At 31.2% G+C, this 72089-nt stretch overlaps 2 protein-coding genes across 3 annotated transcripts; both read right to left on the reverse strand.

Annotated features, from left to right (window-relative positions):
• Window positions 1-7991: 7991 nt before the first annotated feature.
• LOC143067967 (uncharacterized) lies at window positions 7992-27033 on the reverse strand. Of its 2 annotated transcripts, XM_076241639.1 has the most exons (5): window positions 26422-27023; window positions 15630-15829; window positions 12578-12744; window positions 10269-10444; window positions 7992-8884 (listed from the first exon to the last, which is right to left on the reverse strand). In XM_076241639.1, the coding sequence occupies exons 1-5, from the start codon at window positions 26720-26722 to the stop codon at window positions 8841-8843; spliced, it is 888 nt and encodes a 295-aa protein (XP_076097754.1). In that variant the 5' UTR covers window positions 26723-27023; the 3' UTR covers window positions 7992-8840. The 2 variants fall into 2 exon arrangements, with proteins under 2 accessions (XP_076097754.1, XP_076097755.1); XM_076241640.1 differs by lacking the exon at window positions 10269-10444 and having other exon boundaries at window positions 26422-27033.
• A 1821-nt stretch (window positions 27034-28854) lies between these two features.
• Window positions 28855-43522, reverse strand: LOC143066256 (uncharacterized). Its single transcript, XM_076239248.1, has 5 exons — window positions 43321-43522; window positions 36384-36583; window positions 34032-34198; window positions 30393-30568; window positions 28855-29378 (listed from the first exon to the last, which is right to left on the reverse strand). Exons 1-5 carry the CDS (start codon window positions 43520-43522, stop codon window positions 29335-29337), a joined length of 789 nt encoding a protein of 262 aa, XP_076095363.1. The 3' UTR covers window positions 28855-29334.
• Window positions 43523-72089: the final 28567 nt, after the last annotated feature.

A 72089-nucleotide genomic window follows, 5' to 3' on the forward strand; every position in this document is an offset into this window, starting at 1 on the left:
TTTAGGTCTTGATTTACCGTGCAGACGTAACATCATTGGAGATTTTTCTTTGTGAACCACATGCATTATATTATTCCAAATATCGGTATGGCATGCATATTATGCTAGTGATTATATACATATAAACTCCTCATATATACTAGAATTATTTGTGAGCAAGGCTGATGCGTGATTCGTCTACAAAAGACTAATCAGTGAAGCTCGAATAAAACAATGAAATAGCCTAGCCTGAATGAATTCACAAACTTGGAGAGCGTTAAAATCCCCAAAAGTATTGCCAATTATAGCTAAGATAATATATTCCTAGCAGAAAATCCGCAGTATTTCGAAAGGCACTACCTTTATGATTTACAAATATTAGCGTATAATTGCATGCATTTTCGGGATATCGTATGGTTTCTTCAGGACGTTCAACTAAAAATACCGAAAAGGAACGAAACACATCTGGAAAATACCAGTATGTTGAGTTGTAACACAAATCACTAAACATTCAACTAATTTGTAACAATAAAAGTATAAACTTTAATAATATGAATTAAACAGTCTTTCTCTTTTAAATCATTGTTAACAGTTGTATAACACAAGAAATTGAAACCTATGATAAGATAATATGGACAGGTGTCACGTGTAGAGCGGAATTTGCTATTCTTTTCTGGACATCAAGTGCACGTGAACCATCGTTTTTTGTTGCTCGTTTATTTCGGTGTATTTGTTGGGGACTCCATGTTGCTCAGTCTATTTTCCTGCGTAATATTTTGTAGACTAATTTTCCTTTTCATTATTTTTCGTTTTTGCTATGACTTGTCATTTTCTCTTTGGCATGTTGAATTTTGACAGTACCCTTTATATTTCGCAACTCTTTAGATAAATCATAGAATATGTTAGTCTAGTTTTAAATGTATCACTGTCAAATAAAAAAGGATCTGGTATTGAGAATATATATCACTGTTAATTTCAAGTTTAATGGAATATATTTATTTTCTTTTGTTACATCTTCTGATATCGGACTCGGACTTCTCTTGAACTGACTTTTAATGTGCGTTTTGCTATGCGTTTACTTTCTACTTTGGCTAGAGTTATAGGGGGAGGGTTGAGATCTCATGAACATGTTTAACTCCGCTGCATTTTTGCGCCTGTCCCAAAAAAGGAGCCTCTGGACTTTGTTAGTATTGTATCATATTTACTTTTAGTTTCTTGTGTATAATTTGGAGTTTAGTATAACGTCCATTATCACTGAACTAGTATATATATTTGTTTACGGGCCAGCTGAAGGACGACTCCGGGTGCGGGGATTTCTCGCCGCATTGAAGACCTATTGGTGACCTTCTGTTGTTGTCTGTTCTGTGGTCGGGTATTTTCTCTTTGACACATTCCCCATTTCCATTCTCAATTTTGAATTTACACAAAAAAGAATTCATAAACAGTAACAGGGGTGTTCTCCTTACATAAACTGTCCAAGACGAGGTGTGAGGACAGAAATTGACTCTACATAAGTTTAAAAGGTAAAATATCTCATATACCGAACTCTGATGAAAATTCAAAACGAAAGTCCGTAATAAAATGACATAATAAAAGCTCAAACACATCAAACGGATGGATAACAAATGTCATATTCCTGACTTTGTACAGACAGTAGAAAACATCCACTATCACGAATTGGTAGACCGATACAATGTGTTGATGTCTTTACTCACTAGAGACATGTTTTCGCGGTCTTAGATCCTTATATCCAGGAATAATCGCCTGATCGATTGTGTCCAATTTTTGACTAAGTGTTGATTTGACTGGTAGGTGCATGCATAACTTGTGTAATGCACCAATCTCTACTTATTATGGTTCATGCATGCATTTCCTTAAGATTTGTGTGTTACCTTGAATTCTTAATCTGTTTCCGAGATTTGAACAACGATTGTCCACTTAATCCACCATTTAAATTTTGATTTTGATTGAAACACTCGAATATTATACTTTTTAAACGGGGATATAATTTTGATAAGAATAAGAATATTAAGAATATTAAGAATATAAGAATAAGAATAAGAATATTTTTATTATTCCAATCAAGGGCCCTTGATGGGCAGCATAACATGTACACATAGAACAATACATCATGATTTGTAACAGAAAAACATTTTTATATAATAAAAGGAAACATTAAAAAAGTTCAGATAGGTGTTATTATCTTCATTCTATAAAAATCAAATACATTTAGTTCCAGGCAGGATGAGAACCATAAAATCATTACCGTTATCATTGTTATTACATACATTAATTAACATTTCGTCTAACTTCTAGACATGTAATAATATAGCTCCCTAAATATTTAAGTATAGGCAAATTTTCATTAGTAAATAACCAAACAAATTTTGCCTCATTTGAAAGATGTATAAAATTAGGACAAATACAGTTTATCTCCTGGAAAAATATCTCCCTATCATTTTTGTATGCTGGACAACTAGTTATAAAATGTCGTTCATCTTCAACCAGATTTAGAGTACATTTCTTACAAAGCCTTTGATTTCTTTCTATATATAATGTTTTATACCTGTCTCTTTCTATTTTGAGATCATGTGCACTGATTCTAATTTTACATATGGCACTTCTCAATTGAAAATTGTTTAAAGATAGATACATTTCTTTCGAAAAACAAGTTTTAAGTTTGAAATAAGTATCTAATTTACTACTCTGTGTATCTGTTCTTTTTGTGTTCCAAAATTTTATAAAACTATTACAAAGTTTTTGCTTAACTGACTTGATAAAAAAGTTGAGCTTCACTTCCAAATTATGAATATTCATCTTTTTAAAAAAGAAATGTATGGATGAATACCAGCATTCAATATTATTATTAAACATGTTTTTGTTACACATATAGGTATCATACAGTAAACCATCTTTCATATTCTTTATTCTAAACCAATATTTTAGCATTGATAATACAATTGAAAAATATAAAGGGAATCTACCAAGCTCTCCTAACACAGATAGGTTAGAAGACTTTTTGTCAAATTTAACGATTGCCGAATATATGTTATCAATCTAACTATATCCTATTTCTAATTACGATTCAATGCATGTCAGGAAAATCATGCATCATCTATGAATCTTTGATTGTTATATCAACAATTTTAATATATTTCATGTTTGCTAACTCAATATATTGACCTGCATTAGGAAACTTGATAGATATGTTTACTTTACTTTGTGCTTGCAATAAATTGCTTTTCAATAATTAACTCTATGTTTTCGTTTATATTATTATAATGTCATTTATATGCACACAAATGTACGCAATTGTAAAAAATCTATTTTCATCAAAAGAGAAAACGATTACAGTTGCTGATAGACTGATACATTCACAGGTTAATGCGTGTCTGACGTATTAAATTATGACCCTGGTACCTTTGATAAATATTCATGCTTTTAAGTGGCACTGCATTTTTTCCGCTAAAAATTGATAATTTTACTATTCAACAGTTACAATTTACCGAATTTGCCATTAATATATTACAAACCTATCAAAGCCTACGTTTCTGTGTTGATGCAGATTGGCTAAAAAGTCAACTGATCAAATCGGAAACATTTATATCCCCGAATTGGGACCATAAAAGAATCTTTTAAAGGGTTCCAAAATCATGTTTATTTTAAAGATTAAAAAATGTCCACGTCTTTTAAAAAATTACAGTCACCTTTATCGTTTAATAAATTCATTTTCAACATTTATATTGCTATTTAAATGACTGTATCTGTATTGTTTGTGTGAATTTTTACTTCATTAATACTTGCCAACTTAGATCATATATATATATATCTTAATTAGTTTGATTTAGTGCTATGAATATTATTTAAGGCGACAAATAGTTGAAACATAAGAAGTGACAAATCAGGGTAACAAACCAAAAAACAGAGGGAATTGCATGAATCCAAAAAGGAGCAAAATCGTCAGCATTGACATTTCCTCCTATGAATCAATCACACGCTTTGCAAATTTCCATAGTGTCAATTTCAGCCGCTCTTCCAACAAACTTGTTGGAGCAATTTTTTGAAGAAAAAAAACACACTCGTGAAAATTAAGACATTTTAAATGTTATTTGTAAACGACATACGATGATACAGATGGTATGGTACTGCTGAAATATTTACGATTGAAAAGTGCCAAATGTGGAGAAGGATCTGCCAATCAATCTAGAGCACTGAATTATAGGCACCTGACTTGGGACAGGCACATACATACAGAATGTGACGGGGTTAAACATGCTAGTGGGATTTCAACCCTCCCCTAAACTGGCACAGTGTTGTAACAGTACAACATAAGAACGAACTTTAAAAATCAGTTGAAAAATAATCAACCAAGGTTATGGTCGGAAGAGTGCAGGTTTTCATATGACGCACTATTAAATGTTAATAATAGAAAAAAATAGACAGTCCTGATTACGAATATATACCTCTCATGATTAAAGGAGCAAATCTGAATTAAAATACACTCAGTTGGTTTCCATTGACATGCCTTATGATTTAAAAAAAAAAGGGTTAATCAAATTAATACTGAAATCCGAGGAAAATTCAAAACGGAAAGTCTCTAATCAAATGGCAAATTTAAAAGCTCAAACACATAAAACGAATGAATAACAACTGTCATATTCCTGACTTGGTACAGGCATTTTCTTATGTACAAAATGGTGGTTAAAACCTGGTTTAATAGCTACCTAAACTCTTACTAGTATGACATTCCATTATATTGACAACGATGTGTGAACAAAACAAATAGACACAATAGGTAAACATGTCAATAATAGGGGTACAGTAGTCAACATTGTGTGAGCATCTTAATCACCATAGACACAAACAAATATATCAACAAACATTAACCATGGCAAAATAACACATTGGTGGGATGTATAAGTACAGAGTTAAGCCATATGTAAGAAAGAAACACAAAAAGGCATCTAGACAAAGTATATAAGCAAAAATGAAAGACAAGAATACAGAAATTATAATATGGTATATTGGTACTTAGGTGGGGGAAATTGATAATTTCAAATTTATAATCGTCTCGTTTGTCACAGATTCTCGTACTGAGATGTCAGTAAGTCTTGGAGTATGGTTTTAAATTAAAGATATACACTCAGAGTGAAGCTTATGTTAGAATGTTGCCTTATAAAACGGAAATGTTTACATTTTATAGATAAAATTTAAATCTGATGAGTTTGTTTTTAAACAAACAATTACCACTTTTAATTTACCAATTTATCAGTCAGGCAAGACCAATCATATCAATCGTGTTGCTCAATCTTTTATTTCATATGTGGCGGCTTTTATACTGTTGTTTATCGTTCAGCATTTTTCTGTTTTGCAATAGTGTTATCGAGTTTTCTTTTGCTTCAATCATTTGTGTGGCATAGTCGACCGTATTTCTTTATTTTTTTTAACCAAATGAAAACTGACATTATTTGATTGACTGAAGACATGCAAATATATTTGCTGTAAGACAAATTCTTTAGCATGTTCGCTGATCTTGTTTTTTAGTGTTTTTTATTTTATTTTTGTCAGATATTCAGAATTATCAGGTGTAACCTGGATTTGTTTTCTCTCAATCAATTTGTGACCTTCGAACAGCTGCATACTACTATTGCCTTTATTTACCCAGAAAATGCGATATAAATTTCGCCTTCCATCGTCTACATTTTACTACATAATTGTATAGCATGTAGTTCGAAATAAAATGGAGGATGGAAATAAGGGGGAGTGTGTAAAAGAGAAAAAAAATAGCAGAAGGCCACCAATTGCAGCGAGAAAGTCTCTCTTCCAAAGGCGGGTTTCAGCTGACCCCTCAACAAAAATGTGTACTAAATCAGCGAAGATGGATGTTTAAGATAAAATTATGAACCAAAATTTGAAAAAAATATATATACAAAGCTAACAAAGGTCTAAGGGTCCTGACTTGGGACAGATGCTTAAATGCGACGGGGTTAAACATTTTTGTGATATCTCAACCTTCCTATATACCTCTAGTTAATGTTGAATAAGCAACCACACAACAAATATCACATTCAAACTCAGTTTTGAAAGAAATTACAATGTCACATGAATTGAAAGCGTATTACTAGCAGTTACTGACATGTCAGCTCCAAAATTGATTTTAACAGTGTGAAAGATTATGTCTTCATCATATGATAATAGCACACTCCCTCCCGTTAGGGGTTTATTATTATACCACCATGTGAGAAGAACATAACCCGTAAGTATCATGTCAATAACTGTTTTAGAATAAATGTGTTTATTTTCGATGCAAAGAACTTATGAGTAAATAGATATCATGTTTTGAATGCCATCTTCATTGACCTGATTACGGTATCATTTAAATCCTTCACTTAAAATAATATAGAATCGTTGTTACTTTTTCATTGTTTCTGAAAGAAAACACCTCCAATATTACATGAACGAATTATATAGAGAGACTCATTTCCCGCCAAAGTTTTTAATGACTTGTATTTCAAAAGAAAGTTCACGAACCATTGTTTCGTTTTGTCTTTTTATAAGAACACTTTGAATTAAACTTACACCACAACTACGGAGAGACATTGCAAATATGAAAGTTACGATAAAGCAACGTTTGAATACGTTTATACACCAGTTTACATTAAGCTCGTCTTTCATTGTAAATACCAAAACATTTGATAAAAGTAACATCGGATTGACATTTTATATTTCTCAGAAAAGTAAAAGTGAGAACAATATTCCAAACATCTCTATGCATATAATACACAGTCATATATGTTAGTACAGATACACATATAAGCTGATTATCAATTGGAACAATAATCATGGACATATTTATAACTTGTAGATATAATACATAATTAATATATGTCGGTTTTGATATCACTCCTGTCAATCAGACAGTTATTATTAGAAACATTACATATATTTATTTCATTATAAATCTTGGGGCAACAATTTTCATGAATTTTAAGCGTATATAAGAGAGGCGAGAGATACCAGAGGGACAGTCAAACTCAAAGATAAAAAAACTGTATAGGTAAACTATGAAATCAATGTTCTAAATTTTGTAAATCTGAATCGTCAAAATCATCAAAATCATAAATACACAAAAAAAAATTTTTTTTATTCAATCTATGATCATTCTTATCCACAAAAATTTTAATATACAAAAGATTTCATTTACACCACGAAATAACAGTTTTCCCAATAAATAAATCGTACACGAGCTCCAGACAACATGCATGCATCAGACACCACTTGATTGCATGATTACAACGACAAGGACGTATCAGTATCAGTAACTTGACAAGACAGTTCCTAAAATTCATTCTTTAATTTCGGGAGAAAGAAGATTTGTCCACAGAATCTCTTATAGATTCTCGCTGATAAAATAGGAGAGAAAGATACCAACTGGACAATCACACTCATAGATCAAAAATAAACTGACAACGACATAGCTAAAAAAAAAAGACAGACAAATAATATTACACAAGACCAGACATTGAAAACTAAAGAATAAGAAACACTAACCCAACCAAATACTGGGGTGATCTCAGCTGTACCGGAAGGATAAGTTGTCATTATTGTATTAATCGTGTAACTAAATTTACAATCAAATGTAAAATCTAAAATGAAGCAAGTATGTTACTATGAGAATAAAATGTTAATCGTATAAAAGCTTTCAATCGTAATGGTAACAGTATCACTTAATTCTGCATAATATTACTAATTTATTTAAGATACAAATGCCATTTATATGTATTAATTCGAGATAGATCGACGATTATCAATTGATAAATTATTATAAAGGTGAGGTTCAAACTCCCATAGGACAACTTGACATAAAATATTCAAATATTTAGGATTTAAGCTACTGATGAAAGAAAATCCATAAAAAAGCGATTTGGGTGGGTAAAATTTATAAAGTGTTATTTCCATTTATATGTAACAACATTAATTAACTTGTAACTGAAAGAAGAAAAAACATCATGTAACTGAAAGTAAACACAAATATATTACTGTATTTATTTATAAAACGTAATCAGAACAAAAATGCTTTTCACTCGATAAGCTGACAACAAAACAATCAAACGAATAAATGATTTCATTCGTATTTGAAAATATGTTTTACAAGTGTTAGCAGTCCTGCTTCACGTGTGGAAACCAATCTTGCTGTTCGAGTACATATCATTGACAAGTTTCATTCGATTATGTCACAATCGAAGAAAGAAGGATGGAGTTTTCGTATCGACAATCGGAACATATCAATGGTGATCGATGATACTGTTATACAGAAATGGTTTGGCTGGATGATTGTAGGTAACGTATACATTCATACAATCTCATGCTAGTCAGATCAATGTTTACAGTAGAAAAGCCATTTTAGCCAGTGACATTAATTGGACAATTCTAAATGTTATAGTATAATGTTGTGTAGACTGTTAGTTTTTCGTCATTAGTATTATAACTGGGACTTATAATCATTATTTGTCTCGTGTCATCTGTAAAACTTAACACGAAAAATGTGAGGATAGAAAATTGAAAACCAAACCTCGTGGAATGACGGATCTAAACTTATGGTGGTTTCGATCTTAAGGATCAAACATACGATGTCAATCAACAAAGCAGAAGTATTTTTAAGAAGATATTTTATAAAGTCTAATAAGATCCGAGATAATAGTTATTGAATATATGGTTTGTCAATTTTTGTACAACGTAGTAGCAAAACTCTCAATTGATTTTTTGTTGTTGTAGATTCTGGCCAGCTAAACAATATCGGTTGTATATTAGTATTCGATTTCAAAATATACTTATGTTCCTCTATGACTCTACATGGTTAGTTATTTTTGTATGTAAATTGCCAATGCGTCTGCAAGCTGGAAAGCTGAAATTAAGTAAATGACAATCATTAATTAACAAATAAAGTAACAAATAGTCATATAAATCACGATCGTGTTTAACAAATAATTATAAGTATAGAATATTTCTATCAAAGATCAATCATTCGAGTAGGCAAATGAGCTAAAACATGATGTCATAAGGCAAGATCGGAATTAGAATTATGTTCAGCGTTAACGCATGACAAAAGACCATATATAAAAACTGTCGTGTATTTATCAAAAACGTATACCGCGAGCATAAAAGAGACAATTCAAAATAATTAACATTCTGACTTTTCAGAACGTATACTTAAACTCTTTCTTGTACGACATACTCGTTCAGTTACTTTCTTACAATGATTTATGGATACTGTGATTATATCCAGTAACCTTTGTGGTATCATAACAGCAATGACTTAAGCAGTTTACCAAAAAGAAGTGTACAGTATTCTCTCTCAAACTGATCAACTGGTAAAATAGTTTTACAAATTGCTCAAGTAAAAAGTCAGATTGTGGTATTTGATAATTTTTAATTCACAGCACTCTCTTTTCACATGAGGAAGTTCAAAAAATATTTAACTAGTTGATTAGTTTGTGGAAGAAAAATTCAAACCGCAAATTGTTAAACTGTTTAAGCCATTGCTATTGTAATACCCCAAAGCCTACTGAATAAGCACAGCAAGATAATTATGTCTTTCAGGTGCAACACCACTAATGTGGACCGGCCAGAAAGTAGTACATATTTAACACAAAAAAAGTTCCTTTTAAAAGATGTAGAATATTTAGGTATTGTTGGTATCAATTGAAAGTTGAATGACTGGTGAACATTGAATAACACGTTTTTTTAAATATTAAAACAGATTGCACCATATTTTAAAAAGAGGGAACATGTTTGTCAGATCTAAAAAACCTGTTTTGGTACATCCGAAGTTCTGGGAACCAGTTCTATCTCATATGCTATTAAAATTATGTTGATTTTTTTCAGTACAAGACACCATAAAGTGTTTCTTTGACATGCACTGATTGTCACATTTTTTGAACTTCAAACAAAAGAGCTCTGTCTGCTTGAAATTGAGGAATTTAACAAAGAAAGCAATAGACCATGAGCAAGTGGTGAACTTCCTATTAGACATGTATCGAAAATATGAAGCAGTTTATATTTTTTTCCCCATTTACTAGTATAGTTTATTTATTTGAAAGTATTGGGTTAACTTAAATCTTATTTTTAAGTGAATCGTATTTTTTACACATTAAGATCATACCGTGAATATGTATGATCATGTTTTAGATTCACATAGCCGGTGGTCTATGCAATTAAGAAAGGTGTTTTAAAATGTGATGTAGAATTATATGTTTTAAAAGATACAGTTTTGATGTATTGGTAGTTACTTTTAAGGTCCCATTGACCCATTATGTTATTTGGCATGTATGCAAAAGCAGGATACTGCAAACCATGTTCATATGTGCATCCAGGACCAGAGTCATAAACCGCTATCCATCCCACATCAACCGCACACCCACCATAATTTTTGTTGATATAAAATCTTCGTCCTACCGGTTCATCACTGAAATGAATCGATATTTTAACGGTTATAATATTTTTAAACTCAGTTCCGCTAAATTGTACATGAACTTACGAAAATTTCTATTTGTAATTTTGCAATGCATTTTTAACAGAAAATGAAGGTCATTCAGTGAAAAGCTGTTTTTTAATGAACTTTTGCATGTGGGATGCTTTGGTAGAAATTCTACATTCATAAACAAAATGTTTGTACCAAGTCTGGAATGAGACATTTGTAATTCACTCGTTCTGTTGGTAGATAACGTTTGATTTTGTCAGTTATTATGGATTTCCTCTTTTATGATATACCTGGGAACTCAGTATTTTTTTTTTAAATACTTTTCTTCATTTATATTTGATTTAAGCAAATGTACTTAGGTGAGGTTAGGTAAAGATTAATAGATCAAGAAAATAAAATTGATACTATTAGCTGGTAGATCATCAATTAAGTATAAAGATAAGCTAAACATATCTCCTTTTCGAGATATTTGAGATTTTAAATATGGCGGGAAAAGACTGACTTGGACTTTTACCTTATATTTGCATTGGTATTATTTGGGTCTCAAAACAGAAGAAAAAAAATCAAGAATCTTCTAAAATTTTGGTAAATTACCTTTCATGAGCTATTAAGTCTTATATGAAAAAATAAATGGGTGTTATGGGGCAAAATATTTTACATTGTATTGTATAGAAAAACACCAATGAGTCCGAACATTTGACACAAATTCCAAAACCTCACCTAAGTACATCCTTAAAGATGTTTGTTAACAAATAAAGCATCGTTCGTGGACAGAATTTAGGCGTCTGGTATATGCATGTGTAGTTGACTTGTTAAATATAAAACCTATTCAAATCCAGCCTCAAGTCTATTGCTAAAATTGTTTTCAAATTATACAAAGAAAAAATATAAGCTCATATCTCAATCCAGAGCATGTTTCGAGAATTTTTGGTAAACAACATCATGTTAGAAAAATGTTAGAGCACAGAAATACATATTTGTTTGTCTTTTAAGGAAACCTTCGCATGTTGATCATAAATGTTTGCATGGCTTCTGATAATATCTTATTTATGACAAACATCAAAGGGGAGGAGAAAACATTTGTTTTAAATTGTTTTTCTTGACGACTAAACAGGAGTAAAATTTAAAAAGGTTAAAGTCTATAAAACCTGACACAAGCAGACGCCCGACTAAAAAAACAAATTGAGAGAAAAGATATCATATACATATTTTGGTGCTGACGAAGATGGTGAATTGAACCTAGCTTTATACATAATTGACTGATATATAATGTTTTTTATATGAGACTATTATTTTCACATTTTACTGTGAAACAAAAAAGTATGACTGACTTCCGTTACAAAACAATATGTAGCTTTTCTATAACAAAAGATTATCAAATGCTAAAAAACTCATGCTAAATACTGTATATTGTCAGTAACTATTTGGATGTTTCGTCTAATTGATTAGAGACATGTTACGAGACAGCAAATGTACAAACACACAGAACAAAATACAAAACCCTTTCTATTGTAAGCAGGACATCAAAATCTGTCTTAGAATAGATTTGCCATACACAATCCAAAGTGAGTCCAACCGGGCAAAATCCTTTGATAATGTTATAATAAGATAATGTGGTAGAGTTGCAAATGCGACAAATTTCAACAAGAGAAGTGACGTAGAAGTTATCTATAACAATGAGCAAAATCCGTCCTATCGCATAAGAATCAATGAAAGCCCCGCATGATAAATGTCAACCAATTCAAAAATAATAAAAAAATGAAGAAAAACATAATCAAAAGATGTGCCAAAGTATACATGGGGGTTAAACAATCTTGTTTTTATGAATAAAGCAATATTTTATAGATAAATTGTTAATTTGCCAAATAAATGTTAACGACGACAGGCAACAAGAAGTCAAGGACTAACAGTTGTAAATAGATTAAGATGTTCAGCGGATACAACATTATACCTCATGACTAGGGTATGCTTAATATTGGACAAGTTATCTAAAAGTAAAATCACAAAACTACTGAACTCTGAAGAAAATTCAAAACGGAAAGACCAAATCAAATGGCAAAATCAAAAGCTCAAACACATGAAACGAATGGATTATCTGAACCTTGTCATAATATTTACCCTTTAATACTGAAGAAGTTGTATGTGATTCCAACTGTTGTCATATCAGTATACGAACTATACACAAGATGATCTAGACTGTACCAGTCTGTATTCAATCCAGTATCTGTATTGTTGAAAACCATGTTCATTACCATTACATTATCTTTGTACATGGCTACTTTTACCTTTAAGATTACAAAACATTTCATTTTCATAAATCTCACATGAAGACAGCAAATCGGACACACATAAAATACACATTAATATTGTATAGTGGAATATCAATATAAACAAGTGAATCATCATTAGGATTTAAATCAACTTATGAACACATTTATATTTTATCATAGACAAGACATAAAATAAACAAATATTTTTTTAAAATAAATTTAAGAAATAGAAAATTATGTATCGCAATTCCTAGGAGAAAATATCAAAGAATTCATAGAAAAAACTTGAATCTGCAAACATTTTAATATTAATGAGTTACTGATGAATCACATTTGTATTTCTTTACAAGAAAAATGGTGAAATCTTTGCGTTAACAGCTGGGGAAAGCTATCAATTTAATAAAGTCAGGCTTAATAGAGTTATTAAAAATGTTGAATGCAATAACCTTTAGCACAATTTAATAGTATGCAGCTCGCTGTTCGAAACATTATGATAGGGTGAGGAAAGCGGAATCTATAAGGGAGAACACACCAACCGCATACATATATTTTTCATATGTTAATGTTTTTGAAGTATTCTATAATTTTACAATTTTGCATTTTATTAATTGTTTTGCTCGTATGACCGCAACAAATTTGTACTTTTATAAAATCAAAATTTACAATAAAATGGTATTCATCTATATTTTGTTTATATAGCTATTATTACCACCATCGGAGGTTATTCGGTGGTCACCTCGATAGTTAATTAGATGGCGTCAAGACTAAAATACACACGAACCAATGCTACATATTATCGAGCCCATATCCTGTTAATTGTTTTTTTTTTAGTCTTCTTATAATTCGAATAAATGTTTTACATGGTAATAGATCACATATGTGAATTTGAGTCAAATTGGTGATCAGGAATTTGACAGGCTTGTGTCCCATTACAGATGTTGCTGTTTGATTTAATTCACAGTCCATGAATCATGAAATTCTATCTTAACATAGGGTTTGTTCACAGGTTACTTTAACCAAGTTGATAAATATCTAATGTATGTAGTTTTTGTTTTTAGATATGTACGTAAATATTTGAATTGCAGAATAACATAACTAAAAATTATTTGAATAAGTGCAAAAAAGAATAAATAATTATTAACTGTTACTTAAGCAGAAAAGCAACAAGCTTTTAAATATAAATTAAGTATTGTGTTATAAATTGTATGTTGTTACTTTCCCTGCAAATGACATTGTGTATGCAAAAACAAACACTTGTGATATATGTGAATAAGACAGCAACCAAAAGACAAACCAAATCAAAATTCAACATCTTGTCTTGACATAACAATATCATCATATCGCCAATAGACAAACGATGGAAAAATTAATTTAATGGTTTTAATAACTTGGAGAGTCAATATAATATTTGGCGGATTAACATATTTTTGATAAGATTTTCACCTGCCCATAGGCAGGAATCTGATTTATATTTACGACAGACGCGCGTTTCGTCTATAAAAGATTCACCAGTGACGTTCAAATCAAACTATGTTTAAAAGGCCAAATAAAGTACGAAGTTGAAGAGTATTGAGGACCTAAAATTCCTGTTTTGCCAAATACAGCTGAGGTAATCTATTCCCGAGGTAAAAAGACCTTAGTTTTTTAAAAAAATCAAAGTTTTGTTAACAGTTAAAACGCTTCCAAATCGTGTTTCAATAAGAACGCATGAAAAGGTTTAAGTATATCACAAAAACTGGTGCAATAGAATTTGAATAATTAAGAAATTTACAAAGATTATAATGCTATTAGCGCTTTTGAAATGTGGATAAAAAAAATTTATGTCGAAATTAAAAAAAAATATATGTTCGTTTAATTTATATGTTTTCAGAGTTCATTAAACCGTATTTTTGAATTTGCCTTTCCACACTTTGGTTTTCCAATGTGCACGATGGATTTTGTCCAAACTGTTTGACTTCGAAATGTTTCATGGTATTCCTTTCAATTAGACATTGAAAACCAATTAGAGTGCAATGAAATTCTGTATCACAAATGGACGAAGATCAAATGACTAGATTGCACAAAATCAATAGGTTACAAATAATCGAGAAGGGATGATTACATCAAATTTGTCTTAAAACAATTTATGAAAATATGACAGTTCTGGAACAAAAAAAAAAAAAACCATAAACAGTTATGTACTAGCAGGTGTACAACTTCAATATGTGTGCAATTGGTCAATGAGGTTTCTAGGATCATTGTAGTAAACTGAAGAGGGATTCACTGACAAATTATCAATAAGATGTACAGTTTATTCTGAATATTTACAGTCCAAAGTCTGAAAAGGGGAAAGAAATTAATAAAAAAGATTTCATAGCACAGTTTCAACATTTCAATGTGTCAAATGTTTCTGTAAAGTTTAAAGACTCGTATACAAAATGTATGAGTTGATCACAAACAATAGTTTCTAACTTTTCCAAGCCTGCTTCCCCCACATAATGATACATTTAATCTTGTTTGTAATAACATGCATATGTGGTAAAAAACATTAAAAAACGTGACAGATTTGTTATCAAGTTTTTGATTGAGTAGTCTTTAAAAAAAATAAAATACCACTTTTATTTTGAAATAATTGTTTAAAATACAAATGCATCAGTACTTGTACTAGTAAATCTTTTATATCAGTGTGTAAACATGGATGTTTAAGTAAATTTTGTATTTGTTTTACTATTTACATAATTTATTGGAATACGATTTTAATAAGCTAATATTTAGAAGTTTGTTTGTAATTGCATTGAAAAGCAATCATGTAAAGTTTTGCCAATAATCATTGTGAAACATTTTTAGGATAACACGTTTAACAGTCCATGTCAATAAAACTAATTTTCATCTTAAGTATCTGTAACAGTCGAGAAGCTTACCTTTAGAATGCTTTGTGAACTCCAAATGTCTAAAATTGGATCACGGTAATGTGTAGTGCAAGTCAAGTTATGGGTAAAAGGTAACTGACATCCGACTTCATGAATAGAGAGTGAGATTGTACCGACGTACGAGTCATATAGCTTTACACCAGTTCCCGGAGTCCCTCTGAATATCAACTCCCATGAATTTGGTGGTAGATCTAGAAATCATTAATATAATTATTTGTAGTGTATTTATATCTGTATATCAATATTTTCAAATTACATGTTTTTTTTAAATGGTCGACACTCTTTCATCTTCATGTTTGAAGCTTTCATTTGGAGCATGGCCATTTGCATCAATCATTACACTTAATGGATATTTGATAAATCTAATAATTTATGGCATATCAATTGGAAAACAAACTGAGTTCAGTGAATGACCTTTCAATTACCGTAGGTACATTTTGTTTAAGGTATACTGGAACGTACATTTATTACATCAGTATTAGACTGTAAACTCCCTTCTCCAAAACAATCATTTACGTTTCAAAGAAATATAAGATATAAAAAAAAAGCTTACGATCTATCTTCCCTGAAAATATTTCTAGAGCTCGATAATATTCGGGAATTTGTGTTTCAGATCAAATCCATAAATATTCTATCCGGGAGAATTTCAAAAAAAAAAAAAAACGAACATGTAATCTTGAATACGATATATCTGTTATCAAAGCTTGTAAAAATAATTAAAAGATTCTGAAACGTTTAATACTGAAATGTCTCTTTTTTATGTGGTTAAGGTTAATTATCGACATTCATCACCACATGGCCTACAGGATAAAAGTTCTTTAGATGTTCTCCTTGGCTCGTTATAAATCCTGCCATTGTGTTATTGTGATATGGTTTTTGTTTGCATTTTTGCCTTTCTACTTTATTTCTGAGCCTCGTCTATAGAGTGTCTTTACGCCATTTCTATTATCTTTGTTGATATAGTTATTTGCATTTATAGTGAGTTAGATTATAACATAATATTGACTGCTGCATTGCAATTTTTGAAATTTTTGTTTATTTTACTCACATATTGTTGTCAATATAATTGAAGTTTATGCGACTGTCATACAAGTGAGAGGTATAGCTATAAAATTAGGTTTAATCCTCTATTTACTTCATAAAGAAAGGCATGTACCAAGGCCGGAATAAAGCAGTTGTTGTCCGTTCGTTGTGATATGTGTGAGCTTTATTTTGCCATTTGATAAGGGACGTTTTGAATTTTCATTGGAGTTGGGTAATTTTGTTAATTTACTTACAAAAGATTATAAATACAAATCAATATGAAAAATTTTTTGGTCGAATACTGAAAAACGCCATGACAAAATATCAAAAAACAACAGTATACAGTTACAAAAATAATTATTTTTATACTAGTTAAACTTTTCGTGGATTCAAAACTGACGATTTAGTTATTAACAAACAATAATTACACTTAACTTTCATAAAGAGAATGTAAATTGAATTAGCATCGTATTTAAAAAAATCTATGATTTATTTTAAATGTTCTATTACTCGTTTTATTGGAAATTGAAATTAATAACATAATATGAATAATTATAAAGACATATTAGGCAGAATAATTTTGAACAGGATCCACTTAATAGTTAAAACATAGATAAGTATCAATAATGTGGTCATTTTTATAAATTTCCTATTTACAAAACTTTGATTTTTCGAGAAAAAAAACTAAGGATTTTCTTATCCCAGGCATAGATTACCTCAGCCGTTTTGGCACAACTTTTTGGAATTTTGGATCCTCAATGCTCTTCCACTTTGTACTTGTTTGGCTTTATAGATATTTTGATATGAGCGTCACTGATGAGTCTTATGTAGACGAATCGCGCGTCTGGCGTTCTAAATTATAATCCTGAATTCTTTGATAACTATTTACACCACTGGTGGACGTTTCGTCCCCGAAGAACCACTAGCCCAGTAGTCAACAATTTGGCGTTGACATGAATATCAATAAGGTGGTCATTTTTATAAATTTCCTGTTTACAAAACTTTGAATTTTTTCGAAAAACTAAAGATTTTCTTATCCCAGGCATAAATTACCGTAGCCGTATGTGACACACCTTTTTGGAATTTTGGATCCTCAATGCTCTTCAACTTTGTACTTGTTTGTCTTTATAAATATTTTGATATGAGCAGCACTGATGAGTCTTATGTAGACGAAACGCGAGTCTTGCGTAATAATTATAATCCTGATAACTTTGATAACTATATATGGAACGCCACAGCTGTCTTATGCGGAATTCTAATATTACTTTATGTTGTTTTATTATTGCTTAATGATATTTTGTCTTTACTTAATATGGTTTTGACATTACGTAATGATGTTTTAATATAACTCGATATGGAATAGTCATTACTTAATGATATTTCGATAATACACGATATGGTTTCGTATTGACTTGATATAGTTTTGTCATTACTCAATATGGTTTTGTCATAACTCGATGTGGTTTCACCATTATTTAATATGGTTGTGTCATTAGTCAATTTGGTTTCAACATTACTTGATGTGTATCTAACTTAACGTAATGTAGTTGTTTCATTACATGATGTGGTTTTGTTATTTCGTAAGGATGATTTGTCTATTCTTTTTATTGTTTTAACATTACTTAATGATGTTTCAAAATTTGACGATTTTACACTACTTTATGTGTTCGTTTCATTATTTGATGTGGTCTTGTCATTGTTTGGTGTGATCCTGTCATTCTTTGATGTGATTATCCCATTACTTGATGAGGTAAAACTACGTGGCCAATTCGGGAAAAAACGTTCTATTTTTTAACAGATTTCAATATGTCGTTTGTTTAATGTGCTTTGGATTGGTATCGCCAAAGTTAAAGTTCAAATCAAAGTTCGAGTGGTTGTTCAGAGTTATTTGGTATGAAAAAGGTTAACGGCAGACAATAATGACAAAAATGTTCTAAAAATTTTGCGGTATTTCGGAGACCACTTGGTCCTGTTATTTTTACCGATGTTCTCAAATAGACGCAGTGTTAATAAATTTGTAAAATATTACACGGAACGCTGTGTCTCGCCTGATATTGCTGCTTTCAGTATAAAAGCGTAATGTTGATCGGCTGTACATTCATCGGTAAAAAAAAAGTGTTTTTCTGTAGATGCTTTTTCTTGATATTGAAGAACAACTCCTATACAAGTTTTAAAACACTTCATGGAGGTAATAAATTTATCATGTCAAAACAGTTTAATTCGGTTTTATTTAACTCAAACAAAACTGTATGGTTTTCAACAATGAGCAAAACCCATACCCCATAGTAAGCTATAAAAGGTTCCGAAACGACGCAACTATCGACGATGTTGTTGTGGTTTTGTTTGCAGTTTGATCAGGAGAAACACCCACAAAGCTAGATAATACAATTAATTATCTAATTTCTACTACAATTAAATATTTATCAGTATTATAATTTTCACTGTTATTAATATAAGTTAGATAAGTCATACAAATCTAATCTTGAATTTCATCCAAATTCTTTCTTAAATTTTCGGAACGCGTTTTAGAAATTCAAATGTGACGTCACTTTGGGCGTTGCATTGACTATGGCTAACAGGGCTGTGATTTTGTAATGTGCTCGTTTTAATTATATAGCTAGTAACCACTTCAGTTTAATCATGTACATGTATATTTATTATATAGTTATTTTATAAAATTAACTGTTTGCAAAACTTATATTATTTTTGATAATAATGATGTTTTTGTCCCAGGCGGCTAACCCTGGCCTCACAACTTTTTTTAACGTTTGGTCCTCGGCGATCTTCAACTTTGTAGTTGTTATGGCTTTCAACCTTTTTTCCATCTGAACATAGTTTTGTGTGGACGTAGCGCGCGTCTGGCGTATAAAAAATATTTTTTAACTTGTTACCTTTTGATGGCTATTATTCGTTTGTTTCTCTGTCCTATATTTTCTCCCATTTATCTGTTTACCCTGTCGTGTAATGTTGTAATTTTAATGTAATAATTAACACTGCCATTAAAGCGGGAGGTTTGGCATGCCACAAAACCAGGTTCAACCCACCATTTTTTCAAAAAATGGCCTATACTAAGTCAGGAAAATGGCCATTGTTACATTATAGTTCGTTTCTGTGCGTGTTAAATTTCGGTGTTGTGTCTCTGTTGTGTCGTAGTTCTCATATATTTGATACGTTTCCCTTAGTTTTAGTTTGTAACCCGGATTTGGTTTTTTTCTCTATCAATTTATGAATTTTAAACAGCGGTATACTACTGTTGCCTCTATTTGTGTCTCACTGCCGCTACATTGATGTCGAAGGCTAGACACAAATCAAACGACTACTACTTTATTGTAAACAAATGAACACACTTAAGTTACAGGAAAATCGGGGAGGGGGCTCGGACTAAGCGACAAAACATCAACACTATAAAATAAGAATTCTTTTTTAGCGCGAATGATCATTTTAACATATATACGAATATTAATCTTTTATTTTTAATCAATTGAGTTCTCTGATCTACCTCGTACTAATTGAAAAATAAACTTTTTGGAATATCTTTCACATGTGACGACGAACATGTTCCAGTTGTCGTAACCATAATACCGTCATCTTTTACTCGAATGTGAACTACCAAATAAAACCAAATCACTGAGTTTGTAATTTCGCGAATAACACGATGGGTGCCACACGTTGAACAGAATTTCTTGACCTTTCTGAGGAACCCAAGATCACCCCGATGGATTTAAATTACCCAGTAATACCGATCTATTGAGTCAGCCAATTGAAACTGTATTTTTAAGCCACCGCAACTGTACCGGAACTGAAAGTTGGGAGCAGTGTTTAACCTCTGTTCGTCCGTCCGTCTGTTCGTCCCATTATTGGTATATGGTTATTCCGCATAACTACTCCAACAGTTTGAATCCTAGGAATTTATCACTCTTTACTGTCTACACTGAGTGTTGTACGGTTGCCTATATATGATTTATTATATCCACTGCATTTAAACTCTGATGAATAGTTGTCTCATTGGCAATCACACAACATCTAACTTTATTTCAACTCCTATGTTTTGTATACTGTAACATTGTTTATTTAGTACGCAAACCCCGGAGCCCTCTTTTCGGAAGCCCGAGCAAAAGCCCTTGTTCCACGATAGAAAAATTTAATTACGAACTCAAAAAGACATATAAAATAGCTCGAATTTCAACTCGAAATCTTAATTAATCTAAATGAGACTTCAATTCGAATCTTACTCAATTTCTACCTCAAGAAGTGATTCAAATTCGAAGTTGTAACTAAAACTCTGCCTTTAAATGTGACTCAAAATCGAAACTCAATGCTAACAAGAACTATAATTCTAAGCATGACTTGAATTCGAAAACTAACTCAAAGTTTAACTCAAACAGTAACCCGAACTTTAATTTGAACACTAGTTCGATAGATGACCACAATCATTCAAGGCACATACAACATGGAAATCTATCTAGAAATAGAACAGGTTTTTCCGAATTGGTTACGTGGTTACACCTCATCAAGTAATGGGATAATAACATCAAAGAATGACAGGATCACATCAAAGAATGACAAGACCACATCAAACAATGACAAGACCACATCAAATAATGAAACAAACACATCAAGTAGTTTGATAACATCTTTACGTAATGTTAAAACCACATAAAGAATAGACAAATCATCATTACGAAATAACAAAACCACATCATGTAATGAAACAACTACATTACGTTGAGTTACATACACATCAAGTAATGTTAAAACCACATTGACTAATAACACAACCATATTAAATAATGGTGAAACCACATCGAGTAATAACAAAACCATATTAAGTAATGACAAAACTGTATCAAGTCAATACGAAGCCATATCGTGTAATATCGAAATATCATTAAGTAATGACTATTCCATATTGGGTTATATTAAAACATCATTACGTAATGTCAAAACCATATTAAGTAAAGACGAAATATCATTAAGTAATAATAAAACAACATAAAGTAATATCAGAATTCCACATAAAACAGCTGTGGCGTTCCATAGATAAGCCAGGGTTATAGGAAATTATAAGTTGAGTTAATATTGCATGGTTTTTTTAATACATTATCTCACGTTACACTTTTCATGACATGTGGAAATTTAACATGAATTATATATTAAATATCTATTCTTATTCAATGTAATATACAAACATTACAGGCAAAGCTATTCATTTGACAATAATTTCAATAGTTTTTGTTGTTTTACTATGAAGGGTAAAATGATGGAATGCCATAAGCCTAACCCTGTTAGATATCTTTATGAATGAGATAAGACAAAGCTCAAAGACTGAAGAGTGCAGACTTGTAAAAGTATTAAGCTCTAATGTTGGTTAAATTTTATTTGCATATAACCTTCTTATTATGTTTAAAAGTAAGAAAGGCCTACAAAATAGTCTTGATAAATTTAACAATTTTTATGACGATTGGCAACTTACTTTAAATACTAACAAGAAACAAAACTACTCTAGTAGTCCCCGCCCCTTTTTGTAGAATTTAAAGGAAACATATTACAAAATGTAACTGAATATGGAATTTTAGACTGCTTATGAAAGTTTATTGCTACCTCAAAAATAGTCTCGAAGAGCGAAAGTTTATTGCTACCTCAAAAAAAGTCTCGAAGAGCGGGGGGGGGGGGGAGCTAGGAGAGTGTTATTTTCTTTCAAAGCAAAGACAGCTTCTCTGGGTATTTTACCGTTTTCGGTGTCATTTTTTTTTTATAAATTAGCTAATATAAAAAAAAAGAAGATCGGGTATGATTCCCAATGAGAAAACTCTCCACCAGAGACCAAAATGACACAGAAATTAACAATTGTAGGTCAACGTAAGGCCTTCAGCGATGAGAAAAGCCCATACCGCATAGGCAGCTATAATAGGCCCCGAAATGACAATGTAAAACAATTCAAGCGAAAAAAAACAAACGGCCTTATTTATATACAAAATATGAACGAACAACAAATATGTAACAGATAAACAAACGACAACCACTGATTTAAAGGCTCCTGAACAGTTTTGACTCACAACTAAGAAATTTCCTTTATGTATTATTTTCTTGTGTATTATATGGCAAGACATAAAGCAGTACAGAAAACTCTATTGATGAAGCACCCTTTTAATAATTCCTTTGAACTATTTGTAAATACCTTTTTCGAACCGATAAGACATTGTCAATTATAAATTTTCCATTAAAACTAGGTTGACTTCTAGTTGAAAATTTAGTTACAACACAATATATTTTACATCTTGTTAGACAAATAATTTAAACCCATTATCGACTGAGGACTCAGAACTGCTACATAACTTGATGTGCAATGTGCATTTTTTGGTATAGATATAGTATACTTATAACTTATAACCTGAGAATAATCGTAGAGACAAAGTGTCAGAATTGTATAGATGTAAAGATTTGAAATATTAAAATGTAGGAAGACTGTCAAACAGATTTATATCAAAATGTAAAATAGATTAGAAAAAACGACAGTAGCAAACTTTTTCTGTATAAGAATAGAGAAGCGAAGTATACCACATGGACATTCAAACTCTTAGACCGTCGCTTGTTGCAAACAAAGTCTGATTGTTTTTGCGAGTTTTTTTTTTTTTTATTTTCACGGGCAGTTCGTCGATTGAGCATACACAAGCGTTTAAGACATGGATCTCCGAATATCACAAATATTTCCGACTGTATGGTTTCAGAGGAGATGCGATACAACGAAATCGGTCTTTTCCTTTTGAAGTATAGATTTAAGTGTGCAGTATAAGTATATTTTCTGCATGTAGTATTTGGTATTTTGTGTGTAAGCAAGATTAATTATGTCCAAGGTCAAGTCAGGTAATAATCTATGCAATGTAGTTGTGGGACGTGTCAAATATAACAATACGTTATGATACTAGGTTGAGAGACTGTGGATTGGTTGCGGTCGGTAAATATATAGTCAAGTAAGGTAATGTATATGCCCTGGTATCAGATCCACAGTCTAAACGCACAACCCGTAAAACGTCCTATTTATACTGTACAATTTGGAGTTTAGTATGGTGTTCATGATCACTGAACCAGTATATATTTGTTAATGGGCCAGCTGAAGGACGCCTCCGGCTGCGAGAATTTCTCGTTGCATTGAAGACCTGTTGGTGACCTTCTGCTGTTGTCTGCTCTATGGTCGAGTTGTTGTCTCTTTGGCACATTCCCCATTTTCATTCTCAATTTTATTAGGTCTTACCAAAATCGGTGGGACATGAAGCAAAACCATTGACCCAAATCATCAGGATGCTGTGCATAGCCATTGGAAGTGAGTGGTAACCTGGTAACTGATTTACCGACACACATGCGTTTGAGAATAAACAATGAGAACGAACTCTTTGCTTTCGCCTTAACGTCCCATAAACAGCATAATAACAACATCATTTACACATGAAATCGTAATAACAACATAATTTACACATGAAATCGTAATAACAACATAATTTACATACAAGTCATCTCTTATATCATTACCCCTAAACCGTTACAATAATTTTAATTTCAGATATATGGATGCTGTCCTTTTACTGAATAACCCATATTTAAGTCAGTTTTGCATCTCATATATTCCAGTGAACCTGAATTTAAAATGGAAAGTTGTCATCCATTTGTTTGATGTGTTTGAGATTCCTATTTTGCAATTTAAATATGATATTTCCGTTTTGAATTTTTCTCAGAGTTCGGTATTTTTGTAATTTTACATTTTAACGGCCAAGGTATGAGATAGGTGAATTGCCAATGAAATATTGTGCTGAAATTTCGAAATTCAAAATGCAGATGATACTTTAGTTTCATTTCTTATAAAAAAAAATGTTGTCATCAGCTTGATTTTTTTAGATGTTTTAGTATCATCATTCTCTTATCTTCCTTTACGTTGGTCGAATTGTTTAGAAAATATTTTGTTTTTGTTAAACATTATAATTCCCTTAACATGTGAAGATTCTACTAAATAGTAAAATGCACATTTCTTTTTAATGGTATTGATTGATATTTTTTTTAATTCGAATCCAGGAATTTAATTCCATTCAATACATTGTGAAATGTGAAATTTTTGTCGTGAATTTCATGTGAGATTGATGTGAAATTCACGTGAGCAAACTTTGCCGGTTTACTAAAATGTCACCTCTACTCTACTTTAATTGAAATTGTTGAAAAATTTCGTCTTCATCATATGAAAATTTACAATAATCCCTCCCATTCGGTGTTTGTAATCATGCAAGAATAATAAATGAATTATTATAATACTAAGGCGTTTCTACTTCAGGAAAAGATAATCTTAGATGTATTTGGCAACACTTTTAGAATGTTTCGTTCTCAATGTCCTTCAACTTCATACTTTATATTGCCTGTTAACATTTCTTTATTCGAGCGTCACTGAGGAGTCTTTTGTGGACGAAACGCGCGTCGGCGCAAATACTAAATTTCAATCCTGGTATCTATGATGAGTTTATTAATCATACAACAAGAAAATTACCCGTTTCATGCCAACAACTAATTGTTAAATAAATGTGTTTAGTTTCAATACAAATATCCTACGAGTTAATCAAAAACATTTCCGAAAAAAACCATCTTTAATGACTTGACTTTTGATAAGTTCATCCTTTCTGACCTCAGAATGAAATTTTCGAAGTATTCAATTGGTTATCTTCATTTAATTAATGTGTGTGTGCCTTTATAAGTGGCAGATATAAATTAAATTTCCCTCAATCATTCAGTTCGCTCAAATAATACTTACTCCCAATAAAGATTTTTATATGATTAATCTATTCCATAATACTTTTAAACTTCATTCATATATCTCCAGGTTGTTTTTCTTTATTTAACTTTAACACGTGTAATCAAAATTGAATTAGGTAATTACTTCTAAGTTCTCAGTCCTCTATGTTCAATATACTTAATGAGAACAGTTTTAAACAAATCGCCTTTATAGAGTTATGTAATGATACGTAATAATACGTATACAATAACAGTAACAGTACTATTTCTACTGCACTAAATATGCATTTCAACAATTAATGTATCGACAGTGATACTTAAAGCTAAACTCTGTAAAATCTAATACAAAGTTTGGAATGCTTTACAAATATTGCCTAAAAGATTGTTCGAAAAAAATACTATTCGTTTTATCTTATGCATAGAATATACTATTTTGTTTTAGTTATGTTACAAGAAACATGAGGCCTAGAAAGTTTTCAAGTAATTGCATAGGAAAAAGAACGCAAAAAAGCTTTCCCGTTCACCAACAACCAAACAACTGTTATCATTCAAAATGACTGCTTTAATTATACACTTTTTCTACAAAGACTAGTAACTATGAATCTAATACAGAATTGGGTGTGGGAAAAACTTTACACACTACCAAAAAATAAAAATTTCTTGGTTTTCCAGGTATTTTTACTATTTTTAGGAAGTGCCTGAACCGTGTGAAACAAATTTAAGGAATAAGGCTTTTTTAAGTTCAACATGTAGGGCAGACACTGGCAGTGTTCAACACTATTATATTAGTAAAAGATGCTCAGTAAAATGGCAAGAAAACATCTTCAAATGTACCAATTTGGATCGACAAAAGAACGAAGGATAAGGAAGAATCATCTGGATATATTCTGTTTACTTGTGAAATTGTTAGAATACGCTGTTAATAAATTTTTCATCATTTGTACCTCCTTGGAGCTTGAGCTCTTAACAAAAACCCTTTTTGATGACCTACCTTTTTTGCAAAACAAGACTTTCCATTCGTCATTTTCCACTACGCTGGCAGTTTCATCTAGCGGACTTTTTGTACTTAACTGACACTGCTTTGTAACAAAATTGTAATTCGCTGAAACACATGCTATGTCAGCTAAACAGTACGATGCACATTTATTCGTACTGTTATGATTTAATGAAACTGTGTAAAAAGTATTCAACATTTTAATTCCTTTTAAAACCTCATACGTCTTTGATGATATGGCTAAAGAACACACAGCGTCATTTATAACGTACAAAATGTAAATTAAGATTTTTCTCATTGTTATTCCAAAATTTCAAATTTCCATTGATATAACAATATTTGATTTTGTTTTTGGATAAAAACTTCTAGTAACTAATTTTCAATTCCAGTAAAATAACATTAAATATCTTTTCGTTTCAGATTAATATGCATCCATCGTAGAGTTTGATTCGGTCCGGTTTTGTTTGTGCAATTAAGGTAATTGTCAATATATTGTAAAGGTATCTCTCATGTTCAGATTTTAATGGTAAACAGTCGATACGAACTAGAGTAAAATAGTTTAAAATCAACGAAGCATTCTCTTCAAATATTAACATTAGCTATCAGAGAGATATCTTCATTCCCATAAATATTTCAGTTTATGATTCTTATGGGATTGTTTGTGCTTTTATCTTCTATCCATCTTTTATCAGTGAAATCATATTGATTAGACATAATAAATGTCAGGTTCATAAGTATCTTTAAATGAAGTTCCGAAGTACTGACAGATATCATTCAGTACCATTGGGAACAATTAAAGCTAAACATGTGAAAGAAGAAACCCTGCGCAAGCCTGAATTTTCCACGAAGTTCAGTATATTAATTAATCATGGGTACCAGGTTTATTTTTTTTCATTCGCGCGTTTCGCCTACAGAAGACTCATTAGTGACGCTCGAATAAAACAATTAAGAAAGGTAAAAAAAAGTTCGAAGTCCAAGTGCTTTGGGGACAACAAATTCCTAAATGTTTTGCAAAATATACAGCTAAGGTAATGTTTTGGGAATTTTTGTTATTTTTCTTTTCTTTAATCTGATGTTGTAAACGCAAACTGTGTGGAAGTAAAATCCCTGACTAGTAGTTTATCATTTATACATCAATAACGTCAATTGAAATAAAGAATAGGCATAGTAAAAACGCTGTAAAATATATTCAGAATAATAAGGGTACAAAAGCACATCTCCTTCCAAGACTTGGAAATAAACAATAAGAACGCAAAATCGTGTAATAAGTTTTTGAAAACTAGTAGTTGCCCGTGTTAAATTGAAATATGTAAATCTTGAAAAAAGTCATTATTGCTGCCTGTATTACATTTATTTAAAGTAAGTTCGTATGTGTAAATTTCAGGAATCTGATAGTTGTTATCCATTCGTTTGATGTGTGTGAGTTTTTTCGCCATTTACTTAAAAACTTTTCGTTAATAATTTCGGTTATTGCACTTTTTAGGTCATAAAGAAACAAATCAAACCAATGAATAAACAGTCCACGAAAAGTTGCAGTCCCATTTTTACCAAAAAACCCCTCATTTATCTTTGATTTTGGAATAATATTTTAGATATAAGTAAGATGTCGGGCCAATTTTCAATATCACTCGTTTAGTCAAAGCTAAATCAAAAATTGTGTAAAAAAATGCCTGAATTTTAATTGTTGGGTCAAATCAAAAATTGAAACATATAAAAAAAAATGTTTGAATCTTAATCGCTGAGTTAATTCTACATCGGAGTGAAAAAAGGTTGAATTTTTATTTTATTATAGGTTTCATAAAGAATATGGATTCGTTAACGCGTAATATAAACTTGAGTTATTTAATTCCAATATAATGATACATGAGCCTTCGTCGAGTTTATCATTACTATCTAAATTAAATAACGAGATTTGGTATTTATCAAGCGATATCAAATTTTACGCTTTGTTAAACCTATTTCTTTTATGGTCAACACTTTCATTGTTAAATTGAAAAACCTGCAAATCGTTGATTAGTATTTGTACATAGCAGTATAACGTCATATGTCAGGTTCTGGTATCAATTTAACATCATACATTTTAAAACTTTTTGTACGATGTGTTAAGATTTAGCAAAACGAAGATTTTCAGGTGAAAGGTGCGAGTAGATTTTATAGCATTGAAGAAATCATATGTTCACTGTCTTAACCTTTGAAAGTTGTCAATAGCTAATGGATATGTCCTCATATCGTCTAATGATGCTGAATAAGCCAATCAAACTGACGCATACTTTCATATCACTTTTTCGTATCACACACGTGTATTGTCATACGTGAATTGTCTCTTCATTAAAAAACATTGATTATAGGCAACAAACATAAGAGAAAGGGTTAGCTATAAACTGTCATAATATTTTTACAATTATTTTGCGAATATCCATAACATCAAAATGTTTACCAACGCATAGCATTTTAATTGAAATCATATTTGATAAAATATCGCAAATTGCATATGTAACAACACAACATGAAGAAACTTATAACTGAAAATAAAAACATAGTTTCATCGTATTTGGTAAAAACTGTTCAAGTCGAAGATAAACTGATAACAAACACAATAACCTAGCCATGTGGTCAGACGGCGATTCTCTTAACTCAATGATGGTTTCGAATTTAAGGATAAAAAATACAATGTAAAAACGAAGCAAAAGTTATTAAATTTTAATACATTCTATGATAATCAGTAATGATTAACGTCGTATTGAATATATGGTCTATCTTCCGACGTGTATCGTTATTTTGTAGAACCTATTAGTAACACTCTTATGATATTTGGTTTATTCGATTCTGTCCAGCTAATCAATATCGGTTCTACATCAGTATTTGGTTTGGAAATATACTGTTGTTCCTCTATAACTCATACATGGCTAGTTACTTTTGTATGTAAATTGCTAATGCGTCCGCAAGCTTGAAAGCTGAAATAAGGTTAATGACAATCACTAATTAACAAATAAAGTATCAGATTGTCATATAAATCAGGACCGTGTTTAACAGATATGTATTATTAAAGAAATTTCCATATTAGATCAATCAGTCGATTATGCAAATGAGCTAAATCCTAATGTAACAAACCACAACCGCTATGTTCACCGTTAACTCATGGCAAAAGACCAGATATCAAAACTGTCGTGTAGTTATCAACCAAGTATACCGAGTGCATAAAAAAGACATTTCAATAATCGTTTATATAAAAAAGAAAATGTGGTATGATTGCCAATGAGACAACCGTCCACAAGAGACCAAAATGACACATGCAGAAATTAACAATTAAAGGTCACCGTACGCTTGGTTATCAAAATCATGAAAATTCAGACTTTTGACTCTGGACTTTTGAAAACGTATACTTAAACTTTTTCTTTTATAGCATATTCGTTCACTAATTTTCTTAATTATTTAAAACTTTTCTGAAATTATTCATGTTTTATATAAATCTGTCTTTCTTACGAGTATCAAAAATATGCAATTGATCGTATTTTTTGTCCATTTACCTGTATAGCTTATTTATTTGAAACCACTGTGTTTACTAAAATCATTATTGCAAATAACAGTATATGGTGCAAAACCAGGTTCAACCCACCATTTTTCATAAAATTCCCTGTACCAAGTCAGGAAAATGGCCATTGTTACATTATAGTTCGTTTCTGTGTGTGTTAAATTTCGGTGTTGTGTCTCTGTTGTGTCGTAGTTCTCATATATTTGATACGTTTCCCTCAGTTTTAGTTTGTAACCCGGATTTGTTTTTCCTCTATCGATTTATGAATTTTGAACAGCGGTATAGTACTGTTGCCTTTATAATGAGAATGATCATAATCAAAGTTATATTTAGATTTACATATAGGCTCTTCCATGCAGTTAAGAAAGGTATTAACAATATGCGGTGTTTAAAGGTACTTAAAAATCAATGAAAGATTTGATGTATTGATAATAACCTTTAAGGTCCCATTGACCCATTATGTTATTTGGCATGTATGCAAAAGCAGGATACTGCAATCCAATCTCATATGAGCAAGTAAAACCATAATCAAACACTGCTATCCATCCCATATCAAACGAACATCCATTGTAATTGTTGTTGATATAAAATCTTCGTTCTATCGCTTCCTCACTGAAATGAATCGAGATTTGAACAATTATAATATTTTTCAAACCCAGTGTAGCTAAAATGAACATGATTTAATGGAAATTTATTTTTGTAATTTTGCAATACACCTTTCACAGGTGTTGAATTCATTTAGTGAAACGCTACTTCTATTCATAAAAGAAGGCAATGATATCTTTATGATTTTTAATTGTCGAGAAACAATACCTGATAGACATCCTATCGTGTTGCTTTTTGGTTGCTTTTTAAGCACCTACATTCCGCGAAAATGTATCAATCACTTCAGAATGAGAGGGTTAGCGCTATAAAACCAGGTTTAATCCACCATTTTCTACATTTGAAAATGCCTGTACCAAGTCAGAAATATGACAGTTCTTGTCCATTCGTTTTTGATGCGTTTTGTTATTTGATTTTGCCATGTGATTATAGAATTTCCGAATTGATTTTCCTCTAAGTTCAGTATTTTTGTGATTTTACTTTTTTTTCCGGATTTGACATTTGTCTTTACTCGTTCCGTTGGTTTATAAAGTGTGATTTTGTCAGTCTTTATGGTATTTTCATATTTGAATTTCTGAGGTTGGTATTTTTGTTATACTTTTCTTCAAAGAAACTGATTTGTGAAATGATGTGTGTATACGAATATACTATAGACCAGTTTGTCGATTGGACTAGGGCACGTGGCACTAAGCAGGAGGAGTTGACTTCATACAACATAAAATAGATTCAAATGTATCTGAAAGTCCGTTGTTAAAAATGCATTGCGAATTGACATATAGACAAACATATTTTATAAATTAATCCAGTGCATGAGAATATTTGGTTACCAATATCATGTCAAAAAATGTTATTGCACAGAAAAGCAAAATAGTTTGTCGTTTTAGAAAACCTTCGCAAGTTAGGCATACATGTATAAATGACTTCTGATAGCCTTAATAGTGTCTATATCTTACTCATTGCAAACATTACTAGTATATGCAAAAGGAGTAGCTTTGTTTAGATTGTTTTTCTTTAAGTCTAAACAGTAGATGTGCAAGCTATTTCGCAACTCCAGGTTTTTTTATTGTAAACAAATATTTATAAAAATACTAAACTCAAAGGTAAATTCAAAAAGGTGAAAGTCCAGACAAAATAAAACGCTCGACTACATCAACTAACAGATAGTCATATTCATAAATACCAAAATTTAGGACAAACGCAATGATTTAAATTTTCCTATAGTCAACTTTTCATTTCTGTGTAGCAACATCCCAGCGACACCAGCATATGGAGTATATGTGTCTCAATTGATACGTTACTCTAGAGCTAGCTCAAAGTACGTTGATTTTGTTGAACGAGGAATACTGCTTTTTCAAAAGTTGCTACGACAGGGCTATGAATCAATCAAATTAAGGTCATCACTCAAGAAATTGGCTGATGAGCTGATTTGCCATTATGACAAAAATGTGTCAGAAATCATATCTGATATTCTTCCTCAGTCATAATAAATAACCTGCCATCATTACCAAACTGAACAAAATAATAACACAACGGGTGCCGTATGCGGTGCAGGGAATGCTTACCCTTCCGGAGCACCTTATTTCACTCCCGGTTTTTAGTGGAGTTCGTGTTGTTTCTTATTTAATATTTGCAACTGTTGATGTAAATGTCTTTTGGTTTTATGAGTCTAAGTTTACTCCTTGGTTTTGATTGTTATTGTCTTGGTATAGACATTTCCTAAAGAAAATGGTGGATTTAACTTGATTTTATACAGAATAGACTCCGATATTTTTCAATTGATAAGATACCATTGCTCATACATTTTACTGTGAATTTAAAAATATAACCAACTTCCATTGAAAAACGTATGTATTTGAACAAATAGTTATCAAACACATGAGGGTTAAACAAACATATTCGAAGTGACATCAAATGAAGTGAGACACGGTGAATCGAAATGGTCGGATCTCCTTTCCTTCAGAATTAAGTGTCTGGAGTATGCCAAGACTATAATGTACATGTGTAATATTTCTAAATCTATAGTAATGGACTATCCATAGATTTTATATCCAGTATATAAAATGGTAAAATATAGTTTCTTTCGGGTGTATCCATGGCAACAATCTGCATCTATTTGCTTTAAAATATTGCAAAAAGGGGGGTAAAGATGTCATATATTTCCCCAAAATTTGGCTAAAAGTAGAAATTCAATCGCTTGAAGTAATACCTTTTCTGAAGCTGTTTACATATATCTTTTAGTTAATCCAATGAAAATCATATGTCTTTCAGTTAATCCAATGAAAATCATATGTCTTTCATCTCATTTTTTGGTAAAATTCTGTCAAAAACTTCGTGTAGAAAACAAGTGTTTGTAAATATTACATTAATTTCTGGACCAATGACTGGTCTAGCTATGAAAATGCGGAGAGTCAAACAGAAAATAGCCAATAAAACATGTAAAAATACCTTTGATGTTCTAATAAACCATCTTTGAAGGCTAAATTAGTACTCAGCTGTCTAAAAATGGATTTTATTACACAATAACTTTCATAATTGAAAAATCCACCAGGGCCAAAATGCGAAACTAAACCCCTAACTGTGTATTGCTACCTCAAGGTAAAAAACAAATACCTGCTACCGGGTAAACGAATGTACGAACAAACATAACAAAATGCAAAACACCCCTTCTGTTGTAGGTGGGGCATAAAAATCTACCATAAAACAAATTGCCGTGAACCATTTAATGTGAATCAAGCGGAACAAATTCATTTGATTATATAAAAATAAGACGTTGTGGTATAATTGACAATGCAACTACTTTAGATTCGAAAAATGACGTAGAAGTTAGCAAATGTCAGTCGCCTTCAACAATGAGCAAAACATATATCGCATAGCAAACTATAAAAACCCAACATGATATGTGTAATATCATTCAAACATGAAATATAATGGCGTAATTTATGTTAAAAACAATAAACGAAAAGCAAAAGCTGTAAGTTTGTAGGTACGTTACTCAAGGCTAGAAATACATTTAATATTTAAGGCAAACTATATAAACATAATAATATATTGCCTGTATCATCACCACTCATTTTGATGATCTAAAAAGAAACCAGACCTAAACGTTTGTATTCCAGACGCAACTTTCGTCTACACTAGATTCCTAAGGGAACCAAAACAAATAGAAGGCTAAATAAAAAAAATGAGGTTGAATAGCATTTACTGAGTATGTATTTCCAAAATGGTGTGTAAAATAAAGTAAGGCGAAGCATACCTGGGTTAGAACAACCTTAATGTTTCGAATAAAGCAACATGTCATAAATTAATAGTTAGTTTGCAAAAAAAATGTTAACGACGACAGGCACAAAATTCAATGACTGACAGTTGTCAATATGTTAAGCTATACAAAGGATAATACAGTATGCCGCATGTGTAAGGTATGCTAAATATTGGACATGTTGTCAAATTATCTGAAACTTGTCATTATACTTACCCTTGAATACTGAAGTAGTTGTATGTGATTCCAAATGTTGTCATGTCAGTATACGAACTATAAACTAGGTGATCTTTACTGTACCAGTCTGTATTCAATCCAGTATCTGTATTGTTGAAAACCATGTTCATTACCATTACACTATCTTTGTACATGGCTACTTTTACCTTCAGGATCATAAAACGGTATATTTTTTTATAAGTCTCACATTTAGACAACACATAAGTGCTTGATACATGTAGAAAACTTATATAAAAACGGTATTTCACATCCTATATTTCACGGTAGTATTGTACAAAAAGCGCGAAAATCACTATGTGTTCCGTGTAGACTCATCGAACCTTTAAACAAATGTATAGATAAAGATTTACATTGGTAAGATAATGATTATCTTACCAATGTTATTATTAGATCTTTGAATATAGTTTACATTGGCACTAATATTGATTTTGTAATCAGCAAAACCTTTTATAGCTGACTATGCAGTATGGGCTTTGCTCATTGTTGAAGGCCGAAGGTGACCTATAGTTGTTAATGTCTGTGTCATTTTGGTCTCTTGTGGACAGTTGTCTTATTGGCAATCATACCACATCTTCTTTTTTATAAATTGAAACATAACTAACTTTGTATTCTTTTAAAACGTGATGTCTTCTTTGACTGTCAATGACGTTAAAATACTAAATCCCTGGGATCTGTTTCAGTTGATTTCAGTCTCTGATGCATGATTTTTTTATTATTACTTGTTTTTGACTAGCTGTCACGAACTTAGAGTACTCGTAAATCGTACTTTCTTGTTAATTTGACCTGTAAGTACTATGCCTAATGTTGTTTTTTTTTTATTATTATTTAATGTTTACTTATCTAGGGTTATAGCTGGTCTATATAACAGCTTTGATAAGTGTTTTAGAGGTATATTTAAAAGGCTAGTAACAAACCAGGTTCAACACACAATTGTTCTTAAAATGTCCTGTACCAAGTCAGGAAGATGGCATTAATCATCTTAGAGTTCGTTTCTGTGTGTGTTGCTATGTCGGTTTTTTTTTTTTTTTTTTTTTGTTGCACTTCAGTTTTTTTGTTGGTACGTTGTATTCCTCTTATAGTTGATGCGTTTCCTTCGGTTTTGGTTTGTGACCCAGATTAGTTTTCTCTCATTCGATTGATAACTTTCAAACAGCGGTATTCTACTGTTGCCTTTATGTGTTATAACTATAATTTTTCACTTCTTCGTACTATAAACATAAACAAATATTTATGTTGTAAGAAATATTTCCTTTCTCCATTTAAACTGTATACTTAACAACAGAATTATTTTCATTTACCCGTGTATAATATTATTTAAAATGGCGGATTTTTGTTCAATGTTATTGTTGTTTTTTCTGAAATTGTTTAACATTTCACAGCGGAATAATACTTATAGAATAAGTAATCGAAGAATTCAAATATCGAAAAATATTCAACGAGTGACCGAACAACACATTAATTCACGAATGCGTGCAGCGCATGAGTTAATCATCAGTGTTGTTCGGCCACGAGTTGAATATTTTTCGATATTTGAATTCTTTAATTAGTTATTCTTTTTATAACATTGGTAAATTGCTTTTTTTTTTAAAGAAATTAATATAAAACATGTAAGGAACCATATCTTTTTTCTACGCATTCACAATTTTTTTTTATCCTATTGCTGTATGATGTCATAGAGTGAAATAAACACGTTTATTTCACATGTGAAATTATCGGTTTTTATTTAACTGGGGAACCAATGTAATTCATTGCAACCAATGTAATAATATTACTTTAATAATTCATCCCTTATTTTATTGATTTTGTGTTTACATTGTATCATAGATCTAATTTATTCGTTCAGTGTATGTTCACTTGCGTTTATATGTCTTTTGATTGAGTTAAGTCATTTCGATCGAAAGTTTATAGTGTGGGTTTCTATATTGTGATGTTAAAATATTGTTTCAAATAGGGGTGAAGGTTTGGTACCATTAAAACGTTTAAACCCGCTGCAATTGTTTTTACTTGTTCTAAGTCAGGAATCTGATGTTCTGTAACTGTCGTTTGTTGATGTGGTTCATAAGTGTTTCTCGATTCTCCTTTTTTATATAGATTATACCGTTGGTTTTCCCGTTTGAATGGTTTTACACTAGTAATTTTTGGGAGCCCGTTATAGCTTGTTGGTCGGTGTGAGCCAAGGCTCCGTGTTGAAGACCGTACTTTGACCTAAAATTGTTTACTTTTATAAACTATGACTTGGATGGAGACTTGCCACATCTTCTTATATCTACTAACTAATGTCAGTACAACTAATTTCCATCTTTCAGTGTCGTTTACCGTCTAGCAGCTTACCTTGAGAATGCTTTGTGAACTCCAAATGTCTAAAATTGGATCACGGTAATGTGTAGTGCAAGTCAAGTTATGAGTAACAGGTAACTGACATGCAACTTCATGGGTTCGTAGTGAAACTGTACCGACGTATGAGTCATATATCTTTACACCTATTCCTGGAGTCCCTCTGAATATCAACTCCCATGAATTTGGTGGTAGATCTAGAAATCATTATAATATATATCTGATGTATTTTTTTTTTTTTTAAATAGAAATAGAAATAAACTGGCAAAACAAAAACTTGGAATATGACAAGACTAAAAATCAGATCATTCAGCCCACTAAAATGAATAACTAATGACAAACAGTGTGATGGAGCAAATTGTTAGCCTTTTTCGTAATATTTAAAGTCTTTTTTGCGTGTACAACATATAAAACATGTAGCAGATACTAATAACAGCCATTTTTGTGATGCAAGCACTTAATTGAAAATCATACTTAAATCAACAAATATCAAAAGTAACACGACATGAAAGACAGTTTGGACTAAACCAATATATCTAATTATGTTATCATTCTTTTCTTTTTTATATACATCTATATATGATTATAGTTTTGGTCATTACCGGGTTGTATTAAGTTACCCGTTATCCTTATTTCGTAATTAGGTCATTCGTCACACAGTTGTATGGGCTTTTTAATTAAATCGGCAGCTAGGGGTGTTATTTGTTTACAAAAGCTTATGGTTTGTTTATGGTTTATGTTAGCAAAATTGCTACATGAACATTTTTCTCGATACAATAAAAATAGGTGGTGTTTAACTTGTGGCAGACTGTATGATTACTAATCAATTTGGTCGAAACAAAATGACAACGGCATGGCAAAATAACGAAATAAAGAAAAGCGACCAGAGGCAAACAACATTATTATCTATCACCGAGGATTCCTGTAAATCTTTAGTCAGCTCGCTTGTCACGTCACGTCTAGACTACCAAAAATCTCTGCTGTATGGCGTAAATGCCAGTTTAGTCAATAAGTTACAGCGAGTACAAAATATGGCAGCTAGGCTCGTTACACGTACTAGGTACATGATCATATAACACCAGTTCTTCTGTCACTTCATTGGATCCCGGCGCAGTACCGAATACAATATAAATAAACTCATCATAGATATCAGGACTAAATTTTTTTATATACGCCAGACGCGCGTTTCGTCTACAAAAGACTCATCAGTGACGCTCGAATCCAAAAAAATTTCATAAAAAAAGCCAAATAAAGTACAAAGTTGAAGAGCATTGAGATCCAATATTCCTTTTGGAATAAACTTCTTTTGTATACTTTCAAAATCTTGCATGGCCTAGCGCCCGTCTATCTTGAGGAACTAATTAGCGCCTACCAACCATCAAGATCTCTTAGATCGGAAAATGCAATGCAGCTAATACAACCTCGTGTACGCACCAAAATCTATGGAGAATGACGTTTGGACAAAGCTACTGCGAGCCTCTGGAACAATCTTCCTAGCCATCTAAGACATGAACAATCAATCGAACTTTTAAGAAAAATTTAAAAACCCATTATTTTAGACTCGCTTTTAGTGATTACATTTAATTTTTTATAGTGACAATGACTTTTAAGCTTTTTTCTTTTCGTTGTGGTATAATATGCCTTATAATTATTATTATTTACTTTTTTAACTATTCTGTTCATTTTGATTTTTATATGTATTCAAAATTTTATTTCATTCTTATTGCATTGATTGTTTTAATGGTTAACATCTCTTTTAACTGAATTGATTGTTTTATGTTAAGCGCTAGGAGTAATTTAATTAGATAATGCGCTATATATATATTGTAAATAATAAATATTTTAAATGATAATATACAATAGGGCTCTTCACAGTTATTTCGGCCATATTGAATAGGGGGCAGATTTTCATAAAAGAGATGAAAATGGTGTGAAAAATACGGGGAAACATCATTAAAACAGAGCAGTTGTTTGGAAACATGCATAGGATTGGCGATACTTTCATACTATTTCCACTTCTTTCAAAAAAATCTGCCCCTATCCAGAATAGTTGAACTAACCGTGGAGAGCCATATAATGTGGATAATTATATTTCGACTATATTAACTCTTCATGGATTCAAAACTAACGATATATTCATTTACAAACAAAGATGACATTTTACCTTTCATACAGAGATGGTAGATTAAATATGCATTGTGTTTCACACAGTCTATACCTTAATTCAAATGTTTAAATTGCTCGTTTTATTGGAATATAACAAAACTATTCATTCTTTGATTTCAGCATAACAATGGACAATTAAACACACATAATAAGCACTTGAAAATCATTTGAACAACATCAATTTAGTTGACAAAACATGGATAAAGAAGGTCAAGTCGGAGTACGAGAAATGGTTAGTTTGCGTTAATTGCCTGTTCGATTTTTTTGTTTGTTTTTGTTTGTTTCATCTTTTATGACGTGTAGAAATCTAAACTGAAATATATAATCCATTATATATTCGTATTCGATTACATATAGAAACATAACAAGCAAAGCGGCTAATTGGATGGTAATTGCAATATTTTCTGTCGTCATACTAAAAGGCATAAAACAAGTGGACTCGATCAACCCCACCGTATTTAATATGTTTATTAGTGACCTTTTTCAAAGCTTTAACAATGAGGACTGAAGACCCGCAGAAGTATTAGATTCTAATGATGGTGCATTTTCATTTGCAGAGAACCTCTTGCTATGTCTGAAAGTAAAGAAGGCCCATAAAATAGATCAACATAACAGTGTGTGTGATGATTGGCAACTATCCTTTAATATTACAATATTTATCCAACAACACACAAGTATATAGGTCCCCATATTTGTTAATACCGTAAATACCATTAACCACAACAGATATATATCCGATATAGGAACTAGGTAAACTTCCAGTTGGAAATTTTATTACAGCCCAACTTATTTCATATCTTGCTAGACTAAAAATTGACCAATAAACCTATTATTTAAAGGAGGCCTTCAAATTTTTTAAATTCCTTAATTTACTCGATGATTATTCTTGGTATACGTATGCTTAGAACGTTTATCCAGAAAATAACCTTAAAGACCAACTGGTCGACTCTAAGAATATTGCAAAGGTAAAGCATTTACAATCAGAAATTTAATATAGAATAAATAACTATTATAAAGATTTATATAAAAGTAAACCAGGAAAATCGACATATTAAGTAGTAAATCTTTTCTGTATAAAAAAAATAAAACTTTCACATTAAATATAACTCAAATTTTACTTATTGTTTAATGATTTTTCTATCAGGAATATTTTAACAATATTTTTATAATCCTGGTACTTTTGATAGCTATTAACAAAACTTCAGATAAGTTAGTGACCATGGTCTTGAAATAGAAAATGGTCATTGCATTAAATTTTGTCGAGAACAAAATCTCTGCAAAATCGCAAAGATGGATCTCATTTTTCTTTAAATTGCAAGGTAAACCAGACTATCTGGCAACTATTGAATAAAGTAATATTGTTACTCTATCTCTTATATATTTTTGTATTCTGGGTTTTTTTTTTTCTTTTTTTTTATATTATAATTTTTATTTAAAATATATTGCCACAAACATACTGTAATAGTGACCACAAAATTAATTTTGTTATAAATTTACCTGGAATAACAAAATATCATTAGAATATAATAAGTTATACTGATGATTATATACTTAAGGGCCTAATTTGTTGAGACTGCCTAGTTAATTAAACAATTGAATATATATTTGATTATGAATTATGATTTGACCCTAGGAAGGGAATATTTTATGTCCTAAAAATTCTATAACTTTCCTTACGAAATTGTTAATTTTTATTAAAAACTCTTAAAAATTATAACCATTTTTTCAAGTTATTTAACTTTTATATTTATTTATATTTGATGTTAGTTTGATCAGGGCGTCACTGATGAGTCTTATGTTGACGAAACGCGCGTCTGGCGTATTAAATTATACTCCTTGTACCTTTGATAACTTTTTACAATAATAAAAAAAAACTCATCGACAATACATGTACTAAGCTTATAAATTGGTACGACAGACGCTTTACTGCTGAAATTTTCTATTACCAGCCCAGTGGCAAGTACTTCAATGCTGATATGAACTATTATATTGATACTCGTTTTTTCTGCAAGCTAACTGTTAGAATTATTCAAAATACTACGGCTTTGTTTTCTCAAAGGCGTGGCTGGCGTAAAGCCAGATATTTACAATTCTTGGAAAAAATATCGTGATCGATTTGGTCATTCAGTTTTCATTTGAACGTCACTGATGCATCTCGTGTAGACTAAACGTAGGTAGGATTTTCCAAATTAAAAGCATGGCATTTTTTATGACTTTTCAAAACCATTAAAACTAATTATTTATGGATCTAAATATCATTTCAAATTTAATACTTCATTTATATTCGTTTTTATTTAGAAGAGGAGTGTTACAGTTAATCACCAATGTAATATATATGCAGCAATGATATTTATACAAAGCAGATTTTGTCAATTGGAAATTTTGTAATTATCTTTAGTTGTTTAGTTTTTTCACAATACGGTTCTCATTCATAATTAATTAAGTTTTGGAAATGTGATAATATGATAAGATTAACTGCCCAAAATATGATGTAGGTGAATTGCCTCTGAAATATCGAAATTTCGAAATGCAGATGCTTTTGTCAAATTTGTACCCCAAAAAATCATTTGTCATCAGCTAGATTTCATTAATATGTTTTTAAAAGAGGGGCGAACGCTACTAGAGGGACGGTCAAATTCATTGATAGAAAATAAACTGACAATGCAATGGCTAAAAAAAGAAAAAGACAAATAGACAAATAATAGTAGACAAGACAAAATATAGAAACCTAAAGACTAAGCAACACGAACCCAACCAAAAACAAAAACTTTGTTATTTTAATCAATCCTTTTGAAGTATCCATCTCATCGGGGAAAGTAGATTTTCTATTTCTTATTTTCCAATGTATGCTGTGCATTATTGTTTCTTTATTAACAATTTTCGATTGTAAATACAGAACTCTCAGGACTCGCAGGTGTAAATAGTGCCATTTTTAACCACCGCCTTAGGGTTATTTCGTGGCGGTTACTTTTTATTGGTGGATAAGCCGAAGTGCCAAGAAAAAACAACCGACCTTTGATAAGAAAAATGACAATCCAATTAAGATTTCTGTCGAGTGCATCCGCACGGGCGGGGTACGATCTCACAACCTCAGTGTTGAATTGCTAGTGATTAAAGTAGTAACTACTTTATCCACTCGGCTACCGAGGCCCCTACTATTGCAAGAGGAAAGAACTGTGAACAAACTCATCATAGATACCAGGATTAAATTTTGTATTTATTCCATACACGCGTATCGTCTACAAAAGACTCATCAGTGACGCTCGAATCCAAAAAAGCTAAAAAGGCAAACTAAAGCACGAAGATGAAGAGCACTGAAGCCTTTAAACATAAAAAAAAATGAATTAAAAAACACGTTTTTACTTTATGGACTTTCCCAATTGATCTTCCTCTAAGTTCAGTATTTTTGTGATTTTACTTTTTACATGAAATATTGAATCTGAAAGAAAATAAGGTTAACACAACAAAATAGAAATTTGGAATAGTAAAATTTTCATATTAGATTGTTAAGATTAATTTTATCTTAACTTTAATTGGTTTTCAGAATTTATATTTTACTCAAGATTCGAAATTTTTCAACTTTGAGACGTATTACAAAAAAGATATTCCTATTTTGGTCAAAACCTCTGTACGTATTATTTAAAAGAAATTTTATATCTACAATTATCACCGAAACAAAATCTCAATCAAATATTTTATTATGCTTTTTGTAACTCTGTATCAATACCATCATTTTGATTCAACGATATTTCAAGTTAAATGTAGACAATGAGACTTTTTATCGGATTGAATCTTCACGTATGAAAGCATTTAACTGTTTCATTTTTTAAATATAAATGTTTTGTCGTATATTTATCTATATACCCTTTTGGTGTTTTCAGTTTATATTGAAATTAAATGACATTTCAAATCTTCAAAATATTGTTACGTCGTAAACTTTGGACACCATCGAATAGCTCACTTAGATATTATACGAGTTAAAAAATCAATTCTAAAAATTCAACCTCCAATATATCCAAATGTGACCCTCAAACAGTCTATTTAAGGCATTTTCGTTACGAGGATATGAAAAATTAAGGTCTTATACATCATTGGCTACCAAATGTTTTGATTTGAGCGTTGAATGTTGTTACAGAAATACTATTCGGTGTCAAGAAATGTTATTTTCTTTTTCATTTAAAAGTTTATAGTAGTAATTGAAGTCAGAGACGCTGATGTAAAATATTCAAAGGGATTCCTGGAGGAATAAACCTGAATTGCTGTAGATATTACAAAAAAGTAAAAACACAAAAATACTGAACTCCGAGGAAAATTCAAAAAGGAAAATCAAAAATCAAAAGGCAAAATCAAAAGTCCAAACACATCAAACGAATGGATAACAACTGTCATATTCCTGACTTGGTACAGGCATTTTCTAATGTAGAAAATGGTGGATTGAACCTGGTTTTATAGCTAGCTAAACCTCTCACTTGTATGACAGTCGCATCAAATTCCATTACATTGTCAACGATGCATGAACAAAACAAACATACTCAAAGAGTAAAAATGTCAAAAATAGGGGTACAACAGTCAATATTGTGTTATCATCTTAATATCACTACATAAAAGAATCGTCTTTGGTATATTATGTAAAGATTATGAAAGAGGCGGATATTCAGATGATGCTATCTAATTTTCTCCAGTGATGCGTTGGTGGTTTTATGCTGGAATTCAGTTGTACATGTTTGCAACTATACTTTTTTCAACACACTCTATTTTTTGCACATACCTTCTTTAGAATACAACACTCTCCATTCGTTATCTTCTTCTATGTTGGCTGATTCATCTAGCGGACTTTTTGAATTTAGTTCACATTGCGTTGTCACCAAGTTGTAATTCGCTGAAACACATGCTATGTCAGCTAAACAGTACGATGCACATGCATTCGTACTGTTATGATTTGATGAAAATTTGTAATAAGTATTCAACATTTTAATTCCTTTCAATACCTCATATGTGTCAGATCGAAATGAAAAAAAGCATGCAGATACATTAAAAATATACAAAATGTGAATAAAAAAAAATGTCAACTTCATTCCAAAAATTGCACAGATCTTAATGTTTGTTATGTTTCTGGCTTAGGACTAACACATTTTCTATTCCGTATATTTTTAGTTCTATATATGGTCCTCCGTCGAAATCAAATAGCATAAATTTGATTGTGAATAATCAAAGTATTCATTTAAATTATTGATGTAAACTACCAAGATTTAATATTCGGTGCTAACATTAAAATTTCAATATAGTTTCCGAACTTTAATTTTTTTTTTATTTTAATCTATATTCCATTAAACCATGATAGTCTTGAAATAATTAACGATAGGTTATGACAATAGAAAAACCAATTCTGGCGGAAATAATTATATTGTTAACAATGAAAATGTCGTAATTAAAACATGTTCATCGTTGTTTTGTGAGTTCAAACAAGATACGTTCACTTGTAAGATACTAGATATTCAAAGATAAAAGAACATTTTCATTTAAATAAAAACAAGTATAAGAAAACAATAAAATAGGGTACTACAGTAAGTATGTTCTGTAGACACTATTTATCAATACAATTACTTCGCTACAAAATTTCTTTAGATACTCTTCTCAGTGCATTTTTTTTTTTTTAGTTTTTAAGACATGTTTTGATGAGCTTTCCACTTTTATCCGGCTGCAATAAGTTACTAACAATGTTGCATTCTCCTATTTTCAATATATTGATTAGATATTTGATTAATGTCATGCATACCCACCCGGCCTCCCTTCGTTAGGAAATACCATTTGTACGCAACAAGATTTGCTTCTTTTAAGTACCATATCAAGAACATGATCGTTGTTATCCATTTGTTTGATTTTTGAGCTTTTGGTTATGCCTTTTTATAATAAGGGACTTTCCGTTTTGGATTTTCCTCGACGATCGGTATTTTTGTGATTTTACTTTTTAAGAGTGCATGCTAAACCCTCAATTTGTCTTTTGTACTCTCAATTTTCTCTTCCTAGTCGATTTGCGAGATTTGAACATCAGTAAAATACTGTCACCTTGATTAATCATAAAAAAATTCTTATTTGATTTGCATATTAGGGAACACGTTGATATAATTGGTCGAGAGGACTTCCGAATGTTGCTCTTGACGTGGTTTATTTTTCGATAGACGACGTTGACGGAACGTCTTTTCCTAACCAATGACAACAAGATAGCGGCGTTAAAACACAATCCGGATCGACGTTAACAAAATTATTTTCACTTCGCATTTAACGTTGAATTAAATAATATACACAAAACATTCTTTTGAATGATAAGAAGAGTTTTTGCATTTTATTTTTTTCATCAGATATTAAATTTCATGGAATACATACTTTTGTGTTAACCAACAAATATATTGATGCGCCAGGCCTATGAACAAATATACAATTTACGTGTGATAGAGGATCATAGATGTTTCGCATGTTGAAAAATATATATTCCGTATCTCCAATTTTAAAGATTTATTAGGATAAAACTCCTTTTAAAGGGAATTTATTGGTGTATAAACTGGACCAAGTCACCCACAAACAAACATTTCATAATAGTCCTTTGGACTTTTATTTGTTGTGAGTGAATTGGTCGAGTTTAAGGTGGCTCGGGCCTATTCAAAGTTTCTATTAGAAGTGCCGTATTTTTTGTTATTTTATTCTTTACAAAAATTGAATCAAATTGGTCGATAAAAATAGGGGGTCAAGGACCATTTAAGCTCAAAATTTTACTTTTAAAAATGTAAGTAAAAGGGACCATTTTTCAATGAAATGATAGGGAAAAAGAGGTGTTGACATATTTTTATCGGAATATCAAAAAAAAACGTTCTATGACACTTGGTTCAAAACTATAATATAAAAAGCTGAAATATAGCTTCAATGAATGAGCAAATAAAAAACATAGGTCACCGATAAGGAAAAAAAAATATTGTGCCTTAAAACCCAAATTTTGGCGGGAAAATGGTGAAAATGGATGAAATTTTATTTTGAGCCTTTAAAAGATACACATGATACCGAAAATATTCTTTTAGTGACATAACTACAATGATTTAGTATTTCTTATCAATCAAAATATTGAAATAAATATGTATCGAATTGACGACAAATACTTTTTCGTGTGCATTGTAATTCATGCGTGATATTATTTGCAGTCGAATAGTCCCGATCCACCTTAATACACCAATAAATTCCTTTAAAAATGCGTTTAATCTTATAATGTTACAAATTGCGTACGAATTATTTGTATTTTGAGTTCGGTTCTCTGTACAGTAATGAATAGTCAAGGGAATTTTAAGTCTATAGAAAATTACATGAAATAGTTTACTTAAAAGCCTAAAATAATTGATTATAAAAACAAATATTTGATACATTGTCCTCTCTTTATTAGATTTGATTTTGTTCAACGTAATCTGTACGATGTTTTGCGTTTGAAGTTGAATTCAAAACAGCCCGGACAAAGATATATAATATAGTTAATTGCTACCTTAGTTGGCTATTAATAAGTATTGAAATGTGCATTGTTATTAAATGTAATATCAGTATTTAGTTCAAATATAATCTTAAATCAATCCTTTTTCTATCTTATTCATTCAAATGTGACGTCATTTTTCATTTTTTGATGATCTGTTTTACCAATTCAAATGTGACGTCATTTTTGTCATTTTTTACAATATTTCTAATGTTACGTCACTTGGCGTTGAGGTTTTAACTTATTCGGATGTGTCTATTTTTTGTATTGCAATTTGTCGGGTTATGTAATGTATTTCGGTTGTTTTCTGTAATTAGTTAATACTTCAGTTTTATCATGAATATCTTTTGTATAGTCATTTTATAAAATTTACTGTTTGCAAAAGTATAATTATACCTAACAGATAGCCCTGGCCGTTTTTGGCACAACTTTTTTGAACTTTTGGTCCTCGATGCTGTTCAACTTTGTACTTGTTTCGACTTTCAAACTTTTGTATATGGGCGTCACTAGCGACTAGTAAGTCTTGTGTGGACAAAATGCACTTCTGGCGCATTAAAATTTTAAACTTGTTTCCTTTTGTTAGCTATTATTCGTGTGTTTCTTTGTCAATTGTGTTCTCCTATTGTAACGCCGTAGGGCTATGTTTAGTTCTTGTGTACCTTTAACCGTGTAATAAAACAATTCGTATAATAGTGGGACTTTGACTGTTTATAGTTTTACCGGTCAAAGTTACACCAATATACAAGAAAAGACTGTACAATCCAGACATAACTCTAAATACAAAAAGAACTTTTGATATAGTCACAACATTATGTTATCTATTAGGGATCGTTGAGTCTCTGGCTTTTGATGAATATGAATGAGAAAGTTGGATATACAATATATAATTTATTATTTACGTATATGAAATATTTATTATATGTAACAAATGAAACTGTCTTAATATAGTCAATATATTTCTGGGTAGCTGCCTGATCCTCTTGTACAATGTATTTTTCTGCGGAAAAAATATTGTGAACCTTAATATAGATACGGAAATAACGGACAGTCTTCTTTCTTTAACTGACGGTTGTTATGACACAGTAATATTCTATATTATTATCAGTTATAATGATACACCTGCTTTTAACATACTATACGAAAAAGGCAGAGTATCCTAGATTTCAGTTCTTCTGTATGCTGGAACTGGCTGGTCAGTACAAGTATTCTATAAAACTTCTTTGTTGTTTTTATCCGAAAGTTAACTCTATACAATTTATAAAGTATCTAGCCCGATACGTTATTTATTTGTACGATAATTAATTATAATCGCATTGCCTGTTTGTTATCAACACTCTCAATATAAATAACTTTTAGCAGTTTTTTGTAATATCACTACTAAGTTTATTCATGCACTTATTTAATTTCTCCGTTTAAGTGAAGAGAAACTGATAATAATTTATAATGTTGCCTTAATTCAGACAAGTAATTAAATTCCTTTATTTTCAGGAACATTCCGTAAGAAATAAATATATTTTCCTTAAATATTACGTATTTGCTTTAGCTGAATTTATATTTAAATTCAACTTTTGTACTTCTAAACCTTAATTGTTATGTATGAACACCGTTCACAATTTATTACATAACTAAGGTGCAAGTAAATGACACCTTCTTTGTATTATTAAATTAATTTCTCATTCAGAAATATTCCGTCTCTAGAAACCTTTCCTTGTTTGTCTTTTAGACAAACAATTTTAAAAACTGCTCTTGCCTTCCGCCTAGTAGTTCTCTTTATTTTTAGCTTCGTTTCCGCCTTGAGCCTTGAAGCAAGACTGCCCAACACAGTCTGTACAGGATGTTTTATAATAATATTTACGTGCTCTATCCTTGTGCTTCTCACGAGGTCCCCTATGGTTACTTCAACAACCAATTAGCCAATCAGAAACTGATTTCTACGGGAAACGTCATATTTCCGTTTCCTACCTGAACAGACTTTTGTAAATATTCTTTATTCCGTATTTACGTCGTCGTAATTATATTCTAGACATTGAGAGAAATTCAAGCATATCTCGTTAATTATGATACGAGTTTTCTAAGTGATCAGCCGCATGAAACAGTTATGAATATTGTTCCGTCTAGATTGTGATTGGAACAACGTCAGTTTGTTATCAACTCTAGGCTGCATATTTGTATATTCAGCTGTCATCTTCTATCAAAATTGTTTTGAAGTTATTCTTTGGATTATGTGTGTTCCATGGATTATTCATTTAAGCCGGTAAGACTCGTGTAAGCTGAGAACGACGATCATTGCATCCAGATTATCTACTTTGTTCTAGACAGTGTTTGTTTACGTCACATTCCAAAGAATGACAATGACATGGATGTGTGTAAAATTACAATACACATTCTTAAACGTTTATAACATTTGTAACAAACCGATGTTACTATGAACTACAACAATATATAATATATAATAATACATATTCTTCATCAACTTTCAGCATTACGACTCTTCGTGTAACGAAAATAGATATAAAAACAGCCTCGCTGTTCAAGTTTGTTTTTGTCTTTTTCTAAATAAGATAGTTTTTGTAAGACTTCTTCAGGCTCCTGTGCGTACAATAATTTTTCATATAGATATTCGGCGTAAGGTACATAGGTCATGAGCGTGACACTATTTATTTATATTGTAGTCCTGTAATGTTGTGTTGTCATTTTAATGTTATATTTCACTTGGCCACAAAAGAGAGAGGTTTGGCATGCCACAAAACCAGGTTCAACCCATCCTTTTTTCCTTTAAAAATGTCCTGTACCAAGTCAGGAATATGGCCATTGTTATATTATAGTTCGTTTCTGAGTGTGTTACATTTTAACGTTGTGTTTCCGTTGTGTCGTTTGTTTTCTTTTATTTTTGAGTGTGAATTCAAATTACTATAAGACGTGTCACTTATCTATCACAAATTCATGTATTTGGTTTTGATGTTATATTTGTTATTCTCATAGGATTTTTTCTAATGCTTAGTCCGTTTCTGTGTGTTACATTTTAATGTTGTGTCGTTGTTCTCCTCTATTTAATGCGTTTCCCTCAGTTTTAGTTTGTTACCCCGATTTTGTTTTATCCATGGATTTATGAGTTTTGAACAGCGGTATACTACTTTTGCCTTTATTTAAGAGTTACAGACGTTTTGACCATGGTTGGTTACTTATTGTTGAGGTTATTGTCCTGAGACATTGTAGTGCTAGAATATATAAGTTTTTCGAGGGAATACCATAATTATTAAGATAGAATTTCACAACTACGTCATCAGTAACTGTTCCTCAGTATAAACTTAAAACTTCCCAGAACGCTTTCTCAATTGAATTCTTAGTCTCATATAAGTGTAAACTAAACAAATGTTTTACTGTTAGTAGGCGTTGTGTTACATTCGCTTTATCCGCAAAGTTTGGTTTGGGGGTGTATTGCTGAATATTCATTGTAGTTAAATGGATGATAGAAACGAAGAATGTGTCAAAGACACAACAACCTGACCAAAGTGCTGAAAAAAAGCAAAAAGTTACCAATGGGTTTTCAACGCATCTTTCTTGTTTTATAAGGTGTTTTTATGAGTAACTATGAGCTCATTTTGTTATTTTTCGATGGATTTATGAGTTTTGAACAGCGGTATACTATAGTTGCCTTTCTTTATCTAATACAGTTTTCAAAATTTGAAATCAGTAGATTTAAATAATGGATCTATTGATGAGTCTGAACACGATTTATTTGTGCAATTAAGGTAATTGTCAATATATTGTAAAGATATCTCTAATGTTAAAATTTTAATGGTCAATATTCGATACTAACTACACTAAAATATGGTTAAATCAACGAAGCATGCTTTTCAAATATTGATGTAACCTACCAGAGAGATAACTTCTTTCCAGTAAACATTTCAAGTTATTGTTTTTACAGGAATAATTGTGCTTTCATCTTCAATCTTTTATCAAGAAAATCATATTGAATATAAACTAAAACCTACAGGTGCATAAGTATCTTGAAATTAAGTACTGAATTAACGACGGATATCATTCGGTACTATTTAGTTACAACATTTACCCTGTGTATAAGTGTTAACCTCTGTCAGTTTTGCTGATTTGGTTTCTTTTGTATATAAACCAAAATCTACAAAAACAAATGCCACTATGTTCTTCCTTTTGCAACAGCGGCCATGTTTGTAACAGATCAAATACCGAAATACAAGTGCCATTCAGTAAAAACTTTGGTTGTGTAAGGCCATGTAATTTCAAAGATTTTTGTTTTACGACGATGTACAGACGATAATGACGGGTGACCCGTACATGCAATAGCTCATCTGGTCGTTTAGGCAAGGCGGTCTAAGTATTATAGCTAGGTCACGGTATGTATAGTGTCCGGCTAGGATCGTTTTTCGAGTGATTTGGTCCATTTTTTCGAGTGTAGTTCGGGATTTTTCGAGTTATAAAACATACGATAAGTTCAATTAACGGATATTTCGTAATTATAACAGTTTTTAACATTACTACCCATCATATATTGAATACTATATATTTTTTTTTATCAACAAACAAGCTCAATTTCCTTGTATTTAATTAAAAAAAAAAAAGGTTTGTTATTGTCCGGGTTTTTTCGAGAGCAACTGTGAAATCGTCCGGGTTTTTAGACAAATGGTCTGGGGTTTTTACAGAAAATTTGAAGGTATTCTAGACTCTTAAAAAACAAATTCTAGTTTATAACTGTAATTAAGTGAAGGACAATATCATATATTCCCAATAAGTCATCAAAACATATCAAAATGAATCTTAAATTCATTTTAACTTCATGTCATGCTACTTTTGATTTTACTGTTAATAATATTTCTTGTGGTGAACTCCGGAGATTAATAAAAGAAACCTATTAAACCATAAAAAACACACACACACACTGCATCCACCCCAATTGTATTGCCATTGAACACAAAATTTGAATGAAATCAACAATGAAATGAATAGTTCATTAGCCTAAATATGATCCTTTAGTAATGATAGACAAATACAAAATGTGTATATTATATGCTATCACCAGCTAGATTGTCTAGTGCATCGAACGACACCAGGAACAACATTGTAATGTCTTGATAAAAATTCATATTTTCCACTTTTTTTCCACTTTTCTTTTTATTAAAAAAAAGTAATCATGGTGTTTAGCTGCTGTATGACCAATTATTATATTTGCATAATCAGACTCCTCCTCACAGTTGTAGCATTTAGTCATTTTCAGTTTCCAATTTACCCATTTCTTAAACAATAAAATAAATAACAAAAGATACAAGACAAATAGATAAATATCTAATATGTACACTCTTTTAAGAACATACATCTCATCTTATACAATAATATTAGTTACATAATGTGTTAGTGACCTTATATGATATTTACTGACCCGGTATATATCATATTAGATCACTAGCATACTATGTAACGAACTGATCTTACTGACTACTAGTATCTTTATTTTTTGAATTTAGACTAGAGTTGTCTCATTTGCTATCATAGCACATCTTCTTATTTCTATATAAAAGTTTTCAAGTGTTTAATTTTAAGAACCTTTTTCAATTGGTCTGCACTAAAAAAAATAATGCAAACAATAACTATATATTATCAACAACCTTGCTATCACAATATTAAACAGAACTTTCAATACTTTTGAATGATCAAACAGTCCCAAAGTCGTAAATCCACTACTAACCGTGTATTGAATTAAGCTCCGCCTCACTACTAACCTAATTTTGAATATACATTTGTACACGGTCTCCAAGAGAACGCTTTTAGCCAATCATATTCCTAGAAATGTATAGGAGGTAAGATAAATGTATTTACGTCTCAGTTCGAATTGTCTAAGCTTATGTTCCAAACCATATGAGTATTAGGACTATACGCGTATGTTCACGACCATGTTGTTACTAGGCGAAAAATATATTGTTTTGGCGAAAGAGGTGGCGAAAAAAAAACAATTACTCAAGGGGAAACCCAATTTGGTACCATATAGGTATTCATTAGAAACGATTCAATAATACAATAAACGTATCTACAACAATGACGGTTACATGAAATGTATTAATTTTATAGTTCAAAGCTACCCAAAACAGCACAAGTTACAAGTTGAAACCCATTGTCTTGCAATTAATTGTCTTAAGTTGGGTGTTACTGTTTTCTGTCCGTCTCTAGTATTAATTATTAGACTCTTTATCATATCGACTTTTTTTGTCAGTTAGTGAAACAGTTGAACTCTTGTTTAACAGTTCATTAAGACATTTTTGGAAACTATCTTCCAAGTCGACATTTTGCTGTTCAGTAATAGTTATCCCATGAGGTCCAAATACTTATATGGTCCGGAACACTCACATTAGATTGTTGACATCACAGATATATTCTGTACATGTAATTTATAAGATGTGAGAAAAAGAATTATAATACAAATGAACGATACTAGTTTCATGATAAAATGTAAGTGCCTTGAAAGTACTTAATTTGAGCCTTTATTTTATAGTTTTTAAACGTAAACACATAACATTTTTAGCTATAAGAATTGTGTATAATCACTCGATAAAACTAGAGAGTCCAAGGACCCTGTTCGCTCACCTTAGATTTTTGTTGACAATTAATGCATGAAATAACAATAATACTTTTTGTTAAAGGAAAGTTTGTGAACCAAAATCTCATCTTTCTTGTGATTGAACACCTTTAACTAGTTTATTATTTTCAGTTTTGAGGTCTAAAACACACTTTTTAAGTATTGTGTTGTTCTCTCGTGGACATACATGTCTATATATTTGTTCAATATAAACTCATCATTGATACCGGGACTACATTTTGTATATACGCCAGACTGTATCATTACTGGTCAAGGATCATTAAGGAAACTTTAATTGATTTTGAAATGTTTATTATATATAAGTTGTTCAATTAGTTATGACAGCAAAGTTACTGATCATTATGGAGAATGACAACAGATCAACTGTATCAATCTTTTTACTGGACCCAAGATTATCATCTTTTATGAGTGGTGACCTGACCTTTAAATTAAGATTCAAAATAAATAGGTATTACTTGAATTGAACAAGAAGGTAGACACAGAGAACTAAGTTTTTGCTAGCTTAAATAGAGACGACCTTTATAGTAGTTCTAACATGTGTGAAGCTGCTATTTGTTTGACATTTTTGGGTTGTGACCATGTTTGTCTCCAACTCATTTTTTTCTCTTCTTGACTGGAGGTTTTGTTCTTATCAATTTCAAAAATGAATGGGGTGTGAAAAATAATAAAAGACATCAAATTAAATTGTTTATTATGAAAAATTTGAACACATCAAATACTTCAAATAATGCATTATAATATTCATTGTCTTATACTTTTTTTTTTATATGTGTGCATTAAAACAGTTCACTTATAGAACAATATTTACATTCTATAACAACACATTTTCAAAGTCAAAATATGACAGTAAAAACAGTATATATAAAAGCAACACAGCGATTATATTATGATATGATTATTGTTTCCATAACTTGACGTTCAAAATGACTTGAAGTTAATTTGTAAAGACTTGTCGAGAAGAATATTCAACAGTTTTTTCCAACTTAAGAGTCTAAACTCTAGATTCTATATATAATTTATTTCCTCCTGAGCATTTAACAACTATCTGTCAAAGTAACTGGCATTTTTGTTTCCTCTCTATTCATGGTATACTGAGTTATAGTCGATAGTATCTCTGTTTTAAACTTTATTCATATCAGTCCTGGTGGATTTGCTTTAATGCAAGATTCAAGAGTTTACTGCATACGTTTATTAATTGTTGTATGATGTTAATATAACAACTGAAACAATCTATATAATTCTTATTTTCTTCAGCAGTTAGTTTACTGAATTTACTTTACATTGGCTTATTATAAAATAGTCATTAAATGTTCTCAAACTTCTTCTCTATTAAGCAAATGTTCACAAATTTCTGCTCTCTTAAGCAAATGTTCACAAATTTCTGCTCTATTAAGCAAATGTTCACAAATTTCTGCTCTATTAAGCAAATGTTCACAAATTTCTGCTCTAATAGGCAAATGTCACAAATTTCTTCTCTATTAAGTAAATGTTCACAAATTTCTGCTCTAATAGGCAAATGTCACAAATTTCTGCTCTAAGCAAATGTTCACAAATTCTTCTCTAATAGGCAAATGTCACAAATTTCTGCTCTATTAAGCAAATGTTCACAAATTTCTTCTCTATGAAGCAAATGTTTGTTTACATGAATTGTTCATTAGTTTCTGTTTTATAAATGACTTCTACATATATATCAAATGTATAAGCAAAAATGCAACCACATAGTTAAGTAGAATGACCAATTAATGCAATATTTGATTTTTTTTTTCTCAACATGTAACTCTTTGCATGAATTAATGATTTACACATTTTGATAAACCTTTACTTAGAATAAGTCACAATTGAAATCATAAGATATCAAAAATGTTGGATTTATGGATTGTTTTTCAATTTGGAGAACTCCAAGTAATTATATTATAATAAAATATGTGGTATTTGTACAGAAACTGATTTATTATGTCTATTGTGAACACAAGAGTATTTCTTAAACAGAAAAGTCAATGATTATTGGATGAGATAAATATACAGATTAATACAAAAAGTAAACTCTACATACTTAATCATGATAAATGTTTAGTATAACATATATATATAGTGAACAAAAGTATTGTAAATTGTATCAAGTTATCGATATGAAAAATTACAATGAATATATGTACATAACAGCAAGGATTTCAACATTCATAAACATTCTGATTATTTAATCATAGTTCATCAAACAGACAGTTAAATTTAATCATTTTGTAGGAAGAGAAATGAGGCATGGAACTTGTGGTCTTCAAAACTCCCTTTTTACATCTATATTAAAGCAATGGCTTTTGATTGTATTCAAAAACAAATATTTCAAGAATTATATATATATATATATAGATTTATAACAAGTAAATATCAGGAGTGTTCACATGCGAAGTGCACACAACTCTCCATTGATACAATGAGCATTCAGGTAGTAGAAGTTCTAAAATTTGATGTCTCCAATCATTACTGACTTGAAATGAATGGAATTCTACTTTTCTTCTATAGCAAAATGGACCAAGGGCCTTTCTGCTTTATGAAGTCATAGCAACACAGTTTCAAATTTCTTTACCTCAGCTACCGTTAATCCAGTGTACCTATAAAGAAGAAAGCTTTGTAAAGAAGCTTTCTTCTATGCAGGTAAAACTGGATATCAGGAGTCTTGAAGCCAACTCATTTCCATTCCTACTTATGACAAGGCAAATCTGTTGGAGTGGAAACCCATTTTTCCTTTAAAACCACTCCTGCACATTTGAGGTTGCATTTTCAGCAACCGCAAATGTGTCCTGTTTTTCAGCGGGTTTAATTTTCATTGTTTCAAACAAAGCTGGTTTTGGCATATAAAAATAATCATTACACGGAATCATTGTGTTTCAATGGCTACATATATAACTTTATGGTCTGATCAATAGGAATCAAGGACATCTGTTTCAAAATTTACCTTACTATCAAAATTTAGGAAAATTAAGTCCAACAATGTACCATAAGATGTAGTAGGTTTAGACACAATTTGTGAACAGCAAAATGAATCTCTCATGAACTTTAAAAAAGAAGTGTTCCCAGTGTTTAAATCAATATTAAAGTCTCCCATTATGATAATTTTTGGATGTCTTAAATACACATCAGGAAGAAGGTTTGCAAGGAAAGTATCTTTTAGTTGTTGCAATTTGCAGTTTGGTGCTTTGTAAACAAAAACAACCTGAAAAAGACCTTTGCTGGGTGATATTATGTCTGCTATAACAAACTCTAAAGATGGAGTTGAGAAAGTGACTGTATTGTGAAGAATACAATTATTTCGATAATATAATACCAATCCATGAGGTGGTCTTGTATTAAAGTTTGTTTGCTTTTGGTCTAATCGAACTGGTGGTTCAAAACCAGGTACATGAAAATCATCATTTTCATCTGTTGAAATAAGTCTTGATTCAGCAATACCAATAACATCAGCATCCAAGATGTTAGGGTCTGATTTTATATCATTAAAGTGAGCATGCAATGACCTTGAGTTGTTGAAAACTACTTTAAAACAGTTACTTGATAAATTATACAATGGCTTAAAGCACAACTGTAGAGTTGCATCTGTCCTTAGTATGTATAATTCTTGTCGAACACACTCTGCTACAGCTATTGCTTCTTGATTGAGATCTAATATCTGTAATCCAGTTAAAGATGTTACTCTGCTTAGCGCAACATAGTGAATATGTGGTATTTTCCCTTTACGTTTTGATTTAAGACTAACAACAACTTCTTGTAATGTGTCTCCTTGCGACTGATGAATTGTTTTTCCGGCTGCTGGACGAAGAATTCTTTCAAAGGTCTTATATTTATATGTAAATGACCTTTTAATGTCAAACATTGGAGTCCATGTTTTTTCAACATCTTTTCCATACAAGTGTGAATATTTTCTTCTATTGTTAGCACCAATTCTGGCATCCTCAAACTTAACCCATATGATACTTGGTCTAATAGATTTAGTTTTGCACTCTATCAATTTAAGTTCACAAGTTGAACCATTTGTGAGACCATCAGTGACTTCAATATTAGCTGTAAGATCATATTTCATCCCAATTGCTAATACCACTTCCTTTGCAAGATTGGCTGTATCAGACTGTTTTTCTGGTAAAGAACTAAGTAATTTTGTTTTTACAGATGCTGGTAAATCCCCACAAACTGTGTCAACTGCTGTAACTTTAACCTTTTGTGAGCCTAATTTAGATATGTATTGTAAATTAAAATTATCCACTAAAGCATTTTCAACAAACAAATGAGTAGCATTAGTTCTGTATGTTGGATCACTGATTGAAACAGTTCTGGTACTTAAAACTGCAAAATCATTTTCAGTCAGCTGATTTTGTCTCAACCTATTTAGTAATAGAGCAAATTCTAAATCATCCTTTTGTCTCATTATTTCGGTAAGTTCATGAAAAGAAAATAATAATTTCCAGTAATTAGGAGCTAATGCTGTTAATCCTTTGCTAAGATCATTGAAAATCCAGCTGTCAAATACAGGTTGGAGTTGGAAAAAGTCACCAATAGCTATGATACTCACGCCACCAAATGAACAGTTGTTTCCTTTGATTTTTTTCAGCCTTCTCTCCAGTAAAGAGAAGATTTTGTTTCCAACCATTGAAATTTCATCAATCAAAATCAGAGACAAATTTCTGTATTTCATTCTGAGTGTATTGAGAACATCACATGACAGTGACTGGTCAAGTCCTTTATTTGGTTGTATCTGGAAAGCATTGTGAATAGTCAGACCATTTATATTGTAAGCTGCCTTTCCAGTAGGAGCCCAAAGAAGAATTCTAATATCGTCAGGGTCCTCACCTTCAATAGAACATAAGTGTCTGTGTAAAGCTTGAAATATTGTTCTGACAACTACAGATTTTCCACATCCTGCTCCACCTGTCAAAAATGTATAAAATGGTTCATGTTTTGTTTTAACCCATGTGACAACATGTTGGAAAAATTCCTACTGTTTCTTATTCAAGGATCTTATCAATGCAAAATAATCACTCTCACTTATTCTGTTGGCATGATTTGTCAATTCTACTGTTCTTGCTTCTATTCCAACTTCACAGGAGATATCATACAGTCTATGTTCTGTTGGTCTATCTGGATTGAAATGAATATACTGTTCAGATTCTGTTGGGCCTATTTTAGCATCTTCCATTTCTACTTGCTGTGTGGCAGGTGCTATTTGATCATTCTCATTACAATCATTTTCTGCCTCTTCTATAGCTTTCTCTAGATCTATCACTTTTCCTTCATATTGCTTAGCTTTTTTTTCTAACAGTCTTGCAACAGTCAAGTACATTTTTTCAAATGTTTCATGTCCGCTTTGCAAATCTGAAAGTTCATTTCTCCATGGATAAAATAACATTAAGCGTTCTCTGTAGAAGTTTTCAGAGTCAGTCTTGTAATTGTATTTAACATATCTTATAACCTTTGGTGTTTTTCTTTGATATATTCGAATACCATTCTTCAGGGTTATGTCGATTTTGTTATCATTGTCTTCAATAACATCTGCATTTGCCTCTTCATTTTCACTTTCAAATTCATTTTCTATCTGTTCTGTTTCATGATCATCTGAAGACTCTGAAGTTTTAGGATACTGCAATTCAAGATGAGATACATAGTCTGCTAGACACCAGTTCTCCAGTTGTTTTGGTCTACGTGAGTATCTTTTAATATCATTGTCTGATTCTATTTCAGTAGAGTCTGGGCCTAGTTTTTCTAGGGCTGATGATTGCTTGAGGAGGAAAGTTCTTTTGTGTTCTGGAGATGTGTTAATGAAGACAACTTGTCTTGTAGCTTTTGTTAAAGGCATCTGTAGTGTTAAGTAGGTTGCTTCTTGTGCGCTTGTTTCAACAGAATTTGAAAAGTAATTCCCAATGTGCCTTACTTGATGCTTCAAGTCTAAATTTCCCTGTCGTGCTTCTTTTGCTGCTTGGTCAAGTAATGCACTCATACCTTTTTGTGACTTGCTTATATATGAAACAATATACACTGCACATGCAAATGCATCTAAAACAAACTGTAAATCATGATTTGCTTGCCAGGCTATCAACACAGTTTTCATGTAACCATTAGCACGGACTTCAGATGGTTTTCGTTTGAGAAAAACTTTTGGACCACTCAGGTTGCTTCTTATGGCCTTAATGTAATTTTCATCATCCATTTGTAACACATCATCTAAAAACATGTCATATGTCATCTGGTCTATATCTTCAGAATTGTGAAGTGTATGAATTTCGTTTTGTATTTCTTTATATATAGCTTTGTACTTTTCTATGTCATCATTTTCTTTCAAAGGCTCTAAAATTACTGTTGCTTTCATAGGTGGAAGGGGGAAACCAAAACGACAAATTGGGTGACCTTTTTTTCTGCATGTTTTTGAATGTTTATGAACCTGCAAATTGACTAAACTAGTATTATTTTGTAAAAGTGAACAAGAGACATATTTATCAATAAATGCTACAACATCTTCATTTGAATTGCTTTCATATACTGGTGCATTTTCAATCCAGATCAAGATATGAATAAGTGGTGAACCTCTCTGTTGAAATTCAACTCTATAAAAAAAAATCTGTCAATTTTACAATAGGATCATGATCACTTTTTAACACCAAGTTAATAAACTGTTGGACACGATAATCAAAATATCTAGAGCATGTCACAGGGTCTTTCTGAACAAGTTTAGATTTCTGATGCCAATCCATTTCTTCCAATTCATTGTCAGTATATTCTTTGCCATCATTTAATTTGCCAAGAATTCGTAACAAATCTTTCCAATTAGTGTCTGCAGATGAAAGAGAGCCAAACCATGTTGGAAGACCCAACTGTCTGATCATTGCAAACAAATCTTTCTTCCTCTTTTCAAGGTATACTGGAGAATTTCTCAAACTTCTAAAGATATAATAACCTTCATCTAATCTTACAAGATCGTTTACAGTGTTAGGATTCTATACATCTTTTGCTGTCCATTTTTTTCCTTCTGATTGACACCTTCTTAGAGCAAGATTGACTTTATCACTTATGTTTTTTAACTGAATTTTCTTTAACTTGAAAAATATATTTGGTACAGACTGTGCTACTCTCCTATCCATGGACCTTAGTTCCCATTTAACAATATCAGTATAGTGAACAGAGACAGACCTGTCTTTGTTATCTGGCCTTCTTTGACCACAAAATATAGTTGGAAAAGATAAGTACTCTGCATCAGGATCACTGTAGAGACTAATTGGTCGTTGACCTTCACCAGGAGCAAAAGTTAAACCTGTATCACATAGTGGATTGTCGTCTGGAATGTGATCTAACAGTGTATCTGTGTTTCCAACATGCGTTTCAGTTTCATCTACTTCACTGAAATGATCGGAGTCATCATTTGAATCATTTTGATTTTGGTTATCCTCTTGTTCTGTACTATTTTTTTCATTGTCATGTGTTTCTTCTTCATTTATTTTTGCGATTTCTGTAATCCAATCCTCATTTATTTCTATTCCAGAAGACTTGTACAAGTCACTTGTTCTCATCAAATAATGTAATGCACAAATGACAGCAAATGGTCTCACATTTTCACTCAAATCACACTTTTTGAATTCCAGCTTCTTCTTCAGTTTAACTGATATTGTACCTGATTTCTCTAATGTATGTGGAAGTGAATTTATTGTAGGTTGAACTTCAACAGGCACATTTACAACATTGCCTTTAACTGATAACTGTCCACCTCTTGGTAACTGTCGAATCTGCATAAAAGGAATTCTTAATGATAACAGTCTCTCTTCTAAAGGATACAAATTTAGTTCTTTTGGTCTTTGGGGAAATCCCATTTTATTGGCTATTGAAAATCGAGGAATTCTTTGTTTTTTAATTGCATTGAGACAAGTATGACATATCCATTCTATGTCTAGTACAGATTTAAAATTACTAAAGCAATGAGACATGTTAGCAGGCGTGGTCATTTTGATAGTTTTAGAATTAACTACAGAATCACAAAACCAAGTTTGTTCACATGAAGTACATATATATGTAGGACCATGATTAATTTTTGTTTTAAAATTTCTTATGCAAGCATCAAGGGTTATACCTTGAACTCTTTTTTTTTTTAGGTTTTTTTCATGATCTATGAAATCAACGTTTTTTCTTTTAGTACTTTTAACTGATTTATCATAACATCTGTCTATATCTAGTTTGTTCTGTCTAGAACTCTGTTTCTTCAAACGCTCATTTTCTAAATTTTCTGGATGTGACCTATATTCTTGTTTTCTGTGGTAGTCCCGTTCGGACTCATGTTTTCTATAGTCTTCATCTTGTCTGGTAATTTTTTTCTTTTCTATAAAAAGTAAAATCACAAAAATACTGAACTCAGAGGAAAATCAATTCGGAAATCCATAATCACATGGCAAAATCAAATAACAAAACGCATAAAAAACGAATGGACAAGAACTGTCATATTCCTGACTTGGTACAGGCATTTTCAAATGTAGAAAATGGTGGATTGAACCTGGTTTTATAGCTAGCTAAACCTCTCACTTGTATGACAGTCGCATCAAATTCCATTATATAGTCACCGATGCGTGAACAAAACAAACAGACATAATAGGTAAAAATGTCAAAAATAGGGGTACAGCAGTCAACATTGTGTTATCATCTTAATCACTATAAAAACAACAAATGTAACGAAGAAGCACAAAAAGGCATACATCAAATTAACATCCTCATTTTGATTATATTATACGATTATATTTGTCTATGTAAAATGCACCCATCAAGGAAGGAGGGTATGGGTACTGGTGTAAAATTGCGCGTTTGAAATTCGCACAGGTAGACATGAAATAATTTTGTCGTTCAAAGTATGACGGGATGCATAAATACAGTCACGCAAAATAGATATAACAAACACTGACTTAGCAGTTAAAGTAATAATAATAAATAAAATAATAGTGTGGTTCAAAGTATGACGTGATACATAAGTACAGAGTCACGTAAAATGTATATCACAAAAAAGTTGGTTAACAGTAAAAGTAATATTAATGAATAAAATAATTTTGTCATTCAAAGTATGACAAGATACATAGGTACAGAGTCATATCATAAAATAATTTTGTCATTCAAAGTATGACAAGATACATAGGTACAGAGTCACATCATAAAATAATTTTGTCGTTCAAAGTATGATGGGATACATAAGCACAGAGTTACGTCAAAAGGATATCTCTAAAAACAGACAACAGTAAAAGTAATATTAATAAAGACAAATAAAAGGATAATATAACACGTAATTAAGATGATAAACAACGTCAGTACGCAAAATCTATACTTCAAGACCATCGTGTATTATTTGTGAAGTTGATACGGAATATTTATCAACAAGTTCTGGGTACCTTCCGATGAACTTTTTCAGAAAAAGGACGAGACGTTCTTTGACATACCCCTGGTTCATCAACTTTCTGCTCAGACACTGGTGACGTTTTACAAAGTCTGAGTAGGAGCTGCAAGCTCTTGAATACCGAATAAGTTGGGAAATGTATATTCCATATGCAGGTGAAGTTGGTATGTTGCTACTAATTTCATTTCTTTTGAAAACATCATTCTTTCTAGCTTCTCTTTTAGCAGCAAGTTCTCTTTTATTGAAATCTTCATTCTTTCTAGCCTCTCTTTTAGGAACAAGTTCTCTTTGTCTTTCTATCTGTCTTAAATCAGAATTATCTCTCGGAGACTTCTTACGTTCTGCTTCAGCCCTTCTATAATGTTCATCCTTTCTAACTTCTCTTTTAGCAGCAAGTTCTCTTTGTCTCTCTATCTGTCTTACATCTGAATTTTCTCTTTGAGACTTCTTTCTATCTGCTCCAGTCTTTCTATAATTTGTATTCTTTCTTACTTCTCTTTTAGCAGCAAGTTCTCTTTTATTGAAATTTTCATTCTTTCTAGCCTCTCTTTTAGCAGCAAGTTCTCTTTGTCTCTCTATCTGTCTTACATCTGAATTTTCTCTTTGAGACTTCTTTCTATCTGCTTCAGTCTTTCTATAATTTGTATTCTTTCTTACTTCTCTTTTAGCAGCAAGTTCTCTTTTATTGAAATTTTCATTCTTTCTAGCCTCTCTTTTAGCAACAAGTTCTCTTTGTCTTTCTATCTGTCTTCAATCAGAATTATCTCTCTGAGACTTTTTTCTATCTGCTTCAGTCTTTCTATAATGTGTATCCTTTCTTGAATATCTTTTCGCATTTAATTCTTTTTCCTTGAATTTTTTATTTTTTCTTTTATTTTGCTTGGCATTTAATTCTTTCTCCTTGAATTTTTTATTTTTTCTTCTATTTTGCATGTAATTTTTCATATATACAAATTTGGGTACCTTCATATACTGGTAAGAATTTTTGTTTGTTTTGTGTTCCTTAGTTTCTGATCATCGAAATAATTCTTAATCTGCTTGGTCACATTTTTGTCAGTATCTTTACTACTGATACTTACAGGTAAAATTTCATATTGAGAGTCTAAATCAATTTGTAAACTTGTGTAAAAAGCATACAAGTAACTGAAGAGGTCATGCAAGTCAGTAAATCCAATCAAAATACTTTTGCCAGAGGAATCTAATGGATTATTCAGTGTACATTCTGAATGAGAATGAGTGTCAAAAAAATAGTATATATGATTATAATAATAAACTGCCGAACATATGGCTCCAATCATTATAAGAAATTTGTTTGACTGCTTAATACAATTTTGAATTGCTTCTTGTAATGAGAGAAATCCAGTCAACTCTTGGTACTGTAAAGCTATACCGAACAGAATATTTTGTTTCTTAATTATAAAACTCCCTTCAGGAATTTCAATTTTGACAGGAATTTCATCAAAATTCAAAAGCATATTTTTAAATAATCCCTGTGTTATTCGTTCTTGAACATGCTTCCTGTAAATTTCATCTCCCTTATCTAAAATGTAATCCAGGTTCAATGTGTTTGAATCAAAATTTAAAGACGAAAGAGATAAGAAAACTAAACAATTACAAGTACATTGGTTTTCCCTGCTTTGAGCAGTAAATTTTGTGGCATACTGGTCAAAAGTTCCAAATTTAATAAAGTTTGCATTAAAAGAATTGAAATATTTTGATAGCACTTCTGAATTATTTCTAGGTTGTTCATTTTGGTTTTGCAACAGATCAGTTTGGATATTACTATGAGAATCTGATTTGGCATAACTATTGTTTGATTCATTTAACAGAAAATCTGTTTGTATATGACAAGTTTCTTTTGCACAGTTATTGTTACTGTTTTGATTCAATTCTTTTGCACAGTTATTGTTACTGTTTTGATTCAATTCTTTTGCACAGTTATTGTCACTGTTTTGATTCAATTCTTTTGCACAGTTATTGTCACTGTTTTGATTCAATTCTTTTGCACAGTTATTGTTACTGTTTTGATTCAACTCAGATAGTTCAGGTTTATCTAATTCAGATGTTTCATGTTCATTCAATTCAGATATTTCAAGCATATTTAGTTGAGATATTTCAAGTTTATTCAATTTAGATCTTTCAAGTAGTTTCAAGGTACTGTTGTTTATATTTGTGTGGAGGTCAGTATCCCCCATATTTTTTGAGTAACTGTTGTTGAGGGTGTCAGTACCACACAGGTCAAGGTCAATTCTAGTACTGTTTATGGGGCCAGTATCCCCAGTCAAGTCCGTCAGTGTCTTTTTCTGTGGATTTTTCACACCACGTTAAGCCTCTGCTGCCCTCCAATTTTTTCTTCTTGGCATCTTAAAAAATCTGTAAATACATATGCAAATAATGTACAATACCGAGGAAAAAATGTTACAAATGCATAGTGCAATAAAAGAAAGGCTAGATGAACAATTGCATAATGAGAGCTAATATGATTAGTAACTTTAAATACATCATGAATATAATATGTGTTTTCTGCCATAGAGTTGTCACTTGTTAAGACATACTTATAGATATACCTATAGATGTATCTAGAATACTGATGACTCGTTCGCACGTACTTTCAACTCCAATCGAATTCGCTAATCGCATTCACACACTCTTCTTTTTTACTATTCGAATTAAAAGATAACGTCCTTAGCACAGTAAAGCAAATTTTACGCACATTGCAATTTGAATGAGAATTGACATTCGGACGCAAAATGTTTCGAATGCCAATTGAACTAATTCGAATTACATGTGAACTCAGCATGATATGCTTCATGTATTGGAATAAAATATTATCATAACAGACTTCCTACATTAAGTAAACAAGAGTTTCAATTAAATAAGGTGAACACATTAATGCACTAATGTTCATTAAGAGTAAATTTAGTTTTAACCTTATATAACAATATATGTTTACTTCATTCATATGTATGTGTACTAGAAGTTTGAACTTTGACATTTGAAATCAGTCAATACAAATTGGTGTTAAAAACAGTTTTGCGCTTGTAAATATTATAATTTCAATTCAAGTTATGAAGAAAACTTACCATTGAATAATTTCAAAAATACTTATTAATTCGAAGTCACTGGACCATGGTGTAGGAGACAGGGCGACAAAATAGTCATCAAATTGTAATAATAGTATTGCATCTTCATACAAAATATCATTGATCTATCACATGTAAATGTAGTTCTTATCAAACTGACTTACATAGAAAACTAAACAATTGACTAGATATGTCTGAACTACATGAATTGCCCTGTCTTAAAAAGTTGAAAAATCTGCAATTTCAACAACATATGTGGACTCAAACATGATGGTAGTCTCACATATTAAAAATGAGGTCACAATCTTAAGGCGTGTAGAAAAATAGTCTGTATAACTCTGATTTTCAACAATTTTCAAAATCTTTAACCCTTAATTTTCATCAAAAATGGCGGAGTGGAACAAAACTTTAACTTGATCTGTTACTCATCACGGTTAAGTAACATACTAAAAATCAGCCCAATATCTAAAGGCGTTTAGAAAAAAGTAGGTATAACTGTGATTTTCAACAATTTATAAATTCCAAAGCCTGTAATTTCGGCAAAAAATTAGAAGAGCTTAACAAAACTTGATTTGTTACACGTGATGGTCAAGTTACATAATAACCTGATGCTCCGCAGGGCGCAGCTTTATACGACCGCAGAGGTTGAACCCGAACGGTTGGGGCAAGTATGGAGACAACATTCAAGCTGGATTCAGCTCTAAATTTGGATTGTGATTAAATAGTTGACACAGCATAGGTTTCTGACACAGAATGAATGTGGTCTAATGAACTTAAAATAATTTTTTTGCCTTTGAGCAATTCACTATGCTGTTGAATATTAATCCTCTCAAAAAAATGTTTGAAGAAATTTTCTTTTTATTTATGAAATCTGAAATGAGAAAAATTTAACCCCCCCCCCCAATTTTTTTTTTCACATCCCCCTTTCCCTTATTCCAAAACTGATCTCAATTCAAATTTCTAATGGATTTTGCAACAATAACTACTCATTTAAATACATCATAAAATATCAAAATGTAATAAAAGTGCTTGTTATCACTGAATGGTAAAGATTGTTTTTAATTTATCAGTTGGTAGTAAAAGTGAATATACATTGTATATTTTATAAAACAATGTTTTAAGTTGATTCAACTACTTATTCTAGACAAAGAAAGATGGCTCCAATTGAAAATTTCTTGCTATTGCGCAATACGGTGCAATTGAAAATAGTTGCTATTGCACAATACTGTGCAATTGAAGATTTCTAGCTATTGCGCAATACAGTGCAATTGAAAATTTCTTGCTATTGCACAATACTGTGCAATTGAAGATTTTTTGCTATTGCACAATACTTAATATAATAATTTTGGATCCTGATTTGGACCAACTTGAAAACTGGGCCCATACGGTAATCAAAAATCTAAGTACATGTTTAGATTCAGCATATCAAAGAAGCCCAAGAATTCAATTTTTGTTAAAATCAAACTTAGTTTAATTTTGCACCCTTTGAACCTTAATGTAGACCAATTTGAAAACGGGACCAAAAATTAAGAATATACATACACAGTTAGATTTGGCATATCAAAGAACCCCAATTATTCACTTTTTGATGAAATCAAACAGAGTTTAGTTTTGGACCCCGATTTGGACCAACTTGAAAACTGGACCAATAATAAAAAATTTAAAGTTGGCTCGGGACTATTCGAAGTTTCTATCAGAAGTGCCGTATTTTTTGTTATTTTATTATTTACAGAAAGTGAATCAAATTGGTCGAAAAAAAATAGGGGGTCACGGACCATTTAAGCTTAAAATTTTACTTTTAAACAGGTATGTTAAAGGGACCATTTTTCAATGAAATGATAGGGAAAATAGAGGTGTTGACATATTTTTATCGGAATATAAAAAAAACGTTCTATGACAATTGGTCCAAAACTGTAATATAAAAAGCTGAAATATAGCTTCAAAAAAAAGAATGCGCAAATAAAACATAGGTCACCGATAAGGAAAAAAAAATATTTTGCCTTAAAATCCAAATTTTGGCGGGAAAATGGTCAAAATGGGTGAAATGTCATTTTGACCCTTTTACAAATACGAATAATAACGAAAATATTCTATAAGTCACATAACTACAATGATTTAACATTTCTAATCAATCAAAATATTTAAAAAAATTATATCTATTATTTACAACAAATACTTTTGTAATTCATGCGTGAAACTATGCGCAGTCGAATAGTCCCGAGCCACCTTAAGTACATTTTTAGATTCAGCATAAAAGAACCCCAAGGATTCAATTTTTGTTAAAATCAAACTAAGTTTAATTTTGGACCCTTTGGACCTTAATGTAGATCAATTTGAAAACTGGACCAAAAATTAAGAATCTACATACACAGGTAGATTCGTCATATCAAAGAACCACAATTATTCAATTTTTGATGAAATCAAACAAAGTTTAATTATGGACCCTTAGGGCCCCTTTTTCCTAAACTGTTTGGACCAAAACTCCCAAAATCAATCCCAACCTTCCTTTTATGGTCATAAACCTTGTGTTTAAATTTCATAAATTTTTATTAACTTATACTAAAGTTATGGTGCGAAAACCAAGAAAAATGCTTATTTGGGGCCCTTTTTGGCCCCTTATTCCTAAACTGTTGGGACCAAAACTCCCAAAATCAATCCCAACCTTTCTTTTGTGGTCATAAACCTTGTGTTTAAATTTCATAGATTTCTATTTACTTAAACTGAAGTTATAGTGCGAAAACCAAGAAAATGCTTATTTGGACCCTTTTTGGCCCCTAATTCCTAAAATGTTGGGACCAAAGTTGGGACCAAAACTCACAAAATCAATCCCAAACCACCCTTTATGTGGATATAAACCTTGTGTTTAAATTTCATAGATTTCTATTTACTTACACTAAAGTTATAGTGCGAAACCCGAAGACAACAACGCAGACGACGACGCCAACGTGATATCAATATCCAACCAAAAAATTTTCAATTTTTGTGGTCATATAAAAGTCAGCCCAATATCTGAAGGTGATAGAAAAAAGTCTGTATGACTGATTTTCAACAATTTTCAAAGTCTTTAACCCTTAATTTAGGCAAAAAATCAGCAGAGCGGAACTTAAACTTGAGCTGTAGTAACTGATTATACCAAAAATCAGCCTAATATCTACAGGCGTTTAGAAAAAAAGTCTGTATAACTGTGACTTTCAAAAATTTATTGAAGTCAAAAGCCTGTTATTTTGACAAACATAACTGGAGTGAAACAAAAGCTAAAATTTGATCTGTAACTCATCATGATTAACTTACATACCAAAAATCAGCCCAATATCATAAGGCATTTAGAAGTCTGTATAACTAATTTTAAACAATTTATCAAAGTCCAAAGGCCTTAATTTCTGCAACAAAATAGCGAAGTAGAACCAACCGTAATTTGATCTGTAACTCATGATGGTTAACTCATATACCAAATATCAGCCCAAATTCTGAAGGTGTTACGATAAAAAGTATGTATGAAAGGTATGTTGCAAAATGATGGAATGACGGACAAGGATAAAAATATATGGCCCCGACAACTTTGTTGCTGGGCCATAAAAATTGCTACTTCATACAAAATCACTGGACCATGACCATGACCAAAGGGGCAGGGCCTTATATCTTAGTCATGAAACTTATATGACCTGATAGCAATCCATTTTGTACATAATTTCATTGATCTATCACTAACATGACTAATAGATCCTATTTTTACATAGTCAGATATTATTAGAAATCATAAAAATAATAGTGAGAAAGTCTTTCAATTTTAATTTGTAGAACTACAAATCAACTATATCAGTTCACAAGTTACAACAGAACACAAATGCTTCAAATATCTTATTAATTTAAATGCAATTATAATGATTATTCATCAAACATTTAAATATATATATCCTGATCCATTAAAAACTTGTTTTAACTTCATCCTTCTCTTTTACAAGAATGTTTTCTCCACAACAACATTCAACATTGACATTGTTGGGAACATGCAAAAAAATGCTAAATTTACAAGTGTTTGCAAATTAGATACATTTAATTGTATGCTACCTTATTTTCAACTGCACAACACAGTGAAATAAATAATAACTAAGCTATTTCAATCAGGTTAATATTATTTGCTGTCCTTTATCTGTAATGTATTCTTCCCTTTCATGACTTTCATGATGTCATTTTTATTTTATACTTTAATTTTACATACTAAATTTAGAATGCTAGCTAATCAGATTCTTCATTTAATTATATTAATCCTATTTATCTATATATGATATTATATCTAAAATACTAAGCAGTTTGTGAGTCCCCATTATATTTTTAAACTTATGCAAACTCACCTACAGACTGCAAAAGGAAAGGAATATTCTAACTTTTCATTGAAGAGTTTCTTTTTGCTTTATCTTATTACCACAAAGAAACTTTTAAACAACAAAGTATAATTAACTAAAACTCATTACACTGAAAATATATAGTCTTCATTCTTGTAAAGTAAATGGTATGGTTCAAATATTTCCTAAATATTAATTCAATACCAATACTTTATATTAGATTTATCCCAGGAAATGAGAACAAGGGACACAATTACTGTACATTGAAAAAATATTTTCCTAAACTTCTAAGAAAATATAAAATCATTATCAAGGATTTTTATAGTTAAACTAACTGTACAAATCCTTGATAAAATGAAGAACTTTATTTTTTCAATGACCAAAAACATCTTTTAATAGATAATTGATATTTTGAACAATATTTATTAAGTTTTAGATTTTGTGTTGTTGATTAATTTCGGCAGCAGCAACCCAACAACAATTGTTGTCCAATTCATCCGAAAATTTTAGGGCAGATAAATCTTGACCTGATAAACAATATAACCCCATGTCAGATTTGCTCTAAATTCTTTGGTTTCAGAGTTATAAGCCAAAATCTTTAGTTTACCCCTATGTTCTTTTGTTAGCAATGGCGTATATCTTGGTTGGTTCGCTGGGTCATCGGACACATTTTTTAAACTAAATACCCTTATGATGATTGTGAACAATATTGGTTAAATTTGTCATACTAGTTTCAGAGGAGAAGATTTTTGTAAACGATAACAAAAATTTACGAAAAATTGTTAAAAATTGACTCTAAAGTGCAATAACTCCTTAAGGGGTCATCTGACAATTTCGGTCATGTTGACTTATTTGTAGATCTTACTTTGCTAAACATTATTGTTGTTTTCAGTTTATCTCTATCTATAATAATATTCAAGATAATAACCAAAAAACGGCAAAATTTCCTTAAAATTGCCAATTCAGGGGCAGCAATCCAACAACCAGTTGTTTGATTTGTCTGAAAATTTCAGGGCAGATAGATCTTCACTTAATAAACAATATTACCCCATGTAAGATTTGCTCTAAATGCCTTGGTTTCAGAGTTATAAGCCAAAATCTTCAATTTACCCCTATGTTCTATTTTTAGCCGTGGCGGCCATCTTGGTTCGATGGCCAGGTCACCGGACACATTTTTTAAACTAGATACCCCAATGATGATTGTGACCAAGTTTGGATTAATTTGGCCCAAAAGTTTCAGAGGAGAAGATTTTTGTAAAAGATTACTAAGATTTACGAAAAATGGTTAAAAATGGACTAAAAAGGGCAATAACTCCTAAAGGGGTCAACTGACCATTTCGGTCACTTGACTTTTTTGTAAATCTTACTTAGCTGAACATTATTGCTGTTTACAGTTTATCTCTATCTATAATAATATTCAAGATAATAACCAAAAACAGCAAAATTTCCTTAAAATTACCAATTCAGGGGCAGCAACCCAACAACGGGTTGTCCGATTCATCTGAAAATTTCAGGGCAGATAGATCTTGACCTGATAAACAATTTTACCCTGTCAGATTTGCTCTAAATGCTTTGCTTTTTGAGTTATAAGCCAAAAACTGCATTTTACCCCATATGTTCTATTTTTAGCCATGGCGGCCATCTTGGTTGGTTGGCCGGGTCACCGGACACATTTTTTAAACTAGATACCCCAATGAGGATAGTGGCCAAGTTTAGTTTAATTTGGCCCAGTAGTTTCAGAGGAGAAGATTTTTGTAAAAGTTAACGACGACGACGGACGACGACGGACGCCGGACGCAAAGTGATGGGAAAAGCTCACTTGGCCCTTCGGGCCAGGTGAGCTAAAAAGGACACACTCGAAAAAGCCCGGACTTCTCTCGAAAAAACCCGGACATACAAAACTGTATTTAGTCTCAAAATTTCGTTTTCAATGCAATAACAATAGCTTTTTGTAAAGTGTCTGTATATCTAAGGGTATATAGATTCCATGTATGCATTTCCGTCGACATTTGCATTGGTATGTGTAAGAAAATGGCTTTATTCGGTATTTTGGAATAAAAGCATTTTAAGGCTAAATTTAACTTTTTAAACGAAAAGTAATGTCAGAATGATACTATCTTTATATCTCAAATGCTAACATTTAACCTTGTATATCAAACTCAAGCTTCTATATCACATCTTGTTAGAAAAGAAGTCTGTTTGTTTACATTTTTGATCATATTCACTTGAAAAAAAAGTGGTCACACTCGAAAAAGCCCGATCAAATCACTCGAAAAACCACAATCCTAGACGGGCACTATACATACCGTGTAGGTTTATTGTGCAAAAAGGTGAATAGCACAGTACAAAATCAGTTGTATTTTGTAAACTTTTGTATTAAAATAAGGATATGTGGTATGATTGCCAATTTGTGAATTATCCATCAGAGTTCCAAATAAGTGGATGTAAGGAATTATAATCAACCGTATGGACTTCAACAAGCCGTATATTCAGCTATAAAATACCTCGATAGAAAAAAAATGAAAATATTCAAACGAAAAATAAAACAGCCTAAGTTAAACACATCAGTATAAAAA

This window comes from Mytilus galloprovincialis, chromosome 3 (assembly GCF_965363235.1).
Source record: "Mytilus galloprovincialis chromosome 3, xbMytGall1.hap1.1, whole genome shotgun sequence".
In the NCBI taxonomy this organism is placed as follows: domain Eukaryota; kingdom Metazoa; phylum Mollusca; class Bivalvia; order Mytilida; family Mytilidae; genus Mytilus; species Mytilus galloprovincialis.

What these genes read in the sequence shown, in the direction of transcription:
- LOC143067967 (XM_076241639.1), bottom strand. Translation starts at nt 26,722, where the DNA reads ATGAGAAAAATCTTAATTTACATTTTGTACGTTATAAATGACGCTGTG. An exon ending in GTTCACAAAGCATTCTAAAG is followed by an intron (nt 12,745 to 15,629) that starts GTAAGCTTCTCG and finishes GTAATCTTAAAG; the next exon opens with GTAAAAGTAGCCATGTACAA. An exon ending in AACTTCTTCAGTATTAAAGG is followed by an intron (nt 10,445 to 12,577) that starts GTAAATATTATG and finishes GATTCATTTCAG; the next exon opens with TGATGAACCGGTAGGACGAA.
- LOC143066256 (XM_076239248.1), bottom strand. Translation starts at nt 43,522, where the DNA reads ATGTTGAATACTTATTACAAATTTTCATCAAATCATAACAGTACGAAT. An exon ending in AGTGTTGTATTCTAAAGAAG is followed by an intron (nt 36,584 to 43,320) that starts GTATGTGCAAAA and finishes AATGATTTCTAG; the next exon opens with ATCTACCACCAAATTCATGG. An exon ending in GGGTCAATGGGACCTTAAAG is followed by an intron (nt 29,379 to 30,392) that starts GTTATTATCAAT and finishes ACCTTATTTCAG; the next exon opens with CTTTCAAGCTTGCGGACGCA.